The sequence below is a fragment of the Engraulis encrasicolus genome, chromosome 17, assembly GCF_034702125.1.
Source record: "Engraulis encrasicolus isolate BLACKSEA-1 chromosome 17, IST_EnEncr_1.0, whole genome shotgun sequence".
NCBI classification, from domain to species: domain Eukaryota; kingdom Metazoa; phylum Chordata; class Actinopteri; order Clupeiformes; family Engraulidae; genus Engraulis; species Engraulis encrasicolus.
This window is the reverse complement of record NC_085873.1, coordinates 46,368,373-46,430,872: the sequence shown is the minus strand read 5'-3', so window position 1 is coordinate 46,430,872 and position 62,500 is coordinate 46,368,373. Positions and strand designations below refer to the sequence as shown.

General features: G+C 42.1%; 1 protein-coding gene and 1 long non-coding RNA gene across 3 annotated transcripts; both read left to right on the top strand.

Annotated features, from left to right (window-relative positions):
- The first annotated feature begins 6,378 nt into the window (after positions 1–6,378).
- On the top strand, positions 6,379–31,841 carry LOC134467074 (solute carrier family 2, facilitated glucose transporter member 11-like). The gene is made up of 12 exons (XM_063220996.1): positions 6,379–6,402; positions 7,973–8,071; positions 10,962–11,122; positions 13,039–13,163; positions 14,669–14,798; positions 15,389–15,537; positions 16,919–17,109; positions 19,856–19,966; positions 20,505–20,606; positions 24,026–24,101; positions 25,545–25,672; positions 31,545–31,841. The coding sequence occupies exons 1-12, from the start codon at positions 6,379–6,381 to the stop codon at positions 31,839–31,841; spliced, it is 1,593 nt and encodes a 530-aa protein (XP_063077066.1).
- Positions 31,842–54,025: 22,184 nt separating this feature from the next.
- On the top strand, positions 54,026–62,209 carry LOC134467526 (uncharacterized). Of its 2 annotated transcripts, XR_010038604.1 has the most exons (4): positions 54,026–55,281; positions 55,982–56,030; positions 61,749–61,818; positions 61,999–62,209. It is a non-coding gene; the product is annotated as an uncharacterized LOC134467526 (long non-coding RNA). The 2 variants fall into 2 exon arrangements; XR_010038603.1 differs by lacking the exon at positions 55,982–56,030.
- Positions 62,210–62,500: the final 291 nt, after the last annotated feature.

Below are 62,500 nucleotides of genomic sequence, written 5' to 3'. Positions count from 1 at the left end.
TCATATGCCACTTAGTTATTTTATATCAGAAAGAAACATTTCTTTTTCCTGTTTCAAAAGGAATGAAAAGGTAATGACCAGAAGGTAATGACCAAGTCTTAATTGGTTAGCCTACTTTAAACCCGCTGCATTGTCATAGCAACATTGTTATGATGTAGCCCATCAACGGGCACATCTTTGAGAGAGAGAGAGAGTGTGTGTTTGTGACTGTGTGTGTGTGGGTCTGCACACTCGTATGTGTGTGTGTGTGTGTGTGTGTGTGTGTGTGTGTGTGAGAGAGAGAGAGAGAGAGAGAGAGAGAGAGAGAGAGAGAGAGAGAGAGAGAGAGAGAGAGAGAGAGAGAGAGAGAGAGAGAGAAAGTGGATATCACTATTGTACTTTGGACTGGAGTTCCTGAATTGGTGAGACAGACACTTCCTATTTGAATGCCTATGATTGTGTTGAATTGGGCCAAACTTGTCAGACTGACATAACACACACACACACACACACTCCCCCCCCCCCCCCCTCTCTTTTCCCCTCCCTCTCTCTCTTTCTGCTCTTTCAGAAGCTCTTGCTTCTGTGTAACTGGTCAAACTCGTGCGAACAGCTAATTTATCACCCCCCACTCACCGAGTTGATTTTGGAAAATGGGCCAAAAGACACACACACACACACACACACACACACACACACACACACACACACACACACACACACACACACACACACACACACACACACACACACACACACACACACACACACACAAACAGGTTGGCAGAACACCTAAAGGCTACTGGGTGGTACCAGTTTGATCCAGACAGTTGATACTGGTCCAGCATTCCAACTCTTTTATTACTTTACACACACATACCACACCGAACACACACACACAAAATCACATACCACACCGAACACACACACACACAAAATCACATACCACACCGAACACACACACACACAAAATCACACGCACGCACGCACGCACGCACGCACGCACGCACACACACACACACACACACACACGTGAGTTGTAATTAGAACACACACAATCACATTTTTGCGCATCCCCTCCTCCACACACGGTTTAGTACTTTTATTTGGATCGCAGCACATTAAAAGTTATACAGACCCAAATACTGATGGAAATCACAGAGTTGTATAGGGATGTGTCAGGGCTATTTGGAAAGTTATTCATGTCCACATTGATGTTTTCAGTATTAAACCAGTGGATTTGCACACACACACACACACACACACACACACACACACACACACACACACACACACACACACACACACACACACACACACACACACACACACACACACACACACACACACACACACACACACACACACACACAGTTACAATGATCTACGAGGAGGCATTTTAAGGAATCCTCCATCTCTATTTCTCAGGCCTGGACTGGTAATCTGGAATTTCCTGGTGGGACAACAGTCCTTTATTATATAATATTATTGGCTCTCTTGTACTTTCTTAGGTGCTGTTTGCACGTAGCAGGATATTTTTAAATGTGGACCATTTTTGTCCTGTTTAGGTGGAAAACTCCATTGTAACAGGTGCTGTTTAGTCCCCTGAATGGGATATTTCTATACCCGGATATTTGATATGTGGATTTTTAAAACTGTTTACACGGAGACGGAAGGCCAAAACCAATGCGTTTTCAAAAAATACCCTGCCAAGTGGAAACAGCACCTTAGAGACTGGCTAACAATTCAGAAGGAGTGTGTGAAAATGCCCAAATGCCTCCCCCCACCGGCCCTCAGTCCAGTGTTGCGGGTGAACCTGTATTAACCCTTAGGTTGGCCCTGACCTGACCTGGTCCCTCAACCACACTCGCACTCGCCCCCAATTAAACCTTATTTATTCTCCTCTGCACCAGATGGCTCATAGGTCCGACAAGCAGGCAAGCAATGGAAACAGTTCCCCAACACCAGGGGCCTTTCCTACAAAGCTGGTTCAGGAGTAAACCAGGTTAAGTTAAATCATCTAATAGAAGAACGTGGTGCTCTCATTTTCTTTTTTTGTTTTTAAAAATGAGAGTACTAGGCTCTTCTATTAGATGATTTACCTCTTAATTTAACCTGGTTTACTCCTGAACCAACTTCTTCTATTAGATGATATACCAGCTTTGTAGTATAGGCCCAAGATGGCTCATAGGCCAAACAACCAGGCAGTCAATGAAAACAGTTCTGAACTAGAAAGCAGGGGTCCGTTTCTCGATTCTTGTCGTTGCTAACCGTCTTAAGACCGTTTTACCGTTCCCTTGGATTTAGTGGTGAGCGTCACTGTCGAGAGAGAGTTGAGTCGCTCTTACGAAGGACGTTGCTACCGTCGTTAGCAAAGATCCTTTCGAGATACGGACCCCAGACCTCTGCCAAGGAAACTGTTTGATAGAACATTTGACTGTGTTACACCTTAATCCCCCCTCCCAAGTCTTTCTGTCTTGTTTTTTTTTGTGGAGTTACAAACTGGAATGTCAAAAAAATTGCCCTATCATGGTGAAGAATCTTTTCTTTATTATTATTCCTGAATCCAGACCGTGATCCGAATCACCAACGAAACTTAGTAACTTGTTCGGTAACACTTTGCATTAATAACAATTAATATGTGTCTAATGTGGCGTTAAGTAATGATTATTAACCCTTACTAAAGTATTAGGTTATAGCTACTTTGCTGTTAATTATGGCCCCTTATTTGGAAGTGTTACCACTTGTTCCTTTTGTCATATCCAACAGCCAACCAACATTCCAAGTTTCATTTAATCATTTTGAGTTGCCCTGCTGACGGACAGGCAAACAAACAGACAAACAGAGATGCACCGGATCCCGATTTTTAGGATCCTGCCGGATACCGGATCCACTGCCTAAGATCCTCTGCCGGATCCGGAACCGGATCCTACAAAAGGGTTGAAACACATAGCCTACTCGCACACGTGGGCCCTTTTTATCATGTTGGCTCAAACTATTTTGACTGAAAAGCCTCGGCTACCGGATCCTGGAACCGGATCCGGATCCTGTGAAAAACCCTATTATCCTGCCAGATCCGGAACCGGATCTTGGATCCTGTGCATCTCTAAGACAAACAGACAAGCCGACTGAAAACATAACCTCCTTTGCGGAGGTAGTAATGTCTTGCCAATATTTTATATTTTTTATATATTATATATTTATATTTATTTATATTGATATATTTATAGTTTTACCCTGTACATGCAAGTTCATGTTTATTACTGAATTTCCTTCAGGATAAAAAATAAAAATCTTAACTTTATCCCAATGTTTTTCATTCTATAGTGTTTACACTCTTATACATGTACATGTCTAAAACACATGTTTTGGTGTGTGTGTGTGTGTGTGTGTGTGTGTGTGTGTGTGTGTGTGTGTGTGTGTGTGTGTGTGTGTGTGTGTGTGTGTGTGTGTGTGTGTGTGTGTGTGTGTGTGTGTGTGTGTGTCCATTGGCTGTCTGCCTGTACTGTGGTATGTCCACATACATGTACTGTATGTTTGTGTGAGTCAAGGCAGCCTACCTGCACAAAGTATTTGAGCAAGGTTGCAAGGTAGCTTACACATTTGTGCAAGTGACTGTGGAGGTGTTTAGCACGAATGCTGGTATATGGACCGGGCTACCCAGATGGTTTCACACTTGTTGCCCTGATACCCCCAACCCCCCACCCCCCATTCCTGTGTGTGTGTGTGTGTGTGTGTGTGTGTGTGCCTGTCACTCCCTCCCACATATGCCCTCCAGATGCGGGTCAGTGGTGTTGGGGGTGAAAGGTCAGCCAGCCTGAGTTACGACTCTCCATCAAAGAATGAGTGGGTGTGCATGTTTGAGTGGTGTTTTTGAGTGGTGTGTGTGTGTGTGTGTGTGTGTGTGTGTGTGTGTGTGTGTGTGTGTGTGTGTGTGTGTATGTGTGTGTGTGTGTGTGTGCACGTGGGTGTCTGCACGCTTGTTTGGGTGGTGGGTGTGTTTGAGACCGTGTGACACTCTGTGGTATGAAATTATTACAATACACTTACGTAGATGACGCAACTAACAGTTCACTGATTCTTGAGGAAAAATAGTTCAAGTCCAAAATATAGAAATGACAACTAAAATCTCTTCAGTTAGGCATTTAGGCCTAATTTGTGTGATCATATGATGCGTGTGCCATTGTTACAATCCTAGATAGTAGGCCTAACACCTATATTGAAGTAGCTTAACAGCATAACAATGCAGCTCAATTTCATATTCCAATTTCTGCATTAGGTTTTTAAAAATAGATTCACCATCATGTACTGTAGGCCCATCTCAGCCATTCCCCACAAAGATGAAGAGCATGATATTAGGCTGTATAACATTTGAAACTAAATAAAAAACACAACATTTGTAGTTTTCAACTGAATAGATAATGAAGTGCTATTAGACTACATTTTAGGCTTATGTTTATAAGACACCTTACAATTTACCCCACCACTGTCATTAGGCCTACTTAGCTAGGCTACTTGTAGTGGCAGGGTGCTCAGAGATTAGCAATGGGCACTGCAACCATTAAGAGAGGAACTGGAGTTTTACCTACCATTAATATGACCCATACAACGTTATCAATAACTGCAAAGACAATAGACAGAAGAAGAAGTTGATGAAGAAGAAGCTTAATTTCTTAACTCAGGAATGAGTCCTTCTAGCTCTGAGAAATTGCTTTTGCAAATAACTTGGAAATGTCCACGAGAGATCATGAAATCATTTTTAGGTCACGTTAAGTGACAAGGTGTAACAAAACTTGTACCTCCCTAAATGGCGGATTTGGTGGCGTTAGCCTTCTAGGCTCCTGTGTTAGGTTACTTTCATACCTGGCTTCATACACGCGGGATTTTTTTTTTCTTCAACTCCACCGCGAACGTGCATTTGCGTTTCTATCGGCATTGTCGTCCGTAGAACTGGCGGACAGATGCGCTTTCGCTTATAAACACGGGGAGCACTGGCTTGTCCCCTACTTCTTTCGGACACACGGTGCGAAGTGGCTATTTTGATGAGAAGGGCGTGACTAATTTGCGAACGATAGAGAGAAACCTGGAGTCAAATGGAATGGAGTGACAATTACAGTGCTGATGAATTAGGTCCAACTAAATCATTTCTGAAATTCCCCCCAGACATTTTCTTAGATCTCAAAAGTAGGACATGTCCGGGAAAAAGAGGACGTCTGGTCACCCTACCTACAGTATTGTGGAGTCGGTTCCTGATGTTCACTTCAAAGAGCCGACTCTCAGATGAGATTATTCCTCACACCCTTAGGCTATTCTGCCCTACAATTTCAGAACGCAGTATAATTCAAAATGGCAAACTGAGAAAAAAGGCTTTAAAGTTTCCTTTCTGGCCACGCAACTGTGTTGGAGGTAAAGTGGTGATGACACTTCCATATAATACTTTTTTATGGTGGAAATTTATGCACACAAGAAAAAAGCAAAAAAAAAAATTTTCATTACTTTTTAGCTGAAAAATCATTATACTGCGTTCTGTTGTGGTATTACTGTCTACACCAAAACCACGGTGTCAATGGAGAAGTGCAGTATAATGCGCATTATACTGCGTTCTTGGCTAGTACGATGTAACCTCCTAAAACCAAAAAGCACAGTATAATCAGTTTTTATCGTTTTTTCCTGAAACGGGACCAAGTTGGACCAAAAAATTTTAACACAAGAAAAAGAAGGTATTTTAAAGCCAATTTCCGGTCTAAACCCATTTTCGACCATTTTCAAGATACTGCGTTCTGATATTGTAGGGCAATATTGATGCCTGATGCCTGATGTTGCGTTGCACAACAATGGCCCTGCCGCCTGGTGCTACATTACGTGACATTCAGATTCATGAAATTTGAGACAACTTGTTTGTTTGAGATGAATGAATGGGTCTTAGCTTTTAAATGCAACTTAGTACACATTTTTATGTGCTTCAGAAGCTGCGATATTTAGGTTTCTATAGGCGGAGGACAGCTTTTCTTAAAAAGGGATCAGGCATTCAGCAGCCTCTCTTGCAGTTGCCTTAGGCGTCAATGGGTTAAGCTATTCTTACACAACCTGTGGGTAAAGAGAGAAAAAAAAAGCTATGATAGGCACAAATCTCAGAAAAAGGCCACTCCTGATAGATTTGGCTTACAGGTCCAACTGGCCGCACCTGATTTAAATGAAGCAGCTACTTTTGACCTCTTGGTTAACCTATGCACAAGGGTTCTACATTTTTGTTTTTCTCCTGGCTGCGCGACACTAGCTGCGCACAACTCGACCTCTGATTGTTGGAAACGGTTAAAATTGGCAAAAAAATTATAGTGTGTGTGTGAGCGAGAGATAAAGGGATATATCCAGCTACATACACCAACCCGATTGGGATGCAGCATGGTGTCTGCCCTCGGACAACTGGTAAGTTTCCATTTGTCACCACTGGTTTGATCTTCATGGTGTATGTGAGAGAGAGAGAAACCATGTGTGGTGGTACTCAAGAGTGTGTTATACGTTTGCTGCAATACACAATTATGTGTATAGGTCTTTGTATATGTTTTGTATTTGTGTATTTATGTAAGCTGACAGACACCTTCATTTCCTTTGGGATTAATAAAACTCCTCTACTGTTCTCTATACACTTGTTTGATCTACCGTCTAGAATGCCAACTAATCCAAGGTCCATTTAAAGGGACACTGTGTGAGATTTTTAGTTGTTTATTTCAAGAATTCATGCTGCCCATTCACTAATGTCACATTTTTTATGAATACTTACCACCAGCATCAAATTCTAAGTATTCATTATGACTGGAAAAATTGCACTTTTCATACATGAAAAGGGGGATCTTCTCCATGGACCGCCATTTTGAATTTCCAAAAATAGCCATTTTTAGCTGCAAAAATGACTGTACTTGGACCATACTTGAAAATATTTGTTTATTACTTAGTAAACTTTCGTGTAAAGACCAAATTTGGCAATAGGTAGCCCAGTTTCAATGAGCAGCATAGTTGCAGTACCTTTTTTGACCATTTCCTGCACAGTGTCCCTTTAACACGTTTGGGTACAAACACACTCTTTTCTTGTCCAGTTGTCTGTAGCTTAGATTATTATTTTTAAATGTTTAACGTTTCAAATGTTGTTTATCACTTTGTTGCTTGTGACACTCAGTTACTCACTTATAAAAGCATGTCAGTCCTGTTTATGTCTTTGCATGAAATAGAGAGAAATGTGATTTCCTTGTCTAACCTGTGCATATGAAGAAACGGTAACACTTTAATTGACGCCGGCGTCCTACGTATGACATAACAGTGTCATAAGATTGTCATAATAGTGTCATGAACGAGTCATAAACATAATGCCAATGTCATAAACGTTTTATGGCCATGAAAAGTTGACATTGTTAGGCCTGTCTTTGTCATAACCGAATTTCACTTAAAGACAAAGTCATTCAATGTTTATGACATTGACATAATGTTTACGACACATTCATGACTGCATTATGACAATGTTATGACACCGTTATGTCATACTTATGACGCTGGCATCAAGTAAAGTGTTACCAAAGAAACTGACAACATAGCCAGCTTGACTTGACCTTTTAGTGTTTTTTGATATGTATCCAACTAATTCCTATTGACCCATTGATGTCTTTGGCACCTGCAAAATAGGCAGCTAAATGCCTTAGCACATTTAAAGAAAAGCCCTCAGCCTATAAAAACCTTCAGCCTCTGAAGCACATAAAAACACGCAGTAAGTTGCATTTGAACGATAAGACCCTCACCTTGCATTACAACATGTTCATTCATTCAGCTCTGACATACCAAGTTGTTTAGTAAAATTGTCTTAAATCTCATGAGCCTGAATGTTGCGTCATGCAGCTCCAGGCGCCAGGGCCAATGTTGCGCAAGGCAACATCCAGCATCAATGGGTTAAATAGGCAGTAGGTGGGTGTAAACTGTTGACAGTTGACTTTTTGTTTTGTGTTGGCAGTTTCAAAGTCCTCTACTCACTGCCGCTATTTTCATCATGGGCATCGGTGGCACTTTCCAGTTTGGATTCCAGCTTGTCGTCCATAACGCCCCATCCCCTGTAAGTAGATATACGGGATCTAGTATTACATTACATTACATTGCATTTGGCAGACGCTTTATAATCAAAGCGACTTTCAAAAGAGGACATAATCAAGCCAACATCACAAGCGGAAATATACAGAACAACAAGTGCAGTTGCAAAGAGGGGTTAGGTTTTTTTTTTTTTTTAATGAATAAGGAGAACACACACAGCACACCTACAAACACATACACACACACACACTCAAACTAAACTAAACTAGACTACACTAAACTAAACATCATGTCAAGAGTCTGCCCTGGGGCTAGGCCAGCACAAGCATTAGTTTAGTAGATCCTCTCGAAAGAGGAAGGTCTTAACTTGTGTCTTGAAGGCTTCAAGAGATGTGCTTAGCCTCTGGGAAACCGTTCCACCACTTGGGTACAAGTAGAGGTATTAGAGGTGTATAACTAACTCCCCATCCCCTGTAAGTAGGCCTACGCGATCTAGTAGAGGTCAGGGTTGCCAGATGAGGCTGATGATTTCCAGCCCAAAAAATGCTCAAAACCCGCCTAGAAGCACAAAATCCCGCCCAATTGTATTGATGTCTATGGCAAAAATTTGGCGATTTTTTTCTGATAAATGCCATTTTTACCCGCACAGGGCCCAACAGCCCAATCTGGCAACACTGGTAGAGGTGTATAACTAACTCCCCATCCCCTGTAAGTAGGCCTACGCGATCTAGTAGAGATGTATAACTACCTCCCATCCCCTGTAAGTAGGCCTATGCGATCTAGTAGAGGTGTATAACTACCTCCCATCCCCTGTAAGTAGATATCTGGGGTCTAGTCGAGGTGTATAACTACCTCCTCATCCCCTGTAAGTAGGCCTACGCGATCTAGTAGAGGTGTATAACTACCTCCCATCCCCTGTAAGTAGATATATAATATGGGATCTAGTAGAGATGTATAACTACCTCCCATCCCCTGTAAGTAGGCCTATGCGATCTAGTAGAGGTGTATAACTACCTCCCATCCCCTGTAAGTAGATATCTGGGGTCTAGTAAGAGGTGTATAACTACGGGCTTCCGCACATCGGCTCCGACAAAGTGCTGAGCACTGCTAGGCAAAAGTTCGATTTCATTGTTTTCAATAGAACAACGCACACTGGCGCTGATGTCCGCGGACATTCGCCGATGTCGGATAGCAATTAGAGACAAGTTCTATTTGGTCGGCGCCGCCCATTGACTATCAACGCTATGTTTGTGTGAAATTTGGTTTGGGGGTCCGAATTATGTCGGAAGCAAAGGGCACCGCAGTGCTGTCGGAGCCAATGTGCGGCCGGCCTACCTCCCCATTCCCTGTAAGTAGATATATGGGATCTAGTCGAGGTGTATAACTACCTCCCATCCCCTGTAAGTAGCTTGTAAACCTCCCTACCGAAGCCTCATACAGTATCAGAAGCACTGAACCAGAGATTCTTTAAGTATAGAGATATGCCAACATAATAGGTTTCTATGGGCACCTAATGTGACCAGGTTCCGGTCTGCCTAAAGGGGCGTGCCATAATGTTCCTAGCATTGAATAGAACTGTCCTTAGGTCTGCCTAGGTCTGCCTAAAGGGGGATTTCCCCCCCAATAATAGAACCAGGAAACAATGGGCCAATGGAACCTCTCTCTCTCTACTCTCTCTGACTGAACTGTCTGACTAGTCCTTTAGATCAGTGGTATTATACTGTGCCTACCATACCAGAAGTGGAGTGTCGACTAGGACAGTGGTTCTTAACCTGGGGTGCGGGCACCCTCTGGGGGTGCGCCAGAGATTTCAGGGGGTGCGCAGAATTGTATTTGTGTGCAGGTTGTGACCAAAATTCCGCTACCAAACATTATAATTAGGCCAAATCAAGACCAGATTAAAACATGCTTTGGAGCTAATGTAGTCATTTAAGTATTGATTAATGTCTAAAGCAAGAATCATTGTTAAATTATTTTTAGAGCGTATACACTTGTAGACGTTTGGGTTGGGGGTGCGCGGCTTGTCTTGGGCACAGGTTAGGGGGTGCTTCAAGAAAAAAGGTTAAGAACCACTGGACTAGGAGGTGGCGGGTTCAAGCCCTAAGCAGCGAACTGCGCAGGAACACCTCAGTTACACAGGTAAATTCGCTGTCACAGAGCTAGAACTGAGAGACTGAGAAAGAGCTTTTTTCCTCATGCCATTTGCTTACTGAATTCCTCCTAATTACTTTGATTGAACACACACACACACACGCACGCACGCACGCACGCACGCACGCACACACACACCTTTTATTTTTATTTTTATTTTATTTCTTCTTCACCCTTCTTCTGCACACTTGTTTTGCACCGGCCATGCATTTCATTACAAGTGACACGAAAGTGTCTCTATGTACATGACAAATAAATATCATTGATAAATACCTAGTAAAATAAGACTCTTGTCTAAGGAATTAAAAACACCTCAGTTACACAGGTAAATTCAATGTGTGGCTTGGAGCGTTTGTAAACCTCCCTATCGACGCCTCATACTAGTAGCAGAGATTCCTTAAGTATATAGAGATATGCCAATGCAATAGGTTGCTATGGGCACCTAACATGGCCAGGTTCCGGTCTGCCTAAAGGGTGTGTTATAATACTCCTAGCATTGAATAGAACAGTCCTTGGGTCTGCCTAAAGGGGGATCCCCCCCCTCCCCCTTGCAATAATAGAACCCGGAAACAATGGGCCAATGGAACCTCTCTCTCTACTCTCTCTGCTAGTAGCAAACTGTGCAGGAACAACTCAGTTACACAGGCAAATTCAATTACTGTATACATTTACAATAAGCACAATACATTTACAATAAGCACGGAATCATGTGTAACATTTCTCTTACAATTGTGTTTGCATCACTTCACCTGTGTTTTGCTTAGTACATTAAGGAGTTGGTGAACGTGACTTGCACCGAGAGGTACGGCCTCAACCTGCCGCCGTGGCAACTGTCAATCATCTGGTCGTTTGTGGTGTCGGCCTTCAGCATCGGCGGACTGATAGGCGCGCTCAGTGCTGGACGACTGGCGGACAAGTACGGCAGGTACAGTATTACCAGAGAATCGTATATGAGAGTGAGATAAAGCAGGCGGGCGAGTCCCCTTAGTGCTGTAGATGGCGGTAGCGCGCACGTCTTGTGCAAAAATCACGAAAAGAGAAGAAGAAGGATGGACAACGCCCCCTTAGGAGAGCAATTTTTTTTTGCTTTTGCATTGAGTGGGCGTGTTTCGATTCCTCTTATTATACAGTATATTCAACCTCTTTGGTATTACATTACATTACACTTCAGGCGTGAAGAGGCCGGCGCAGATGTATCCTGATACCGATATCTTGAACACACCCCCAAAGAAAGTGGATGTAACCAAGAAGTGTCATTTTGTTTCCTTTCCGGTATCCACTTTATGTCGGGTGAACGCCCCTTTAGGAGACCTTCGGTTAGGAGACCTTCGGAGTCCTGAGGTTGAGAATCAATGAAGTCCCCTTAGCGCTGTAGATGGCGGTAGCGCACGTCTTGGGCCAACACCTCAAAAAGAGAAGAAGAAGTAGGGGACAACGCCCCCTTAGGAGACCCAACTTGAGCACACGCTTTTGCATTGAGTGGGCGTGGTTTGCGATATCTTTGTTTGATTCAGTATTTTTGACACCCCTACTTAGCTGATGGCTTTTCATCCAAAGCGACTAACAGTTGTTAATACTTGAAGAACAGGGTATTGGTTACAGGCCCTGGAGCAGTGTGAGGTTAGATGCCTTGCCCAAGGGCACCTCAGCCATGGAGTTAGAGAGGGAGTGGAAGGGTTGGATTCGAACCTGCAACCCTCTGATCCAAAGCCCATCTCCTTAACCACTAGGCCACGGCCGCCCCGTGGACTGTACCACAGCTAAATTTGTATTTGTAATAAGGGTCCTTATCAATGTTGCAATGTCTCCAAAGTGAACTACAGAATACACTCCAAATCCAGTATGCAGCTTCTGAACTCAGATAATGTGGACTTCGAATAGAAATGTAAATAGTATGTAAATAGAGTCTATTGTGCTGTGCTGTGCTGTGCTGTGTTGCGTTGTGCTGCGTTGCGTTGTGTATTGACTTTTGCTGCCTGTGTCCTTATGGCTCCTGATCAGGAAGTAGGGATGCAAATTATCGATTAATTAATTAATCATTAGTTGATAGCCTTCTCGATAAACTTACGATTAATTGATAAGCGGCGTTTTCCCCCCAAAATCTCAATGTTTCTCGAAAAAAAAACTAGTAAGTCAACAAATGTTTTATTATGAATTGAGATAAAATACCACATTTAAATTAATTCTATTTCAACTCTTTAATCCAGATGTGATTGAAATATTCCCACTATTCACACCCCTCTTCACACACACTCTTCACATGCCCATTTCACCTGGGTCTCTTGTCTGTTGAATTGTCGATTAATTGCGATTAATGTTTTTTAATCGATTAACACATTGATCGATTAAAGTCGATTAATCGATTAATCGTTTGCATCCCTATCAGGAAGACATGCCTGCTGTGGAATAACCTGCTGGCCATAGCTGTGCTGTGCTGTGCTGTGCTGTGCTGTGCTGTGCTGGGATGTGCTGTGCTGTGCTGTGCTGTGCTGTGCTGTGCTGTGCTGTGCTCTGCTGTGCTCCGCTGGGCTGGGCTGTATTGCTCTGTGCTGTGCTGTGCTGTGCTGTGCTGCTCTGTGCTGTGCTGTGCTGTGCTGTGCTGTGCTGTGCTGTGCTGTGCTGTGCTGTGCTGTGCTGTGCTGTGCTGTGCTGTGCTGTGCTGTGCTGTGCTGTGCTGTGTTGCGTTGTGTATTGACTTTTGCTGCCTGTGTCCTTATGGCTCCTGATCAGGAAGACATGCCTGCTGTGGAATAATCTGCTACAAAATACACTCCAAATATGTAAATAGAGTCTATTGTGCTGTGCTGTGCTGTGTTGTGTGTCCTTATGGCTCGTGATCAGGAAGACATGCCTGCTGTGGAATAACCTGCTGGCCATAGCAGGGGCCGTCCTGATGGTGCTCAGCAAAACAGCCGTGTCCTTTGAGATGATAATGGCCGCCAGGTTAATCTACGGTGTTAACGCAGGTCAGTGTTCTGCACGATATTAGGAACATATGCGATACGATAACATGACTGCATACTGTGATATTAAACGCGATATTTAACATACGAAGAGTTCAGATGCAAAACCCCCTAACTCCATTTCTGAAGACCTGCACTTCTATATTTTTAGAGAACCCCGTTGTTGGTTTAGTTTACATTCATGTACTTGATAATACATATAAATAGTTACATTACATAAATAAAATTAAAAAAAATTGCAATTTTGATAGCTTTGTATTAAATAAATATTAATTAAGATTATTTTCTGAAAAGGCACTTAGGGGGTTTTACATCTGAACTCTTCAGTATAGTTTCCCCTCTCTACTTGCCATTCTACACTTCATCATGTATAAAACAACTGAGAGCAATGTTTTATTTCCAACATAATTTCTAATAGGAAACCACATGGCTAATATACAGCATCAACTTAAAATTTCAACCTTTTTAACACCTTTTTTACCTTTTCACCAAATTTGCTGTAAATAAAATTAAAAACTATGTTTTTTAGGGGCAAGCGCTATTCAGACATACCGCTATTCTGACACTAGATATACCATAGGGTCAGGGTTGGGGTTAGGGTAACTGCATGCTCTCTCCCTAAGCTGAAAAAACCTGAGCAACGTAGCACAAACCACAGAAATGGCAGATTTCATTGGGAAACTTGTCGGTATTCAGACAATAGACATCAATGTCTGAACAGTGTCATGTCTGAATAGCGCCATGTACGTTCCACGAACGTGGAAGTTAGAGAAGCCAGCAGGCACGCAAGATTTTAATTTCAAGAGATGGTTTTGTTTATGTTTTGATTCAAAAGGAATCTTTATTTCGTGACAACCTGGAAACATTACTTTTGTTTGATGGAATAAACCATCCTGATAATATTAAGAAAACCTAATAGCGTCCAAGAACTGGTTCATAAGGAGACAGTACACTGTATATCTGTGCGTATTCTATTCCAATAGGCATTGGCCTGACGGTGCACTGCAAATATATCTGCCTGAGTGTTCCCCCTCACTTCACCTCTCCTTTCTCTCCTCTCCTCACTCCACCTCTCCTCCTCACTCCACTTCTCCTCTCCTCCCTTCACCCCAGCTCTCCTCTGCTTTCCCACCTATAAGGGCCGTACACACACATCGCTGCTATTTGCTAGCTTCTCGCTTGCTCGCCTACTCACCTCTCTTTCATGGAACGTTTGCTAAAAGTTCCCGCGGCTTTAACTGCCAATGAACAGGCGACAAGTACTGAACTCTGCCTTTCAATTGGTTACTCGCTTACTCGCCTCGCTCGAAGATAAAATATTTTCAACTCGTGATCCGCCCACATCGCATCGCTTGTACAGTACTCGCCTGCTAGTCTCGCTGGAACACATTGACATTCTGTTGAGTTCATTCGCTGAGCGAGTAACTAGCAGCGACGTGTGTGTACGGCCCTTTACTCTTCTCACCTCACTTGTCCTTTGGCATCTTGTGTGTATTCTATTCCAATAGGCATTGGCCTGACGGTGCACTGCATATATCTGCCTGAGTGCTCCCCCAAGAAGCTGCAGGCCATGATGGGCTTCTTTTCGACAACCTTCATCTCCGTTGGCATTTTGATGGGCCAAATCCTGGGCCTCAGGTCTGTTTTCCGCTCCTCTCTTCTCCTCACTCCAGCTCTCCTCACTCCCTCTCTCCTCTGCTCTTCCACCTCCTCTCCTCACTCCCTCTCTCCTCTGCTCTTCCACCTCCTCTCCTCTCTCCCTCTCTCCTCTGCTCTTCCACCTCCTGGGCCTCAGGCTTGTCTTTCTCTCCTCCCCTCACTCCAACTCTCCTCTCCTCTTCTCCCCTCACTTCAGCTCTCCTCTGCTTTTCCGCCTATACTCTTCTCACCTCACTTCTCCCCTCACTCCAGCTCTCCTCTCCTCCTCACGTCACCTCTCATCTCCTCTTCTCTCCTCTGCTCTTCCACCTCCTCTCCTCACTCCATATCTCCTCCTCATGCCACCTCTCATCTCCTCCTCACTTCTCACCTCACTCCAGCTCTCCTCACCTCCTCACTCAAGTGATCCTCTCACCCCAGCTCTCCCACCTATACTCTTCTCTCCTCACATCTCCTTTGGCATTTTGATAGGCCAGATCCTAGGCCACAGGTCTGTCTTCGTCTCCTCTCCTCTCTTCACTCCATCTCTCCTCCTCTACCACCACCCCTCTTCCACCTTTACTGTATAGTGAGGTGCTGGGGACGGAGGAGCGTTGGCCGTGGCTGTTGGGGTTCAGCGGGGCGGTGGCAGTGCTGCAGATGGTGACGCTGCCCTTCCTGCCGGAGTCGCCCCGATTCCTGCTCACCAGCAAGGGGGACCCACAGGCCTGCGAACAGGGTAACTGACTAGAGCAGGGCTATTCAAATGGCGGCCCTAGGGCCAGATGTGGCCCTTGGATTGCAAGGTTCTGGCACCCCATAAGGTCAGAACAAAATTAAAAAAAAATATGTGTGTTATCTGTGGCCGTGCATAATTTGTGATCACTAACACTTCAGCTTGGGGATATCTCTACTATACATTCACATGGGAGTGAAATCTTATCTAAAACAGTGTGATGAATACACCATCCTAAGGCTACTAGGGTAGGCCTACAGAAAAGCGAATATCTGTTCTGTCTGGAAAGCTATCTGCTTGTTTCGCACCCTAACCTCATACACTGTGCTGCTTGCAGTTATACAGATCCTACGTTTGGCCCCTTCACTGGAGGGAATTTGAAAAACTGGCCCTCTGTGACTTTTAATTGAATAGCCCTGGACTAGAGCCTAGTTTATCCTATGCACCCACGGTACTAATCTGTAATTTTCAAATAAAATGGTGCTTTTGAAGTAGCTTTTTAGATGCGTCCCATACAGCTCTATAAGAGGCTTTGGTGTCCGTGGGTCTGTCCGTCCGTGACGGGTTTCTGAATTGTGATTCCCTCTTGCGTCCACAAGGTGGCAAAGTTCAGCTAAAAAGAATGAGAACCACTGGCATAGATGGGCGCATCTGTTGTCCGCCTGTCAGACTTATTAATTCATTTTTGGGTTTCATGCGCTATACGATTAATCATGATTAATCACAGAAAGTCATTGAGTTAATACGATTAATTTTTTAAATGTTTGCCCATCCCTAATTTTTACACTTTTACCAGTAACAACAAAACTACTACAGCAAATGGGGTCAAAACATGTGGGGGTCCAGGATTTGGGCCCCACATTGAGCGAGGGCCCCACCTTGTTGCTGTACACCAGGGGTAGGCATTTAGGTTTGGACGAGGGCCGATTTTTTTTCTTTTTGACAAGGGCACCGCGGGCCGGCCATCGTTCTCTACTGGTTGAAAAGTTTTTCTTTGCAATCAAAATCCTACTGCTCCAAACACGCCACAGAGAAGCACGGCCAGACAGACTACCGTAGTGGAGCCAATCCTTTGGCGGAAGTACGTAGGATGGCTCGCGAGGCTACAAAATAATACAGTATCTCCAAGAACCATGCAGATGTACTACACTATTCTGTAATTCAGATTTTTTTTTGTTTTGTCTTTTTCGACTTTTTTGATAGGCCAGTGTGAGAGGTGGACATGAAGCGAATTGGGAGAGAGACGGGGAGGGGTTGGCAAAGGACCCGGGCCCGGAATCAAACCGGGGTCAGCCGCATGGGCAGGCGAGTGCCCTACCTACCGGCTGGCCACGGCAGGGCCAATTCATTCATTTACAGTATGATTCATTGACTCTTCCCCCAGCGATGAAGCGTCTGTGGGGGCCAAAGGTGGACCACAGTGGGGACCTGGCTGACATGCGCGATGAGGCGGCTGTGATCAGTGGTGTGCAGATGAAGGGCATCTTAGACCTCTTCAGGAAGCGCTCCCTACGCTGGCAACTCACCACCATCATCTGGCTCACGATTACACTGGAATTGTGTGGCATCAATGCCGTAAGTGTGCCGTAACTCAACTCAAGTCAAGTTCACTTTATTGTCTAAAATCTATGTAAAAGGGTTAGCACAGAAGTTTGAAGTGGCGTTTGACCAGTCGTCAATGTACAGTTAAACTAACTACATATGCCCAATGAGATACAGTATAAGACCAGATGAGACATATAAAAGACCGGTGTTGCCAGATTGGGCTGCTTAGGATGGCCTTTTGTGGGTAAAAAAGGCATTTAGCAGAAAAACCTGCCTAATTTTTGCCATAGAAATCAAAATAATTTGGCAGGATTTCAGCATTTTTTGGGCTGGAAATCATCAGCCTCATCTGGCAACCCTGTATAAGACATTGACAAAAACTACCTACACACACATCCCCACAACCGACACGTTTTGAAACGATGCCTCGCATTCCAAAATCCAGCGCTAGTTAGCCGGCGCTTACAATGGGCTTTTTCTGTGCTTCACCAGGGCACCAGTAGCTGTTGCGCAGCCTGTAAGAATGGCATTGTTAACCAAATGGCATTGGTTCTCTATGCCAGTGTTTCCCAACCAGGGGTACGTGTACCACCACACTGCAGGGGGTACTTGGAAATATGTTATTATTATAACAAATGTATGGAGCAGTCACATCAGCACAGAGAAAGCGATATCTAACATGAATTAGGGGGTACTCATAGCACAACAAAGAGGTTTAGGGGGTACGCGAGACAAAAAAGGTTGGGAAACACTGCTCTATGCCTCGTTTTACATGTCAACAACCCCTCGACTCTACAGAATTAAGTTTTGGCCAACTTTAAGCGTCGTAAATCGGAGGAAAGTAGAGATTTATAACGTTGGCTACTTCATGCCCTGGTGAAGAACAGCAAAAGCCCAATGTTAGCATCGGTTAACTAACGCCTCAAAGCAAGGTACGAATGGAGTTCAGGTATGTGCCCAGACCTAGCCCTCAGTATCATGTTTTAACACCATTAAAGCCATTTTACACCGGATTTCCCCTTTAACTAACGTGCAAGTTGAGCAACTCGCATTGAATTCGACCCATGAAGCGTTTGAGTACGACAGTATTTCAAAAGGTTGTGTGATGCAACCAGAACGCCCTTGCATGTAGTTTGGCGAAATGCAGCCTCACGGCTTAAATATGTAATATATCCACAATTCTTGTTGCCCATTTACAAATGTTAACCTTTTCCACAAAGACTTACCACCACCATCAAATTCTAAGCATTCGTTATGATTTGGAAAAATGCACTTAAGTCGCTTTAGATAAAAGTGCCACGAAAGTCCAATGTAGGGTGATGCACACCTGTGTGTGTGGAGAAGGGTGCGTGTATAGGCATGAACGGCCATCCGGTTACTTGTAAATGTGCGTTACGCCCCTTTAAGGGGGAAATCAAACCAAATGTCTCATCAACTTACATGCTCCATGCTTCAGCCACGGCTGTTTGGCTATATTATTATTTGAACAGCCTGCAACACAACACGTTTTCGGCATGTTGCGTGTGAACAACGCTAGTCTACAGGTCCGTATTTTTCATTTATTAAACCCCAACATCACCAATTGACTTGCATGGGCTGTTTCTCCCTACAAATGGGCGTAATGCACACGGAAAATGTCACGCCGTTCATGAGTATATGGATCACTTCAAGTGACTAGTGTAAACAAAGCCATAGAGCAGGGGTCAGGAACTTTTTTGGTGGAGAGAACCATAAACGGCAAACTTTTAAAAAGAAAATTTCACGAGAGTCATACCATTTTAAAAACACTGAATACAATTAAAAGCATGTATTTAAATTAAGCCCAACAATGTACTGTCAAGTTATTACTTAAATTGATAACATATAAGTAGAGAGTTACTAACTGTCAACTTCATTATGGCGAGGGTCTGGGTGTCCTCCCCCCCGAAAATTTTGTATTTCTTAGATGTAATTTCCTGCATTTAAACGTCCCATGTCCCGTCCCAGGATCATTCCGTACTTCAAGGGATGGTTGGCAACCCCAGATAAGTAAGAGCCACATGTGGATCTAGAGCCATAGGTTCCTGACCCCTGCCATAGAGAAATACCCAACATTCAGTAGTATGTGGCATAATGAACTACACAACTGGGTGTAACGCACATGGAAAACGTCACGCCGTTCATGAGTATAGCCGTGTGTGTCTGTCTGAGCAGGGCCGCTGCTAAGGTTTCGGAGGCCCTAGGCATAACTGGTTAGGAGGCCCCCCTCATAATTAAATAATAACAATAATAACACATTTTTGTGGTCAATCTCAATTTAGGAGGCAAAGTGATTGAGGCCCTTAGCGCTCTGCTTATGACTAGCGGCAGCCCTGTGTACAGTATGTTTGTACCAGAGCCATCTAATAACAGAGTTACGTCACTCCCATAGACCTCTATGGACCAATCTTTCCACAGCAATGGCGGCTCTCATGGAGCCTCACGGAGCGTTAACATGGAAATCCCAATTGACTTTAGTTCTATTAGAAGTTACTTAGTTCTAGGAGGTGGTCGTAGAACACAGAAAATGTGGTAAAGGTAATGTAATTTGTACTTAATCTTTGTTTGGTATGTGATGGTTCTGTGTTAGTTTCCAACGAACAGAAGTTTACTGTTAAGAAACATTTTAATCTACGCGAATCACATCACCAACCGACTTCCTGGTCCCCGGTTTGCGCAACTCTTATTAGACGGCTCTGGTTTGTACAGTCTTGTGATTTGTTGGTGTGTGTGTGTGTGTGTGTGTGTGTGTGTCCAGGTGTTCCTCTACTTGTTTGATGTGTTAGCGAAGGCAGGTATCCCTCCACATCAGCTGAGTTACGCGGCCCTGGGGACTGGCCTTTGTGAGGTCGCCACTAGCGTCATCTCTGTGAGTTTTTGCCCTTTCACTATCACTTCCTCTTTTTGTATCCCTCTCCTTTTGTTTCCTCTCCTTCTACCCCTTTATCTTTCTCTCCTTTCACCTCCGTCCTGTGTGCGAATCTTTCTCTTTTCACCTCTTGAAAGTCATTCTCTCCACTCCTCTTCCCCTCCTCCTTTTATCGCTACCTTTCCTCCAGCTCACCACTTCATCATATGGCCTTGCTCTTACTTCAATATACAATAATATCCTTAACATGTATGTGTGCTTCTTTCGTGCGTGTGTGTGTGGGTCGAAGACGTCCAAAATGAAATCGTCCTTCAGTGTAACGGATACCTTCTGCTGACGGTAACTGTAAAGAAAACTGGATGACAGCCGAAGCTTTCATGAATTCACTGGAAAAAATAAAAAGAGTCATGTCTTTTACAGTTACAGTCAGCAGAAGGTATCCGTTATACTGAAGGACAATTTAATTCTGGACGTCTTTGACCCACGTGTGTGTGTATGTGCATTTGTGTGTGTGTGCGTGCATGGTTTGTGTGTGTAGGCAATTGTTATTGAGCGCACAGGCAAGAAGGTGCTCCTCATGGGGGGATTCTTTGGGATGGGCGCTACTCTGACACTACTCACAGTTACCCTCTACCTGCAGGTACAAACACACACACACACACCCCTGGTGCTACTCACAGAATACATTGGTTCCAGCTGTTTGTACACAGACGAATGTGTACGCAGCCAGGGATTCCAAAATGCTAGGCGGCTAGGTTTCTAACATTGGAAGTTCCATCGGAGCAGTGTAGTGTGTGGTTAGAACCTGTTTTCTCGTTGGCTGGTGGTGTTGCGGTCTCTGTGGTCTCTGCAGTGCACTGCTACCAAATCAATTCTGGGGTAACATATCTTAGGGCCAAAACATACCAAGGCGGAACGGAACGGTCCCGGGACGAACGCGGTCTTTCTGCTTAGTTTTGGCCGGCGTGTTTTTCTCTGCTTTTCTCAGCCAAAGCTAGCATGCTACTTTGCCATTCATTTGAACGAGAGATACGCTCGAGTTCTATTTTCCAAATGCGGCGCGGAGCCGGCTCCGGCGCCACTGACGCTCGACTACCGCCGGTTGGTGTGTAAGTACAGATATGTTTCAATGTATTTTCACCGACGCCGGTAAAAAACGCGGCCATTCCGCGACGCTTTACCGCCCTTGTGTAAGACCCCTTACTGTGAGTACATCAGAATCGATTCCTATGCTTTATAAAGGAAGGAAGGAAGTTTTATTGTATCACACCACTCCAGTGGCGTGTGGTGGCAGATGCCAAGGCATGCCAGGCATCCGTTATTCCCCCAACAACAGCTTTCATATTCGTTAATCATTAAAACATTCTGTCTATCGAGTCTCCTGTTATAATATTCCCTGGATCTCATTTTCTAAGTAAGTATTTTCCAAAACGGTGCCAACTCGAGTTGGCAGCCCTAAAATTCTGGAGTTTTGAAAAAAGCGAGTGGCCTGTCTAAACAGAGGCACGGCTACTGTAGCCTAGTTTTGAAAAGAATCAATGGATGGGCGATCGCAGAGGAGTTTAAAACTCTTGAGATTTGAAACTTGTTCTCGTCGAGAGCAACGCTAAAAGAATCAAGGAAGTCGACAGCATTTCCATGCGTCTGCAGCGTCTTCTTAAGTTAGGGTGACAAGATTTTTGTAGTCTAAAATCGGGACACTTCATGCGTGACTGAAGGACATTATTTGGCGGGCGGGTCTGGGGGTCCTCCCCCAGTAAAATGTGTATTTTTTAGATGCAATTTCCTGCATTCTAAGCAATTTTAGAGGTCGGAATGACAAATTGCAACTGACTCCTTCAGACTTTCTATACAAGCGCTGGCTGCCATTAATTGTGGCAGGTAAACATGTAATCTTTTCCATATATTTACCCTGATAGACATGGCGTAATGTAGTGGGTGGCCAAAACCGGGACATATTTGTGTCCCGAGAGAGTTTGCTCGGGACTCGGGACACACAGCCCCAAACCGGGACTGTCCCGGTCAAATCGGGACGTCTGGTCACCCTANCTTAAGTTCCAAAAACTCTTTTCAGGGTAATGCTTATCGAGCCTCGACACACCCGAAAAACAAAACAGCATTAGTGTTTAAATATTTGTATGTGCATGTCCTTTCTATCGTCCAGTCTGCATACCCCTGCCTAACTATTTTTCCTGGGACTTTTGCATGGCATACGAAGTGTGCTCGCACAATCTATTTAAGCCTATTCCACGCATGCCGCACGAGTCATTATCGTTCAAAACCGCTAACTTGCATAGTCTAACATCAGCAATATTTTATCTGACTCGTGGTCATCGGGAAGCCACTATCAGGGAGACTTCTTGAACTTCATGCAGACTTGGGATGTCTGGTCTTCCCGCTGCCGGCAATCTGCAGGCTTTAAGTCACGCGGTCAGGTGAAGAAGAGCATGTAGCTTCCTCCATGATCAAACCCAAAATCAAATAATATGCAGCAGCTTCTAATGCACGAGAGAGAGAGAGAGAGAAGCCTGCACCTGGAAGAGTGTGTGTGATGCTATTTAAAATTTGAAATGTTGACTAAAATGACTAAAATTTGAAATGTTGTCTAAAATGACCAAAATGACTAAAATTGATTTTCGTCATTTTGACTAAGACTAAGACTAAATTGGGAAGGCAATGACTAAATTATGACTAAGACTAAAATTGATTTTCGTCATTGTGACTAAGACTAAGACTAAATCAAAAAAAGCTGACGAAATTAACACTGTTGAGGAGTCGGGCATGCGTTGTGAAATCGAGTTTTTATCACAGAGTTGATGTGAGAACTAGTGGGTCATCTGTAACGCAGCTGCTTCCTATTTGAGAGGCCCGTGTTCGATTCCCACTGTGCGCAATGACGTTAATGCAATCTTCAAAGGAACTGTATCGGACATTGATTGTCATTTCACAGCGTAAAAATATAAATGCTTTCATCAGCTGAATTGTTTTATTTTATCTTTCAGAAGAATTTGTTTTAGGATGAAACAAAGCATAGGTAACACGTAAGGCAGAGAGCATTTTCTGAATCATTGCAATGCAAAAACCAACCGTCGGCGACTTTGAGGACTTTTTCTTAATTGCCTGTAAAGTGTAAATGTCTACATAGGCGTATTGATTGGTTGAGAATGAAGCCAGCCACTTAAAGAGATATCAAATGAGAGAATAGGCAAATGCAGCCTTTGTTTATGAAGATTTAATTTTTAGCCTATAACATGTCGCCAGATTTGAACCCGGCGCGCTTACATATAAGGCCTATGCAGCCCACCTACCCACTGTGCCATCTACACCATCTTCTCTGTGTGACAAGAATTGCTTGAACTTATCTCGTTATCAAGACAATAAACGTTTCTTAAAATGTGCTAATTATCAAAAAATCCCCCAAAATGAAAGACAATGTAATTATTGGAGTTTTTAACAGGCATTATCACCCCATGCACTGTTTTAATAGGGAGACTGGTTCGCTTTGATCTCGCAAAATACTGGTGTGAAAATGTGGAACGGTCCTGTTGTGACACAGTGTCCTGCAGGTTGAAATTCTTTGAAACACTGATTTATTTAGCCTGATGTTAAACCTGGGAGCTACCAGGTTTGACTTGGAGCATAAATTACCGTTGCAACTCAGCTGAGTTTCAGGTTAGCAAGGCTGATGGAACGGATCTCTGTCTAAAAATAGCGTAGTTTACCGACTTGAGCTCGGATTTGGGGTTACCGCCGTTGATGGAATGGTCCCCTGGTTCTACTCACGCTACACTATACCTAAACACACTATAAACTTCACACACAAACACAGACAGACGTACAGTGTCATGGAGTTTCAGCTTTGAGTGTTGATTGCAAAGTCAGACAGATGTCAAATCTGCCATATGCCGATATCTTTCAGCACACCCAAATTGACAAAATAAGGCTATTTGCCGTCTATGTCTCAAAAATGCCTTTAACTGATTTTTTTGTATTTTATTGTATAAACCGATTGATTACAGTGTGTGTGTGTCTCCCCTCTCTCTCTCTCTCTCTCTGTAGACCATCCTGTGGTGGATGTCTTACTGCAGTTTGATCCTCATCTTCATCTTCATCGTCTTCTTCAACTGTGGACCAGGTGACAAACTATACACATACACACACACACACAGACCAACGGTCAGTTTCTCAAAGGCGTCTTTTCTATCGTCGATAGCAAAGTCCTTCGTAAGCGAGACTCTCGACAGCGACGCTCACCACTAAATCCAAGGGAATGGTGTTACGTCTTAAGACGGTTAGCAATGACAAGAATCGAGAAACGGACCCCAGACCAATCCGCTATTACAAGGATGGTGCCAATGTGATTTTGGTAGTGATCAAGTTATTGCTGGTGCTAAATCATTCAGAAGGGCTTTGAGGAGCCCAGGGGCGTAGACAGAAATAATAAAACAGGTGGGCCCAGAAAAAAACGGACGGGCCCAACCCGAAAACGTGTAGGTAGATATTATAATATCGTGCTCAAAAATGATACTTTGAAATTGAAATCACAGCAATCACAGAAGATGAACCAGACTTTTGACAAAATGATTAATTATAGCTCAGTGCTATGCCATTAATAACAGTTCAATGAGGCAACAGTTGACTGTCAAGTGTGAATGGGGTGGGCTTGGATGTCAGGTGGGCAGGCCCACCCCTGGCTACGCCTTTGGAGGAGCCTAACCAGAACTAGCCTGGCAGCCGTGGCCTAGTGGTTAAGGAGATGGACTTTAGACCTTGTCATTTGGGAAACGTTATTCGTTACGCTCGAGGTCAGACCAACCTCCCTGGTGAACTGTAGTACTTTCTAAATGCATTCTCTCTCTCTCTCTCTCTCTCTCTCTCTCTCTCTCTCTCTCTCTCTCTCTCCCCCTCTGGTTTCATGTATTAAGTTTTTTTTTCAAGTTTTGTTTGTCACTACATACCACAATCCAGCGTTTGAAAGACAGACGTTTTATTTTTAAGAATTCTTGCACACCTCCTTTTGCCAGGTGCTTGTCCCCAACGTAGAGACCAAACAACTCCTCGCACACTGTTCACATTAGTTAGAGTTTTTACTTGCGATGTTTCAGTCTAATGACTTTCTTCAAACTTGAATTGCTTGAAGAAGGTCATTAGACCGAAATGTTGCAAGTAAAAACTCTGCAAATGTGAACAGTGTGCAGGAGCTTTTTCTCTCTCTAAAAAAAATGTGTTTTGAAATTAAAAATTTCGGCCCTGCCATGGCCTAACAATAGGGCACTCGTCTACCGTGCGGCTGGCCCGGATTCGTTTCACAACCCCCTCGCTTCCTGTCACCATCTTCACTTACGCGCGCGTGCGCGTGTGTGTGTGTGTGTGTGTGGGAGAGAGAGAGATTATTATCAATGTCTTATTTAAATGCTTTTAGTTAAACTGCACATTGGAGACTGGTCCAATGCAAATTCAAACTTCTGTGCTAACACTATTAGTTTTTTGACAACAAAGCACACTTTACTTGACTGTACTGTCAAAAAGACTTAAAAAAAAGAAAAGAAATTCAAAGCCTTTCTCTGTTCATCCACAGCTGGTATCACCGTCCCCCTGGCTGGCGAGCTCTTTAACCAGTCCTTCAAGGCAGCTGCATTCACCATCAACACCGCCATCAACTGGACTTTTCAGTTTCTCGTTTCCATGACCTTCCCACTCATTGTGGTCAGAATACACTTGCTCTTCACTTCCACTATGCTGCCCTAAAAAGGCATGTGTATACATGGGTTCTCAGGGCCAAAACATACCAAGGCGGAACGGAGCGGTCGCAGGACGAACGCGGTCTTTCTGCTTAGTTTCGGCCGGCGTGTTTTTCTCTGCCTTTCACACTGACAGCGTCGGCGTGCGCGGCCAGTCCTGTTCTAAACCCTCCCCACAGCTAAAGCTGGCATGCTACTCTGTCATTCATTTGAATGAGACGTCGCCGGCGTGAAAAATACGCTCGAGTTCTATTTTCCAAATGCAGCGCGGTGCGGAGCCGGCTCCCGCGCCGCTAACGCTCGACTACCGCCGGTTGGTGTGTAAGGACAGATATGTTTCAATGTATTTTCACCGACGCTGGTAAAAAACACGGCCGTTCCGCAACGTTTTACCGCCCTGGTGTGTAAGACCCCTTAGTGTTAATCAACATGATGTTATGAGGAGGGGCAAGACACTGGTAGCCAACCACGTGAGCTAATGTTTTGACCGCCAGCGGTTTCCAACTAATAGAGGACGAGTTGTGCGCAGCTAGGTTCGCGCAGTCAGGTTATAAACAAAGTTTAGAACCCGTGTGTGTGTGGGAGAGAGAAACAAAGCGGCAGAGAAAGAGCCAGTGAGCAGTAGTGATGTGCATTGCCTCCAGGATTGCCAGATGAGGCTGATGGTTTCCGGCCCAAAAAATGCTCAAAACCCGCCTAGAAGCACAAAATCCCGCCCAATTCTATTGATTTCTATGGCAAAAATTGGGCAGGTTTTTCTGCTAAATGCCATTTTTACCCGCACACGGCCATCCTAAGCAGCCCAATTGGGCGGGAAACATCCCAATCTGGCAACACTGATTACCTCTGCTCTTCCGATTCGTTTAGATTATGATTCGGGAGGTAATGACTCGATGCTATGATACAATGCAATGCATGACATTTCCACTGTGAGCAAGGCAAATGAGTCAATACAAGCAGTAAGACACTGAACATGCTATAGGCTGTTGTGTGTATCATTCCTGCAGTATTCAATGCTTTGAAGTGCTTTCATTTAATTTAAGTTAATTTGCTCCGGAAATGCAGACAGATGTCATTGAAATGTGGAAAAATATGCCACATTAGGGATGCAAATTATCGATTCATCATTAGTTGATAGCCTTATCGATCGACTTATGATTAATTGATAAGCGGCGTTTTTACCCAGAAATCTCAATGTTTCTCTAAAAAAAATACTAAATCTAAAAATGTTCATTAAAAATGGAGATACAGTATATCACGAAAGTGAATACACCCCTCACAGTTTTTCAGATTTTTGAGTATATCTTTTCATAGGAAAGCATTACAGAAATTTCACTTTGACACAATGATTAGTGACCTTTTAAGAACATATTTAACCGCTTAAATTTCTTTTTCACTCAGAATAAATTAATGTTTGAACATAAACAAATTTGCTTTAGATGGTGTCAAGCATGTGTGGTGGTAAACAAGTGAGTTTTACAAAAAAAGTGTATCCTCTCAATAGCCAAGCATGGTAGTGGGACTGACATGGTTTGGGGATGCATGAATGCTGTCAACATTGGCAATCTGAAATACACCTAAAAGAAAAATGCAGGTCAACATGCACTCTGACTACTGAAGCAGATCAAGATATTCTCCATAGGATTGCATTCAAATCTCACACCAATCTATTTAAGCCAGATGCAGACTCAAAATGTAAAAGTTCAATGCAAAGAAAGGCTGAAACGCACACTGATGACCTCCCTTTTCATCCCATTTCATTTTGTTTGATTTCGAGACGATTCGAGCCAACACAGCCCCTTCTCTACCGGATTTTAATCTGGGGTGTACTCACTTTTGTGAGTACATGTTCAAACATGAATGGCTGTATTTTGTTTTTTTCTGAGTGAAAGAGAAATTTAAGCGGTTAAATAAGTTGTTAAAAGGTCACTAATCATTGTGTCAAAGTGAAATTTCTGTAATGCTTTCCTATGAAAAGATATACTCAAAAATCTAAAAAATTGTGAGGGGTGTATTCACTTTCGTGATATACTGTAAAATACCACATTCAAATTACTTCTATTTCAATTAGTGCTGTCAAAATGATCGTGTTATTATCGCGTTAACTCAAACCCTTTTTAACGCTGATAATGTTTTTAAATCATGAGATTAACGCTAGATGTGACCCTGTGAAGTTTTTTTCATAAACCTACCTGACCACGGATTAAAGCGATAGCTTAACTACAATTCCCAGTATGCATGGGTACAGGAGATGCTAGCAGAGCCTCATGGGGCACCTAAGTCTCCACCCCTTCCCGGCGGCTCATGGGGCTGGGAACGCAAAAACTTTTGACTGGGCTGTAATGGACTTATCAAAGCTATTTTCTGATCCACCTCGCATTTTCCCGTCGATCACACATATGCTGTAGCCTGGTTCACACCAGATGTTGTGTGTGTACCTTCGGCGCCCCTGGCGGCGCAGAGCTACACACACTACCATCTGGTACACAGCCATAGAGCACGCTCCGTCTCCAACCAGAAAATAGGCTGAGAATTTATTGCTTCAAAATCAACGGTAACTCACATTGAGGAGTCACAAGACAGATTAGAGACTATATTGACTCTTTAAAGATTAACAGGAAGGTTTTTGAAGGAATTTGTTGGTGAGGAGGCCGTGCCGAAGCAATAAATTCTCAGCCTATTTTCTGGTTGGAGACGGAACGTGCTCTATGGCTGTGTACCAGACGGTAGTGTGTGTAGCTCTGCTCCGTCAGGGGGCGCCGAAGCTACACATACACCGTCTGGTGTGAACCAGGCTACATATGCTGTGCCTCAGAATTAATAACAACCAATGGTGTGCTTGTTGACTTCACTTGGCAAGCGATTTTTGAGTTGTGTGCGTGCAAAAACGTTGTAGACTACACAACAGACGTCGCATGTCCGACGTGCAGCCACCTAAGCCACGGTGCAGCGGTAGGGTTGGCTGTGCCTCGGTTCATGTCAAATATGCGAGGCGCACATGTAGTCTTTAAGACAGTTTTGCACCAAAGGTAAAAGATAGTTTCTTGCGTGTCGAAAATGAGTGGTCTTACGACTTAAATCCAAACCTTTCAAATTCACTGCCATCATATGTGAAATCCGGAGCACATGCCAAACGGGATGAGGATTTAGCTTGACTCGCTCCATTAACTCTCATTCATAATTTTGAGAGCTCCAGCCCCACGGATCGGAAGTAGAAGGGTGTGACTTAGGTGCCCCATTCCACCCTGCTCCTCCCCCTCCCCCCTCTCGGTTCGATGCATTGTTGTAAATGAGTTAGGCAACACAGACGGTATCAGCCTGTGAACAAATGATTTACAAATCTCTCTATGCCTCGTTTTTGATAGTTATGGACTAACATTTGTTGCAAATAGGGTGCTGTTTCCGAAGGACTTTGAATTGGCTGAACAATAGCTGTAGCTAGCTGCTAACACTGTTGATGGCTTTAAACTAGAGGTGCTCCGATCACCATTTTTTGGGTCCGATCACCGATACCGATCACCAAAAATCTTTATCTGCCGATTACCGATCATTGCCGATCACAAAAATGATTTCCTATTTTTTTAATAGCCTATTAATTATCCTTATTGAATACCATTTCTGCCCATAAACCAATCAATCTTAATTTGCACATGTCTATTATTAGGCTATTATTATTATTATTATTATTATGATTATTAACGGTATTATTATTATCTTTCAGACTAGTGTTGGTAATACAGTCTACAGTATTAATCAATGTATAAGTTATTGCATAGAATAACTAAACTATTTAAGATTGAATTGAAACTGAAACGTTACATCAAATAGTCTTCCACATACGAGAAAAAAACAACCTGTCGCTTTAAATGAGCAGCCTCGTGAGGAGAGCCCCTCCCCTCTCTGTCACCGTCCACAGTTGCAGTGCTCCACTACGTTCTGAATCTCTCTCTCAAGTTTTAACCACATCTGTCGCCGTATGGTGTTTCAGCGACTATCAAACTAATCGACTGACTGCCAATTACAACTTTGAAAACAATAATTGACATGTTTGTGCTGACAACGTGAAGTTGTCGCGTGCTGACCAAGGCAACTACACAGGTTATAACGTAACATGGCTCACTGGCGAGTACTCAATCGCAAATTACATTGTCAGGTAAACGCCGCATGGATCGGAAAATCAGATCATTGTTGATGCAGATATGGTTATGAATGGTGGAAATGAAGCGGGGAATGGCGAAAAGTTATAGACAAGCAAAGATGCCTTCTTTTGGTGCAGTTGCAGCTGTGCAGAGCCAGCGCCTACATGCAGCGCCTGGTGTAAAGGCAAATGGTTGCGTGAGGAATTTAATATCTCTCGATCGGTTTTTTGATCGGCATGTTTTTCCGATCACCGATCAGGCTATTTTTGGCCATTATCGGCCGGTCATGATCGGCAGCCGAGCAATCGGAGCATCTCTACTTTAAACTACTGGCATCTAACTAGTGCTATTCCTAAAACAAACTATGTTATAAACATTGCATAGGTCTACTTTTAAACATTACCCAAACAGTTCATTTTGAATCCTACATCCATTTTAAGACTACAAGCAAAGTTTTGAGCAACTTGAAGGGCTATTATTGGCTGTTGCACATGATCAACAGAGCATCATGTGCAGCTTTCTTGTTGACAAAAAGAGGTGTTGTTTCTTCTGCTACGTCCACTACACTTGTAACTTCTCATTATGAATGACAGCTGTCATAAGTACGCTAACGTTCTAGCTTTGTTTGAAAAGTCTCATCCCCAGGCTTATTGGCTTACTTTTCTCACTAAGAGTCTGTATGAATGTGGTAGCCTGCATAGCCTAGAGCAGTGTTTCCCAACCAGGGGTACCTGTACCACAAGGGGTACGCGAGCACACTGCAGGGGGTACTTGGAAAAAACATTTTTTTAAACAAATGTATGGAGCATAGTAACATTGGAAAAGAAAAGGTGATGTAAACATGAGTTAGGGGGTACTCATGGCACAACGAAAAGGGTTAGGGGGGTACACGAAACCAAAAAGTTTGGGAAACACTGGCCTACACTGCTCCCACTACAGCCCTGCTGTATGTGGCACATTTTCTCCCCTCCTGTCACTGGAAACAAAATAGTGTGTGTGTGTGTGTGTGTGTGTGTGTGTGTGTGTGTGTGTGTGTGTGTGTGTGTGTGTGTGTGTGTGTGTGTGTGTGTGTCTTTTGTGCATAGGCCTCTATATTTTTGTTATCATTTTTCTCGCCCATATTGTTTTAATAGCCCATCACATGCCATTAGGGCAGATGTCAGTGTCTAACACTCATTGTTTTCAATTAAAAAATAAAATATTTGCACAAACCTAGCCAATTTTTTTTTAGGCCTACATCGATAGAAGTATGATTTTAAATGAGACATAATTATGCAATTAAAATGTGATTAATCCTGAGTTAACTATGGCATTTATGCGATTAATCGTGATTAAATATTTAAATCGATTGACAGCACTAATTTCAATTCTTTAATCCAAAGGTGCTTTAAATATTCCCACTATTCACCCCTCTTCACACACACTCTTCACATGCCCATTTCACCTGGGTCTCTTGAAGGTTCAATTGTCGATTAATTGCAATTAATGTTTTTTAATCGATTAACGCATTGATCGATTAAAGCCATCGATTGCATCCCTACGATTAAGGCATTTGCCATCTATTGTTGAATGAATTGTCCTGCCCCGCATTATGCATTGCCAAATTGCTTATTGTAAACCCCCCCCCCAAATTTGGATGGTGCTGAAATAAATGTCTATCTGCCAGTCCAAACAATTAAGTGCAATATGTCTTCACAGGAACACCTCGACTACCTGTGTTTCATCATCTTCTTGACGTGCTGTTTCTCCACGGGCCTCTTTGTGCGCTTCAACGTTCCGGAGACACGGAACCTCACCGTTTTGGAAATCGCCGCCGAGTACGACCGGCTGCACAACAGACGCGGACGAGGGCCTGCAGCCTCAGAGAACGAGAAGCACACTCCCCCGTCACCTGCACCCTCAGAGAACGAGAAGCACACTCCCCCGTCACCTGCACCAGTGTTCAACCACATGCACTCATCAGTGGACCATCTTGTTCAAATAACATGGCTCTGATAGCACAACAGACGGACAACGGACGAGGGCCAGTAGCCTCAGAGGCAGAGGCGTAGGGTGCCCATATGTCGGGACCTCGTCTAGACAACCCAATCCAGGGTTGCCAGATGAGGCTGATGATTTCCAGCCCAAAAAATGTTCAAAACCCGCCTAGAAGCACAAAATCCCGCCCAATTCTATTGATTTCTATGGCAAAAAGTGGGCGGGTTTTTTTGATAAATGCCATTTTTACCCGCACACGGCCATCCTATGCAGCCCAATCTGGCAAAACTGACCCCATCCCTTCGCTATCCAACCTCCTGTCCTCGGGCCATGTCTGTAGCCTTTTGCCTTGCCAGTGTTGCCAGATGGAAAATACTGACTTACCGTACCAAAACCTCAAAATTATCGTTTTTGGGTAGCCTGATAAACCAGCCTAAATGTGAGACCGGAGTTATTTAGTCTGTCCCCGATGAACGATACCTCCTAAGATTGTTGATGAGAAAAACCTGTTGTTTTTTCAAACCGTGCTGGCACTCTGACCAATCGGTGATCTTTGCCGTTGATGTGCTTTCCCGACGGTGGTGCGAGGTTCGTCGTCACTCCCTCAAAACCCCGCCCGCTTTGATTCAAAACAAATCGCTGCGTTGTGATTGGTTTTGGGAGTTATTTAGTCTGGCCCCGATGAACGATATCTCCGAAGATTGTTGATGAGAACAACCTGTTGTTTTTTCAAACCATGCCGGCATCGCTGCGTTGTGATTGGTTTTGTTTGACTCAGGGCACAGCGTTCAAAATGTTCTCTGATTCGAGGCCAGACCCACTCGCTAGCTGAAAAACTTAGGCGTCCAGCGGGTGGCGCTGGTTTACCAGGCTAGTTTTTGGGGAGGAAATTATCGTACAAGACCCAAATTTTTGTTTCAACGTATCAACATGAACTGAATGACAACTCTGAAATTATCGTACATCACGTTTTTTTTTATTGTACGGAGGACAAAAGGATGGTACAAATACGATAATTATCGTACATCTGGCAACACTGTGTCTTGCTGACGTCACTCCTCTGTGGAGAAAACTATGTTTCTTTAACAGACCTCTAAACTAGACTGGCAGTCAGTCACGGTGCTCCCCCAGAGTTCGCACATCAGACTGTAGGCTATTGCTGTAGCCTATAACAGTGTTTCCCAAACTTTTTGGATTCGTGTACCCCCTAACCCTTTTCGTTGTGCCATGAGTACCCCCTAACTCATGTTTACATCACCTTTTCTATTCCAATGTTACTATGCTCCATATATTTGTTAATCCCCCCCCCCCATGCATTTTACCAGATAAATATACTCACATCCCTGTATCTATATTCATATCCACATAGAGTTCATACAATGCATATCACTCCTCAGATGCAGGGATGTCAGTATATTTATCTGGTAAAATGCATGAGAATTGTATAGTAATTTAAATTGTAGGATGTGATAATATACATACCTAAACCAGGATTGGGTGTTGTATAGCACTTAAATGGGTAGAGTGGTTGAATGTGGGTGAGGTCATGTGACCAGGTAATCACCCTTATCACCTTTGGGTGACATGCGTAATGTCAGAGTGAACCTGATGAAGCAATAGCGAAACGCGTTGTTCACCAAATAAACTACCAGCAAAGATACCAGTGTGCGGTGATTCATCCTTCATTTACTTGGATTACTCTTACTGCACATCACCAGCACCTGGACAGTGGTTGTGCACAGGAACGTTACTTTGAGTCCAACATTGGCTATGTTTACACGAGACATTTAATTCGGAATAAACTCCATTTAAATCTGAATAAAGCTTAATTCCGCTTTGAAAACGTCATGTAAACACCTTAATTCGGAATTAAAAGAAAGATCAAAGTAAACTTGATGGAAGTATTTAATTCTAAATTATTAATTTGGAATTAAAAACATCATGGAAACATAGTGATTGTCCCGTATAGGCCAGTAAATCTAGCGTTTGACCCGGAAAAAAATGCAATAGTAATCATTCCAAGTTTTTTGTAATCCCTCGGTATGTCTAAATAACGTATTACAAATCTACAGCTTTATATTTAGTGGAACATGCTTTTCTTCAAGGTCAAAAATGGAGATTTCCCATTCATTTTCCCATTGGGAGACAATATGAGATACTTGGGGAATAGGCTAAAAATTGAGAAAACAATGAGAAATCAATTTGAAACTTTCACAGTAATTTACTCAAGCAAAGACGAATATTTTTTGTATTGCAAGTTGTCTGAAATATGATGATTAAATATGCAGGCTAAACAAAAACAAATTGCAAAAGTATTGATTCACACTTTTTATCGATACTTAATCCACCCAACATCACATATGAAAAATCTACCTTCGTCACTTTAGTGGAACATACTTTTTTGAAGGTCTGAAGTAGCACATTTCCAATTCATTTTGCCATTCAGTGGGTAAAATCGGATACTTTTGACTTTAGGAAAGGTATGTTCCACTGAATTGATGAAAGTAGATGCAGAGGGGTTGAATGATCAATATATTGTATGAACCATTACTATTGCAATTTGTTTTATGCTTGGTCTGTTGCCACAGATTCATCACATATTTCAGTAGATATGACCTCATTTGCATATTTCATCATCATATTTTAGAAAACTTGCAATACAAAAAACAAAAATTGTTTTGTCTGAATGTGAGTTACAAACTGTGAAAGTTTCAAATGAATATGTCATAGTAGGAATGTGGGAACATGGATCAGCAGGAATATGCTGTGGGACCAATGGGCCTAAAAAATAATGTTAAAAATGTTTGTGATGTGGGACCAATGGGCTGTGGGACCAACGGACCTAAAAAATAAATTAAAAAATCTTAGTGATGTGGGACCAATGGGCCGTGGGAACATAGAGCTGACCCCCTTTGGCAAATGCATCCCCCCCCCCCCGAGAGATTGTTCTTCTGTTGAGTTTCTTTGATCAAAACTGTTTGAAATCCTGGTTGTCCCTCGCACAGTTAAAGCAGTGCTACGACCCGATTGGACACTACATGTGCACAAATTGACAGGACATTGTGATTCGCTCTTGAGTGCCTCCTCATCTCCGCATATCCCCTCCTCATTTCAATCATCTGCAGTCCTGGGAAACAAGCATGTCGTGTCATGTCGCACATTGAGAGCATTGCTTGCATCCGACTGTCCGCTCGTATAGTGTGAGGACCTTAGTCATTAGATGTGAACTTTTAAACCGTGCGATTCCCTCATGCAGTGTGAGCAGAAGCTTAATACCCACGATTGATTATATCGCATAGTGTAATGAATGAATGAATTAATGTTTTTATTTGACATCTTCAGTTCATATAAATAAAATAAATACATGATTGAGTTTCATATAAACCGCACCACATACTTAAATAAAACAAAAAACCAGAGAGTCAGGATAGCACAATAAAGCTCGAAAGCTTATTTCCATTGTGGTCCTTGGTGTTAAGTGGTAAGCCCGCCGTTTGTGAGGTTGAATCCTGCCTCATCCACAAATTACCTCATGGCCCATTGCATCTGCTTGTAGCACCATTACTCTCTGAAAAAGAAAAACAAACAAAAAATTGACTACACTTCAGTATGTAAAAGGACCATGCATGCGCTTCTGAATTCAACACCAATACGGTTGCTTACCTGCACATACTCACAGCGCAGTTGCTGTATTCGTTCTGAATTCCTTTCAAAGGGCACTCTATACAGTAGATCTGATTCATGTGAATTTTGTTTCTGGCAAGTAAGCGTGATATTGCCGAGTTGCTCACAGTATTTCAGCCAGAAAGACTTAAGAGAGAGAAATTAGTTTTAAACGATTTAATGTTAACATAGTTGACAATAGAAATGGGCAGAAGGTAGACAGTCTTTGGCGTAGGTCCAATCATCTGCCCGGGTCTTGCATCAGCGGATCCGTAGCCGGGCAGCAGGAACTGGACCTTTAACCCCCGGACAGGTAGACTGGACCAACCTGGTGGTGGTGGGGATGGAGGGGGAGATTTTGAACCAGCCGCACCTAGGCCAGCAAGAGAGGGGAGTTAGACCAGTGGTGTAGTCTACGTAGAATTCAGGTACACAGAGTATACCCACTTCTAAATTTTAGGGGCTTCAGTATACCCACTTAAAATTGATTGATCCATTGTTAAGAATAGGTTAAATATATACAGTATACCCACTTCAAAAAAGTAGACTACACCACTGAGTTAGACACGTCAATATAAAGGACATGGCGACTGCTGATAGGCTCCGCAAAATACGCACATGACTTGAGTCTTCCTGGCAGAACTACCGCAAGCTCCATTTACATTGGCAAAGGTTGTGTCATCTTCAATTACACACTGCTGAATTTCGCGCAGCCTGATGGTGTTTGCCGCCATCACCATGTTCACAATGTGGGTCTCCTGCCAGTGTTGCCAGATGTGTCTGATCAAATCCTGCCCAAAAGGTTCTCAAAAACCGCCAAAATGTGCTAAATTCCGCCCAAATTCAACAAATTACATTGACTTCTATGGGCCAAAAACGGCTAAAAAAAACCGCCAAATGGCAAATTTTTCCCGTTTTTGCCCGCCGACCCTCATCCGAAGTAGCCCAATTGGGCGGGCACCCGCCCAATCTGGCAACAGTCAATCTCTGCCCCCAGCTCTTGGAATTCTAGCAGTTCTGTTAAGTAGCAATGCCATCATTTGTACATTGCTGTATTTTGACATATTGCAAAACTGTATTGTATGTACAGATTGCAAGTACGTAGGCCTATATTGCAATGTTGAAATGAAGTATAAAATGTATATAGAGTATGAAATGACCCTACATACCGGTTCTTGGTGTGAGATGTTCTGATTATGCTTTCTACAGTGTAGCGACTCAGATTGGGTTGAACCCTTCCTTCAGCTTCCCTGTAGCTCATCCCATGGTTGATGACATGGTCAAGTCAACCAATATGGCCCTTAATTAATTATGGGTCATAATTAATGTGTAATTATGTATTTTTCTCCTTCCTCCCCTTCTTCGTCCTCTTGCTCCTTGGACCCCTCGTCCTCTTCCTAAGACCGGTGGTGTAGTCTACGTAGAACGCGGGTATACAGAGTATACCCACTTCTAAATTTCAGGGACTTCAGTATACCCACTTAAAATTGATTGATCCATTATTTTGAATGGCACAAATATATACAGTATACCCAATATAAATGCTCCAATATACAGTATACCCACCATAAAAAAGTAGACTACACCACTGCTTAAGACATCAAATTCTTGCCTCGGTCCATGTTGTCCTTTCCTTATTCCTTCACGTCTTCTGCCTCATCCACCTTACAAGTGTGTCTCCTTTCATTGTTCTCCACACAGAAAGCTTACCTGTGACTTATTTATAGGCTGGTTGCAAGGTGAAGTGATTATCTAAAATTGTGTCCACCTGTTAAATATTGTCTAATAGTTAGTAGTATAGAGTACAAAATAGGCATGAATGTGTTTTTTTTTTCCCCTGGGAGTGTGTTCATCATTTGGAAAGTGTGTGGTGTGTGTAAAACAGTGTGTTGTGTTTACAGTTATGTAAAAAGAGTTGTGCAATTAATTTCTTTGGTACTTTTTGTAAAATGGCTTAATAATTTAAAAGCAGTGTTTGTGATTATGGTTTTGCTACATTGATGAAATGTGTGTTTGAAGAGTTAAGGAAAAACAGCCAAAGTTACAAAAAAATGTGTAGGAAAACAAAACTGTAACTGTGTATATGAAAGTTAAATAAAGTAACATTATATATTTTCTGGCTGTCGCCTTTGTCTCCTTTTGAAGAAAAAATGTATTAGGCCTACATTTGGTTTTGGTGTTCAAAGTTTGAAGTCAACATATTTAGGCCTAGCCAACATTAACTTGGAACACTTATCCAAAAATGAAAAATTATGGGTCATAATTATAAGCCTAAATGAACAGGCTTTAGCCAACATTTTTGGTACATGTTGATGGTCTGAAAAAAACATCTTTGCCATGCCATTATATAGGTTACTGTAGGCTAGGCCAATTTAATCAAAGCATGAAAAAGTAAAAAAAAAAAAAAAAAAAACACGAGCAATTGAAAAATTAGTCAAGAAACATGTAGGCCTCTGCCTATTGTCTAGGGATGTCCGATATTGCATTTTTGTTTCCGATATCAGCTGATGTTGATATCGATATGTGGGTCATTTTCCCTCAAAACTAATTTTAGGTAACATCACATGTGAAGTTAACACAACATGATTGATGTTATTGTGATGCAGCACTGGATGCATTATTGAATGCAACAAGGCTCTCCAAATGTTAACAGTGTCTGTGCAAAATAGGAAAACAAATACTTCAACTTATTTTAGGGGAAAAGTTTTGTTTTATTGAATGGTCTCAAACAACATTTTGGACTACACTCTCCCTGAGATAATATTGGCAATGCCCTCAACAAATAGGGCAAATTTGACTTCTTCACAAATTACAACTCCAGGCCACTTTATTAGAATAGCATGAAAACGTTAGCTGATGGGAGGGGGGGGACTGTGGATTCTACAAGTGCTCGTGGTCATCTGGATGTACGTATGTTTGTTCCACTTTTTTTTCATTTCCTTGAATTCACGAGGCAGGCTGTGAACTTTGAAGAAAGTTTCCCAGGACGATTACAAGTTCAAAACAGCAAATTTTATCCTTCGATACGCTGGCTTCTCATTCACTGCCATTCATTTTGAGGCTGCCTGTGGCCCTCCGAGTGCTCCGCCTCCCTAACTTGGTCCAGAAAGACAGATGCTGAGGCACTCAAGGTTGCAATTTTTTTTACTTTTTTTTTGGCTACAATTTTGCATAGGAGCCGACTGCCTCAATAGTCAGATACATACAGTTAGGAGAATAAGTATTTGATCCCTTGCTGATTTTGTTGGTTTGTCCACTAATAAAGACATGATCATTCTATAATATTAATGATAAAATGTATTCTAATACAGAGAGACAGAAAATGAAAATCCAGAAAATGACTTTGAAGAATATATTCTAATTGATTTGTATTCCATTGAGGAAAATAAGTATTTGACCCCTCTAGTCAAAGAAGACAAAATTACTTGGTGGCAAAGCCCTTGTTTTCTCATACAGAGGTCAGATGTTTCTTTCAGTTAATGACAATGTTTGTGGATATATTAGAAAGGATTATTGTCCGCTTTTCTTTGCAGATCATCTCTAAATCACTTAAGTTGTATGAATGTAGCTTGCCAAATGGGAGCTTCTGTTCCCTTCACAGGATTTTTTACCAAGCCAACTCAGACACACAGGAGGAGGTCCTCAAGATCAGGCAGTTGTTCATGCAAAAAATGTTGAGACCTGATGAAATCGTTCAGCTGGAGGACAACATGGAGCTCCCGCCTCAGGAGGAGGGTCACGTTGAAGCGGCCGAGGAGCGGGAGGAGGAAGAAGAAAAAGACCAGGATGAGGACGAAGGCGATTCGGAGTGGGACATAGACGAGGAGCCAGAGGAGCCGCCCCGAAAGGCTGTAAAGAAAGCCAGGAAAAGGGCAGCCCATTGTGTCATCGAATCCTCGGACGAGGACGAAGAAGGGCACAACTCTGGGATGTCCTCCCCTGAGGAGCAACAGGAGGCGCCAGGGCCGGAGGCGACTCCAAAAGTCAAAAGAGCGAAGAGGTCCCTCTCTTTCGCAGTAAGTGTGACTTCCTATTTCATATTTATAAGAAATGTCGTACTCTCAGGTGTGATTCTTGTATTTCGTTCCCCATTAATGAACATCACTTGTCTCTCTGTCTTCTTCCATCAGTCACCAGCCAGAATGTAAATATTATTTCCTACACATATATACAGAGACAGACAGACACACAAGGAAATACTGACTTCTAATTTAAACCTAATTTTTTTTATTTCCAAATGAAGGAGTGTATAGAGAAATATGGTCTGCAACCAAAAATCGTGATTAAAAAACTCACGCCATCACGCCTCCGTGGTTCTGTTGGTAAGTAACTGTGCCTAATCTTACCTTTTATGTGGACTCTACACTTAAAATTAAGAAGTGAACTAATAGTTGGTGTGCTCGCAAACTAATACTTTTCCTGCCTGTAGGCACACCGAAGAGGCGAAGAGGGATCTCCACTGACGCTGCTCAAGCCCCCTGCAATGCCGTCGCTCAAGCCCCCTGCACTGACGCCGCTCAAGTCCCCTGCACTGACGCCGCTCAAGTCCCCTGCACTGACGCCGCTCAAGCCCCCTGCACCGACGCCGCTCAAGCCCCCTGCACCGACGCCGCTCAAGCCCCCTGCAGTGACGCCGCTCCAGCCCCTTGCACTGAGGCCGCTCCTGCCCCCTGCAATGATGTCGCTCCTGCAACCTCCCCTGAGGATTCTACAACCCCGTCCCTGACTGTACACTCCACTCCCTCCCCATCCTCCCCTGACGTTGTACAGCCCCCTCCTTCCCCTGATAGTAGGGGCTCTAAGCCGAGAAATCGTTACGCGCTGGATAGAAGCATATAATTCGGTACACGTGTTCCTTGACTGATTTGAAGGCATCCTAGAAGGGGTGCCCCTTGAAAAAAAATGTCTACCATGTCATATACAATATGTCATGTTGGTAACGCATTACATTGTTATTACATGACAATGTTAATATAGTCCTCAGAGGAGATGAAGCAAGGGTAGCCTGCTAGACCAGATTGATAAAACTACAAAATGTACATAGTGTGAAAGTATGGGTGAGTCTGTGCTTACGTGCTTGACAGCATGTAACATTGTGAACGATTTGAGAAGATTCTTGGTCTGAATTAAAATGAGCATTGCCAACACTAAAACTATGGTGAGAATAGACTGCTGCTAATGCTCGATTTGAATGGGATAGTGTCAGTGCAAGATGCCCTAGGTAGCAGGTTCTCCATCCTCTAATTTCCATAACAGATATACGTATTTTATTTGTATGAGAGAAGGTAAAGGACAGGACCTTTCCATATGAATGAAGAACCCCATAAGATCACCTAATTCTGTATTTACAAGTGCATATTGTAAGAGCATTTCAGTCATCTTTAGAATGGAATTACAGATTACTCAATATAGGCCTACATGTAGGCCACAGTATGGCTTCAGTTCAAATTAAATGGGAATGATTTCTTAGTGTATGTTGAGTAAGAAGACAGAGATAAAAAAAATGTTTATTTGCAGACAAGTCCTCACCTAGTACTTGTGTCAAAAGTTGTATTAGTTAGCTCAGTAATCATTGAGTACTTAAACTGCTATCAAAACTGGCAGCTGATGGACAAAATGTACTGTAGGTCTTTTGCCACCCTTACCCATAGGAGAAATATCTATATAGAACAACACTTCTCATATGGTATATACTATGAAAGTAAATCATTACCTGGACTCATTTTCTTGATATGCAAGGCACATAAATAGTCTGGGCGGAAGAATAGTCGATCATACCCCGCCCCCCCAAACAAAATGCCACAAGACTTTTTTTAACCTTCAAGATTTTGAGTGGTAACAGTAACATAACTCATTCCCACTACACCTTTTTGCATAATATTGTACATGTCCTCAGAATGCTCTACATCAGTGGTTCTCAAACCTTTTGTGTGAAGTACCCCCTGAGAAAATATTGAGCTCTCCGAGTAGCCTACCACCTTGACAACCAACATTAGAATATCGCAGTAAAGGCAGTACAGGAGAGGTTCATAATGGCATTCCAAGTACCACCAGAGATGTCTCAAGTACCACCAGTGGTACGCGTACCACAGTTTGAGCACCACCGCTCTACATGTTTCAGTTCTATAGTTGTACTGTACAGTACAGTGCAGTGCAGTGGAGTGCAGTACAGTACAGTAGCATACAGAATGGTGCAGTATAATAAAGTACAGTAGAGTATAGTACAGTACAGTACAGTAGCATACAGTACGGTGCAGTACAGTACAGTACAGTAGCATACAGTACGGTGCAGTATAGTACAGTACAGTACAGTAGCATACAGTACGGTGCAGTACAGTACAGTAGCATACAGTACGGTGCAGTACAGTAAAGTAAAGTACAGTACAGTACAGTAGCATAAAGTACGGAGGAGTCTAGTTAAGTACAGTACAGTAGCATACAGTACGGTGCAGTCTAGTACAGTACAGTACAGTACAGTACAGTACAGTAGCATACTGCACGGTGCAAGTACAGTACGGTATATCACATTACAGTACAGTACAGTATAGTAGAGTACAGTACAGTGCAATACAGTAGAGTACAGTATAGTCTTATAGACGTTAGCCCTCCAAAGCCAATAGGATTTCCACATGCTGTTGTTGTAAGTTTTTGAAAGACTATTTTAGTAGCCTATGTGAGAGAGGGAAGGCAGGCAGACATGTTTTAAACAAAGGACCACACCCACAAATAAAAAATAACGAGCAAACAATAAATTAAGTGGTTAGGTAGCCAACATGTCATCTAGATTAAAGCCAAAAGTAGATGGAAAAACAGACATGTTAACATTTTGCTCTTTTAAAACAAAGTATCTGTCAATATACTGTATGTATGGTGTATTGCATATTGATTATTCATAATTTCCTAAGCATAAATGCCCTTATCACTCCATTGTACACTTATAGTGGGGTCGTAGGCATGTGCAATTTTTCACAGTCATTTCAAATTGGTGTTAAAGTTTGGTTTTCACTTCCAAGTTGAAGTTTAGGGTCCATAGAACAATTTGGGTTCGAGTGTCAAACACACAGATAACAAAATGGCCTGCGGGGGGCGCTCTAAAATATATAAACTGCTATAACTTTTTATTAGTGCAACCAAATTTAACATATGAGGTATGCATGGATTCAGCATTAAGAGGAGGAGCTGGTGAGCTAAGTATTTGGTCACCGGATTAAACACACACTATGTCATGAACACACTTTTAGCTCATAGACAGCAAAATTCAGGGTTTTTTAAGATAAAGGGTGGAAATGCCCTCCAAGTTGCAATGAAACATCATTTATTGTTACAAGTTATTGTAAATAAAGCCTGGGATATATCATTCAACTTGATTTGTTCAGAATATACCTGAAGCACAAAGATACCTAGGATACCTACACCCAAATATGGTTGCATGAAGCCTATGTGATATTTAGGACCCAACTTGCAACTTTGAGTTTATGAATTTAGGATCATGAGTATCAACTTTTTTCAATCAAGCCATATTCTATTCACACATAAAATCACAAAAAAACGTTATCTCCGGAAGAAAATAAATCAATAATAATAATAATAATAATTATAATAATAATAATAAATAATACTAAATAATAATAATAATACATAATAATAATAATAATAAGACTGCATTTCCGGAGAGACAATGCTATTAGTATGCTTGCGGCTTATGCACACACATACACAGAGCTGTTGTATACACACACAGAAACACGAGGGAAAGAGATAGAGGTCTGAGTGTGTGTGTGTGTGTGTGTGTGTGTGTGTGTGTGTGTGTGTGTGTGTGTGTGTGTGTGTGTGTGTGTGTGTGTGTGTGTGTGTGTGTGTGTGTGTGTGTGTGTCTGTAGGCCACGGTGGCCCAGGTGACAGCAGCGGTCTAAAGTCCTACAAGGCTGCAGTTTGGCAGTCAATAGCTGAGTAATATGTGCAGCCTTATTTTTACGCTGTCATATCTCCAAAAGTTTTCAAGTTGTCAGATGATATTGGCACACAAATGGCACAACCCTGCTCTTCATGTCAAAGCTGATATCACTTTTCTAGGCCAAATGGTTCAGTCAAAAAATTGACATATTCAGGCCTATGCGCTGAGCTGTTCATACATTTTTTTTGTAAGTGAATGGGGTCACATCATAGGGATTTTAAAACTGCTCTCTCTGTAACATTTTTAAGAGTTGGCTTATGATCTTCACACAGTTTGTATTCAGAGCCAATACCTCTCTGACAATGCCTTTACCTAGTTGATACCTAGTTAAAAACCCCAGGACAGGTCACCTCTCACTCTAACTGCCACAGTTTGTGACATCATCATCTTGACCATTCTACCATTCATTTCAATGAGGGGGAAAACTGAGAGAAAACTGAGGAAAAACAAGTCTGGTGAACAAATGAAAGGGGGTATAGTAGGCCAGCGAAAAATACACCACACTGAGCCCTTTTCGAGCCGTTCGTTTTGGCACTCGAACTGTGTCTCTATCTCGAAGGCTGCAACGATTCAAAGCCGCCGTACTAATGAATGGCGATTTCCATAGGCTGAGGTGAATGGAAAAATGTAGAATAATAATAAACTGTTGATGAACAATTAGTATGCTTTCCCGCAAGCATACTAAATAAACTGTAGGAGAACAATGAGTATGCTTGCTGGGGGCAAGCAGAGGCCTTTGGCAAGCATACTAAATATTACTATAGGATTATTTCATACATGATAGACACAATCATCTGCAGTTATGAGGACATCTCTGTGATCTAGGAACTGTCCATTTGTTACCAGTGTAGTCGACAGGAATGAAAACCGTTCTTATTATCTGCATTTGCCAGAAATGCCTGCCAATCTGGTAACAAATGAACAGTTCCCAGATTTGGACTACACTAAAGATGCAGTTGCCAAAGATGTATTCCAACTAGAGGTGAAGTGCAACTGTACTAGTACTTGTACAAATAGACCTGCCAGATCTCGGTGCAAATGCATGAAGGCAGAGTTAAAGTGCACACGTCTGTGCAAGTGCACATGCAATTTCTAAGACTGACCACTGACTGTTTTTGCATCTGTTCTCTGTCATAGTTATTATAGAGTGGAGTATTGGAATAAATGTTAGCCCTGGTCTTCTGTTTGCTTTTTGAATGCAGGAAAAAATGATGTTCCCCATAGTATTTATCGTCATCATCATCATTATTATTATTATTATTATTATTATTATTATTGATTTACTTTCTTCCAGATATAAAGTTTTTAAGTTGTGAATAAAATAATGGCTTAATTGAAAAAAAGCTGGTACTCATGATCCTAAATTCATAAACTCAAAGTTGCAAGATGGGTGCTAAATATCACATAGGCTTTATGCAGCCATATTCATGTATAGGTATTCTAAGTATATGTGTGCTTCAGGGATATTCTGAACAAATCATGTTAAGTGATAACCAAGGCTTTATGTACAATAACAACAATAAATGATGTTTCATTGCAACTTTTCCACCCTCCACATTTCCACCCTTTATCTTAAAAAAGCCCGGATTTGGCTGTCCATTGGCTAAAAGTGTGTTTATTACATAGTGTGTCTTTAATCTGGTAACCAAATACTTACCTCGCCGGTTTCTCCTCTTCATGCTGAATCCATGCATACCTCATATGTTAAATTTGGTTTAACTAATCAAAAGTTATAGCAGTTTATATATTTTAGAGTGCCCCCCGCAGGCCATTTTGTTATCTGTGTGTTTGACACTCGAACTCAAATTGTTTTATAGACCCTAAACTTCAACTTGGAAGTGAAAACCAAACTTTAACACCAATTTGAAATGACTGAGCCTAATACGACCCCACTATTAGGACTGCGATATACATATCTGAACATTAATCAGCATACATTTGTCATTTGACAGCTGTCACTTACACTTGATATGTACATGTATTATTGACTTGATTGATATGAATATATTTCAGTTGGACTCCTAGGGTTAAATCATTGAGGGGGTCCTAAGGAAGTAGTAGTAGTTTGTGTGTGTGCGCGCATGTGTAAGTGGGATTAAAATTATCTTTATCTGAAGAGCAGACTGAGTGTCTGAACCTGCTAATGCTAGCATGCTAACATTGGGACAGTTATGTGTGGCCCAGTTCAAGGGTTTATCTCTTCTCCCCTACATTTTCTAACCACAATTTTCTTTTTGGATGTTATAGATATGACCCACTGCAAATTTTTAAAACTCTTAATGAATGTTGGATCAATAGCTAAATGCCCAGAAATGAGCTCTCAATTGTAGAGTGATCTCATTCTGACCATGGTTTTTATGATTTTCCTGTTTTGAATCTAAATAAGTACATATATAACATTGTTTTTATGGTAAGTTTTGCACATATTTTCAAAGTTCAGTTTGTATACATCACACACAAATAGGTGGATTGGCCCATAACACCATTATGTCCAGGCAGTACAGCATTTTACTACTATTGGCTGGTTTTGGGCAGCCATCTTGCATTTACCCCATAAAAATTACCTTAATGACATTGAAATTTGGGGCACCCCTTCTGAAATGATGGAGAACACCCTAAGGAAGGTCTACACCGATTTTGGTGCTTCTATCCAGCGCGTAACGATTAGGCCCTTTTTGGACGCTAAGAAACCCAGCTATGACAGTTCTTCTCCATCCTCCTCTGACGGTGCTCCAACCCCGTCCATGACAGTACATCCCCCTCCCTCCCCATCCTCCCCTGACGGATCGACAGCACCCACCCCTGACAAGTCCCTTCACCTTCCCCCGTCCCAGACCTTTTAAAAGTTTTTATGTGTGTGTGCCTGTGTGTATTTAAAAGTTCTTAAAAATAGTTATTAACACTTTATTGCATTACCAAAAAAAAAAAAGTTCTTAAACATTTTAGATTTTAATAATTGTTCAGTCTGTTTGTGTGTGTGTGTCTGTGTGTGTGTGAGTGAGTGTGTGTGTGTCTGTGTTTAAAAGTTTTTAAAAATAGTTATTAACACTTTATTGCATTACCAAAAAGATGTTTTTTTTTTTTACATTTTAATAATTCAGAGTTTTAATAGTTCAGAGCATTACAAAAAAAAAAAAAAAACCCAACTTGAACTCTACCTTGACGTGGTGTTGGGGCTTACGAGCTGAGGCTCAAACTAAAAGAGTTCGAAGATTGAAGAGGATCCAGTATTTTTTTGTAATACAGGTCCAAATTCCAATTAATAAATAAAAAAACTAAAAGTAAACTTCATGTCAAACTCTAGAAAAAATCAGCATCATCTTTAAATTAATTTCAGATTGTTGGTGCTGTTTCAAAAACAACTCTTGTGGTGTAACAGTAACAGCCACCCTATGGGTGGAAATTCCAGGTGCAACTCCTGGCGAGGGTCATAATACGATTCAGCACCAATAAATCTACCTAACAAGTCTATATCCAGTCCAATATAAGATCTTCTCACTCCTACTCCTCCTCCTCTTCCTCCTCGTCGTCCGCGAGATATCCGTCGTCGTCCGCCTCTACTGGGGATCCCTGAGGTAGAGCAGGTTGGGGAGCCATGAGGGTTGCCGGGGCCTCCTCCCCCTCCGAATCCTCTTCTCCGAGGGAGAAGAAGTCTTCCTCCTTAATGAACGAAACTGTAATTATTTTCCCCCTTATATATAAATACATTGAGGCTCATAAAATAACATGTAGCAATAGAGTGTAACTTACACTCCGGGACAGAAGTTCAGTGGGGTCCTTAAAGAAAAGAGTGAAAATAAAATACTTAACACAATGTGAGTACAAATTTTAATTGAAATAGTTCACCTCAGACACGCCGCCTGAGGAGTAATCGCTGCACCTTGGTCTGAAATAAGCCATCTGCACACACACAGATAGAGGAGAGGAGAGGAGAGGAATGGAGAGGACAGAGGCACACATGAAACCACACGTGAAAGCAGTAAAAACAATTAAAAAAAAAAAAAAAAACAGCAAAACTTACGTTCTTGGTTTGGAACCAGCTGAAACTTAATCCAGTAGCCTCGAAAGATTGAAGAATGAGTCGGTCTCTGCTGCTGCTATGAGCTATGTCATGCTATGTCATGGTTAATGTTTCACTGATTCTTGAAGGTTTGGCAAAAGCATGTCCCTGCGGTAAAATATTAATTCTGTTGAAAATCAACTACATTTTCACAAACAAAATGAACCCAGGTAATGGCCAAGGGGTCTGTCACACAAATACACAGTTGTTTGAAATATTTAAGTGTAATTTTATTACTTTTCATGACTATAAACCTGTCCACACCCTGTAAAAACGCCTGTCCCAAGGACTGGCATCATCATTTCAATTGACTTAAAATACAAAAATCACTAACAGAATTGAACAATATCACCATGATGTGGAAGACCATATTAAAGTGGTTCTACAGATGTGCACATAGTGGATGTAAAACAATATTTACTATTATTTACTGATTGCTCAAAATGTGTCCAGCATATTGGTCACCACCGTCAGATTTTTTCTAAAAGACAATAAAATCAGGTATGCACAAGGTAATTTTCATTACTGAGGACCCCTTTTCAAACCTTTAGCTCTACTGCCTACTTCACCATCACTGAAGCTCCTGTAAGTTTATTATTTTGTCCTCAATTTGTTAATTTGTTCGGACACTGGTACTGTCCCAACCATAAACTGTCAACACCGTCGGGGGGTTTAATAGTATTGTATTACATTAATGTTAATCAATATAATTTTTTTCAGAAAAGGTATGAAGCACCCAAGAAACAGAGCGAAAATGAAATGGCTAATGTGAACAAACAATGCATAATATTTAAAAGAGTGTTTTTTTGTCTCACACCGTCAGATGTCACCACCGTCAGATTTTGTTCTGCTCATCATGTTGTTCCATATTTTACTAAATTGTGTTGGTTAATGAAACATTACTAGGCATGTTAGTAATAATTGTGATCCAAAATGATACTCTAGCCACCACTGAGGTGCATTTGGAGGTTTTTTTGTCAGAAAACCTGACGGTGGTGACATCTGATGGAGTTCACCAAAAAACACATGTTTTACGTGTTTATTACATGTTTTAAGAATATGCATACAATAAGTATCTACAGTTATGTTGAATTGTTAAAGTAATTCACTTTATACAGTAAACATGTGTTTTTACTTCTAATTCTGTCTGCCGCTGTTGACAAAACAAGAAAGAGCCCATTTTATGAAAAATGTTAAACATGGGGAGCTTGGCCAATGCATTCACTGCACAGCCAAGACCTACATCTATGATAATACACCTCTATATTTTGGATTTGAACAACTTAAAAGCTGTTTTTACCACATTTTCAACAACCAGCGGCTTACTTCCTAGATAATCTAACTAATGAAGTAAAAACACATGCTCATACTGTGCACACACAAAAATAAAGTGTTTATGCAAGATGCCATTGACTTGAGAGGGCTATTTATTTTGCTAAATGCAGGTACTAATTAGGCCACTTTCACCACTCTCAGATTACTGTCACCACTGTCAGTTCTTAAGTCACCACCGTAAGAAGGAGTTTTGGACATTTTAAAGGAATGTGCTTACAACATTTTCCTCAGGAGTTGTTGAAATATCAAAGTAATACCCAATTTAAGCCTACACGAATATTTGTGAAATTACAAAAAAATGTTTGTTGTATTTAGGCGTTAAGTAAGCATCGTATGACGGTACATATTTTAAAATTAGAACACATGAAACAGTATTAAAATAGAACAAAAGTGAATTTTCAACATTGAAAGGCATATATGTGAACCAAAAAATACACATAATCACTTAAAAACTCCAGATACATATGCAACCAAATCAATACAATTTTAATAACTTTTAATTGTGTCTGACGGTGTTGACAAAAAACAAGGTATGATCGGAGAAAAGCCTGATTTCTGAAAAAAATACATAATGGGGAGATTGGCCTTGTGCATTTCTGAAAAGCCAAGACCTTAGTCTACGAGGATATACCATATAATTTTGTAATTCACTTTGTTTTTTTCTGTCAACATTACAACCTGTTTTAGCCACTTTCTCAAGAATCAGTGGTTTGAAAACTGTCTAGGCCACTTCATGACCTTAATATGCTTCTGCTTGAGCTACTCCTTCGTTGCTTGGGCTGTATGTTATGGATTATTATCATATTGGGAGGCCAATCCATGACCCACCTTCAGTCTGGTGGTGGTGGGAAAGAGGTTGGCATGCAGCATTGTACGTTTACATGTCTCCTTCCATCCATTTCTTGACGATGTGAAGTTGTCCTGTGTCTTGGCCAGACAAACAACCTCAAAACATAATGTTACCACTTTCATTTATGATGTTGGAGAAGGTGTTGTTCTTGGCATCATAGGCAGCATTTCTCTTCCTCCAAACACATCGAGTTGTGTTAATGCCAAACAGTTTGATTTTGGTGTCATCTGATTCCAGCACCTCTCAATCATATCCTAATCCAGTTTGATGTTCATTGGCAAACCTCAGGTGAGCCTGAACAAGTTCCTTCTGAAGCCGGGGTACCATACATGCACTGCAAGATTTTAATCCGCTGTGGTATCAAGTGTTTCCAATAGTTTTCTTAGTGATTGAGGTCCCAGCTGCCTTGAGATCATTTCCTAGCTCCTCCCATACAGTATTAAGGTGCTTTATCTCTTTTTTTCTGGTTATTAAATTCCCACAAGGTCAAATCTTGTATGGAACCAGAGACAGGCCTAAGATTGATGATCATTTTGTATGTCCTAAAATTGGGAAGAAATGCACCAGCAGTTTGCTCTTTAATATCCAGGAGCCCATTTCAACCTTGTTGAGTTCTAAAATCTTGTCCCTGACATCCTTTGACAGCTTTTTGGTCTGTCCCATGTTGGCGAGTTTAGTTTGATTGATTGACTGATTCTATGGACTGATTCTGCAGATTCAATGTGTCTTTTGTGCAGGTTACTATTAACAGGCGTGTTCAATTCAGATAACAAGTTGATTGGAAGTGCCATTTGATCTGCGGGATCAGAACTCTTAATGGTTGGCAGGGGATCAAATACTTATTTCCCTCAATGAAATATAAATCAATTATTATATATTCTTTAGAGTTAATTTCTGGATTTTCTTTTTGATATTCTGTCTCTCCATATTAGAATACATATTATCATTAACAGAAAGACTGATCATGTCTATTAGTGGGCAAACAAACAAAATCAGCAAGGGATCAAATACTCCTCCTGTATAACGACAGACCAGACTGATAGAACCAGACAGAGAGAGAGAGACAGCGAGCAAGACCGGCAGACAGGGAGGGACAGAGAGAGAGAGAGAGAGGCAGAGAGAGCGCACAAAATAAGAGTCAAGAGCTCAAAAGAAGCATGCCAGGGGGCGAGCTCATGACATTACTATTGCAATAGAATTGGATGGGATTTTGTGCTTCTAAGCAGGTTTTCAGCATATTTTGGGCTATAAATCATCAGCCTCATCTGGCAACCCTGCCCGTGGAGAGCCCTTGCACATGTGCATGTGAGTTGACCAGCGGAGGCACATTAGACTAGATGCATTAAATATAATACAAAAGACTATGCAGAAATCTCATGGTCAGGGTTGCCAGATGAGGCTGATGATTTACCGCCCAAACAATTCTCAAAACCCGCCTGGAAGCACTAAATCCTGCCCAATTCTATTGATTTCTATGGGCAAAAATTGGGCGGGTTTTTCTCCAAAATCCATTTTTTCCCGCACACGGCCATCCTAAGCAGCCCGATGTGGCAACACTGGTCAAGGTAACTTGATAAGCATTGCCTACTCACAAAGCTGGAAATCATTAGTCTCATCTGGCAACCCTGACCATGAGATTTCTGCATAGTTGCCATGAAATGGGGACACCTTTTTTTTTTTTTTAGATAGAGTAAACATGAATAAGTTGCTTGGCCGACATACATGTTTATGGCATGTTTATAGGATCACTGCAGGTTATGTTAGGTTTGGTTTTGGTATAGGCACACAGTTCGACATTACAAACATGGCTGTAGTACATGCTGAAATGTGTAACAGGTCACTGTGAATTTTTGGACAGGTGTCATTAATTAATCCCTTGTGATTAATGCTGACCGACAGCTGTAATTAATTTGTCCAGAAATTCAACCGGTAGGGCCTAAGTGATTTTTTTTTTTTTTTTTTTAAATAAATAAAGTTGTAGGTGTCTTTGAGGTAGCTAGGGTGTCTGTCAGAGGTTGGGTTGAGAAAGTAATCTATGCATTTGGCTATTTAGTAACTCTCGCTGATGCGGTCTGAGACAAATGGTATGTTCGATGTTGTCCATCAGTGTTGCCAGATGTGTCTGATCAAATCCCGCCCAAAATGCACTAAATTCCGCCCAAATTCAACAAATTACATTGCCTTCTATGGGCCCAAAACGGTAGAAAAAAAAGCCAAATGGCCCATTTTTCCCGTTTTTACCCGCAGACGCTCATCCCAAGTAGCCCAATCTGGCAACACTGTCGTCTATTCGGATTTATCTTTGTTAATTTTGGTTAAGAGGTAGAAGGTTCTATTTTTGGGGTTAAGGTCTCCTTAGGTTGGAGGTGATATTCTGTGTTGACGAGTAGGCATAGTATTTCTATATATTTAGCGGTTGCATCTTGGGAAATGAGTTTGTTTAGTCTGAGGTAAAAGTTTGGGTCGTCTAGTTGTCTCATAGCCTCATTCATATATTGTGCTAATTTGAGGCAATGGTGGTATTTCGAGAGTTCTGTCATTGTTTCTTTACTAGCCCACCCCTTGATTTCATGTGAGGGATTAAAGGATAGTCCTTTTTCTTATAGGAAAACCTCTCCCGGCATGAGGGTGGTGGACTCTTCTAAGTTGACCACCGTCTTAGTCCCTATTTCCTTGCTGGGGTCTTTTAGTTTAAAGCGTGGAGTCAGTGGAGGACCATCTCTTCTCCTGTTCCCCTGGCCCAATGGATGCGGTCCGCGTCCGTGTCGCACTTAGAAAAACACACTTTATGACACACCTTTCCCAAACACAGGTAGTTCTACCTGTTACATTATTCCCCCGCGTTTTGAATCGTCGCCCAAATGATGGGCTGCCTTATCTAGGTGGCACTGGTTCCAGTGCACGCACAGGTCCGCAAAACACACAGGCAGGTAGGAACACTCACACATAGTTGTGCGCAGGTGTGCGCACACTGGCAGGAGACACACTCTGATGCAGTGCCACGTCCACCGCTGTTTTGCCCTTAATTTTCAACTAGACCTATGCCTTTAAAAAAAAAAAAAAAAAAACCCAATACGATTGTGCGTAGGTAACAAACCGGCAGATACAACACATCAATGAAACGAAATGCTCCTCACAAGTAGCAGCGAAACAGAGCTCATGGGCACGTCGTAATGGAATTACGAACAGGCTACACTTAAGTAGCAGCAGGTGTTCAATTAAGAGAGACGGGCATAGGCGTGCAAACAGGACCACATAAAAAAACAGACAGACTTCCCAAAAAGCGCAAGAGTCACTTCAAAAAGCGGGAGTGAAACCAAGCAGATTGGCACACTGCGTAGGGGGTGAAGAGGTGAGCGTAAACTCGGGCAGGAGATATTCCTACTCTGCTTAAGCTGAAAACAGGAAACCAAAGGCCTAACTGTCTTCTATTCTTCAGTGACTTACCCAGCTCAAGGCTACAGGGAGCCCCCTCCTGGGTTATCCACTAAAACGAGCTAAGGAATAAGCAAAACACACAAAAAAAACCCTGCACATTTTCTGTAAATCAGTGTGCCGTGCGTGACGCTGTGACGTCATACAGCGACTTCTCAGCAAGCCAATAGCAACTTTGGCTGATTTTCTTTTGGCAACACTGGTTGGCTAATATTCTGCCCAATAGTCCTCCAATTCAGACTTCTCTACTAAAGCCATACTCAAATGGAGTGAAATGAAAGCCTTCATTTCAGTGATGCTGACGTCACTTGGAATTGGGGAGTGAGGCTTGAGTTGGTGGGAGGTAAGAAACTGAACTAATTCCAAAAATCATCATCCTTGAATAGAGAGAAAAAAAAATCTAGGGCCAAATCTGTTATCTTGGAGGTAAAATGTGCACGGCCTGACTCAGAGAACGGTTGAAAGTACAGGGGGAAGGTAAAACTCAAACATTTCACTCAAGGGGATGTGTAAAGTAAGCACATTTCCAACAATGGTAGTGTAAAATAAGCACATTTCTAAAAACGGTACTGTATCACTTTAACACATATTTGTTGTCGGTACAGCATTACAGCACACATGAACATAATGAACAACATTATTATTACCTGGTCTCATGGTGGTCCTATGTTGCCAAATTGAAGTGGAGGCAACCATGGTCTCAAGATCACAGGATTGCAGTTTCAGTCCCTTCCTCTCTCCATGGCTTCCTTTGAGCAAGGAACCTACAGTATATCCACACTGATCCAGGGACTGTAACCAATACCCTTCTTCTATTTCATCAACAGTGCACCAGGGTGTTAATGTAGGTGTCCTTTTGTCTGTATATTAAAATGCAAAGCAGATACACTGCATGAAAAGAGGAATTTGTGGATGAGTTTTGCACCTTAAATTGCCTCATACCTCAAGCCATAGCATTTGCGGCTCCCCCATGCCCCCTCCCATCCCCTTCTTAGAAGAGCCTTTAATATGTAAATGCCAGTGATCAGGTCGGGAGCTGCCCCAGTCAATTTCAAGTGGGGTGGGGTGGGGTGAGGTCAGGTGGGTGGGAGGGAGTGGGGGGTCGGCAGGCCTGTTTCTAGGATTTTGGGGTCCCTAGGCAACGGGATTGTTGGGGGCCCTAGGGCATTTTTTGGCCTTTTACTAAAATGTGTGTGTGTCTGTGTGTGTGTATGTTTTTTCACGCTGCCCAGTGGTGTTTTTCAGAATCACTAACCATTAAACCAGGGGTAGGGAACCTATGTCTCGAGGGCCCTTGAGGCCGTTTTATCCGGCCCCTGATATCATTATAATGTTTTGCAACTTCACATGAAATAGGCCTATGACATATTTTGCAGGCCTAAAGGAATCTTAGAAATTACATTTCCAATGCAATTAAGTTATATTCAGGGGACCTAGAAAAGGTGGGGACTGTTTTAAAGGTGTCTACCTTTAAAGATGTCTATATGTCTATATAGGCCTAAAGGTGTCTATATAGGCCTAAATTTTATGGGGAAATCCTGATTTGTGTTCATAGTACGGCCCCCGGAGGATTTTATGACCATGGTAGGAATTTGAAGTGGCCCCTCGAATGAAAAAGGTTCCCCACCCCTGCATTAAACCTTTCTACTAGCCACAGCTTTGCTGTCAGTACATTTTATTATGATACTATAAGCTCAGAAATTAAGTTGATCAAACAATTCGATCTGTGCTATAAACATTTAAATGAACCTACAGAATAGGCTATCAAAATAGAATCATCTGAATGATCTTTCTTGGACATATATTTTGAAGTGACCCTTCGAATTAAAAAGGTTCCTCAGCTGCTTTTGAGGAAAAACATCAATGTGCTTGGCCACTCTGGTTTTTAAATGGTATTCTGAACTAAAGCAAGGATTGTTCAAGTTAGTTGAAAATAGACCGTCTCTGGTTAAATTAGTTCTACACCAAGCCTTTAGGTGGCAGTAAAACTAATTGGCACAATGCGAATTCCACACACAAGCCACAAAGAAGCCATCAGCCGCGGTCAACATCACCTTCCTGATTGAACAGAACCACGCGCTGTCTGTGTGGTTTACAAGTTTCTTGGCGATATGGGGGAAAAGTTCCTCACATACCAACGGAAAATGGGCGTCATATACATGTAAGTACATTTTACTCAACTGTGGTTTAAAGTTTCAGTACTCAAGAGCGATTGAATAGCTCCTCTGAACACAGATCCGCCATTGCTAAGTTATGGCACAGCCGTTTTACATAGCTGGTAGCTCAAGTCCCCTCAATGTGACTACTCTAGTTGCTGCTGTACGCTACTAAATTCTGATGACTTGCGAGCATCGTAATGACAAAATGCTGTGGTGAAACAGTGAATATGTTAAGTATACTTGTTGATGGTAAATTGTTTGACATTGCTCGTTCTCAGTTGCTTTTCCCCTGCCTAAAGATAGACAAAGGCTACCGTTAGCATGCTATTGCGTTAGCTCATCAACTAGATGCTGGGCACTGCTCATTTTTCACGTCTGCCCGGTATTTCGCTGATGAACTAACGCTTAGACGCCTTGCCAATGTATTTTACAGCGGCAAAAAATGCATCTAGGCGACGTTGGAAAGACTGGTGTGCCGTCTGGGTATGTTGGTTTTCAGTGCTGGGCAGTAGCGAAGCGACTAGTTTAATTACATTCTCTAGTAGCTTGGTCGTAGCGTCACTACTATGTATCGAGTAGCTAACATCCCTGTAGTAATGCTATTTTTCCTCAAGTAGCGACGTTGTCTACAAAAGCTACAATTTGTCCCCCATCGATTTTACTCAATGATTTTTGTTTTACTTTCTCTATCCTGAAACCTAGGCAGTCACACAGGGGTTCCAAGACCCACCGGCGTAAAATCAAGTCAAAGGTGGGATATAATTTAGTTCCATGCTACTTTGAAACGGTGGTAGATGGACACTCCCAACTGAGATCGCTCCCGGACGTGCAGTCCCAGGTGTTTCTATCACTCCCGGACGTGTAGTCCCACCCGATTATATTTCACGTATTATCATACACTGCCACATACAAGCAATTTAGGGTTAGGGTTAGGTTTAGGGTCAAGGTTAGGGTTAGGGTTAGAAACAAAAAACTAACATCAAAAAGATAACTAGCTCCGTTATATGGCGGTGGGACCGATAGTCTGGCTAGTGGGAGCGAGCCGACAGGGGAGCGTCCTGCGTTGGGAGCGTCAATCAGGGAATCGTTCTCAGTAACGCGAGCCCAATGTATCAGCGCGAGCTCAATGTCGACCAGAGTGGTCAAGTTGAGCACGCCACCCTGAAATCAATGTGAAATACCCTGCCATTTGCAACAGTAGGCAACCTGTCCTTAAAAAGTATGGGTCCTCAAAACAGCACTTGTTGCACAAATAATAGCTGGGTTTCTTAGCGTCCCAAAAGGGCCTAATCGTTACGCGCTGGATAGAAGCACCAAAATCGGTGTAGACCTTCCTTAGGGTGTTCTCCATCATTTCAGAAGGGGTGCCCCAAATTTCAATGTCATTAAGGTCATTTTTATGGGGTAAATCCAAGATGGCTGCCCAAAACCAGCCAATAGTAGTAAAATGCTGTACTGCCTGGACATAATGGTGTTATGGGCCAATCCACCTATTTGTGTGTGATGTATACAAACTGAACTTTGAAAATATGTGCAAAACTTACCATAAAAACAATGTTATATATGTCTTATTTAGATTCAAAAACAGAAAAATCATAAAAACTATTATCAGAATGAGATCACTCTACAATTGAGAGCTCATTTCTGGGCATTTAGCTTTTGAACCAACATTCATTAAGAGTTTTAAAAATTTGCAGTGGGTCATATCTATAACATCCAAAAAGAAAATTGTGGTTAGAAAATTTAGGGGAGAAGAGATAAACCCTTGAACTGGGCCACACATAACTGTCCCAATGTTAGCATGCTAGCATTAGCAGGTTCAGACACTCAGTCTGCTCTTCAGATAAAGATGGCAAACAATAATTTTAATCCCACTTACACATGCGCGCACGCACACAAACTACTACTACTTCCTTAGGACCCCCTCAATGATTTAACCCTAGGAGTCCAACTGAAATATATTCATATCAATCAAGTCAATAATACATGTACATATCAAGTGTCAGTGACAGCTGCCAAATGACAAATGTATGCTGATTAATGTTCAGATATGTATATCGCAGTCCTAAGTGTACAATGGAGTGATAAGGGCATTTATGCTTAGGAAATTATGAATAATCAATATGCAATACACCATACATACAGTATATTGACAGATACTTTGTTTTAAAAGAGCAAAATGGTAACATGTCTGTTTTTCCATCTACTTTTGGCTTTAATCTAGATGACATGTTGGCTACCTAACCACTTAATTTATTGTTTGCTCGTTATTTTTTATTTGTGGGTGTGGTCCTTTGTTTAAAACATGTCTGCCTGCCTTCCCTCTCTCACATAGGCTACTAAAATAGTCTTTCAAAAACTTAAAACAACAGCATGTGGAAATCCTATTGGCTTTGGAGGGCTAACGTCTATAAGACTATACTGTACTCTACTGTATTGCACTGTACTGTACTCTACTGTACTGTACTGTACTGTAATGTGATATACCGTACTGTACTCTACTGCACCGTGCAGTATGCTCCTGTACTGTACTGTACTGTACTGTACTGTACTGTACTAGACTGCACCGTACTGTATGCTACTGTACTGTACTTAACTAGACTCCACTGTACTTTATGCTACTGTACTGTACTGTACTTTACTTTACTGTACTGCACCGTACTGTATGCTATTGTACTGTACTGCACCGTACTGTATGCTACTGTACTGTACTGTACTATACTCTACTGTACTTTATTATACTGCACCATTCTGTATGCTACTGTACTGTACTGCACTCCACTGCACTGCACTGTACTGTACAGTACAACTATATAACTGAAACATTTAGAGCGGTGGTGCTCAAACTGTGGTACGCGTACCACTGGTGGTACTTGAGACATCTCTGGTGGTACTTGGAATACCATTATGAACCTCTCCTGTACTGACTGGCAAAAGTGAATATGGAAGGCCTTTACTGCGATATTCTAATGTTGGTTGTCAAGGTGGTACTCGGAGAGCTCAATATTTTCTCAGGGGGTACTTCACACAAAAGGTTTGAGAACCACTGATGTAGAGCATTCTGAGGACATGTACAATATTATGCAAAACGTGTAGTGGGAATGAGTTATGTTACTGTTACCACTCAAAATCTTGAAGGTTAAAAAAAGTCGTGTGGCATTTTGTTTGGGGGGGCGGGGTATGATCGACTATTCTTCCGCCCAGACTATTTATGTGCCTTGCATATCAAGAAAATGAGTCCAGGTAATGATTTACTTTCATAGTATATACCATATGAGAAGTGTTGTTCTATATAGACATTTCTCCTATGGGTAAGGGTGGCAAAAGACCTACAGTAGCCTACATGTTGTCCATCAGCTGTCAGTTTTGATAGCAGTTTAAGTACTCAATGATTACTGAGCTAACTAATACAACTTTTGACACAAGTACTAGGTGAGGACTTGTCTGCAAATGAACATTTTTTTTATCTCTGTCTTCTTACTCAACATACACTAAGAAATCATTCCCATTTAATTTGAACTGAAGCCATACTGTGGCCTACATGTAGGCCTATATTGAGTAATCTGTAATGCCATTCTAAAGATGACTGAAATGCTCTCACAATATGCACTTGTAAAAATATAGAATTAGGTGATCTTATGGGGTTCTTCATACATATGGAAAGCAGTGCTTAATTTGAGCCGGATCATGCCGGAACAGGATCCCCCACCTCGTAATTTTGACCCCCCTGTGTTCCGGGACTTATTATGGCTGATCCGGAACCTCTCGTGAATGAATAAAAAAAATATATAGAGGCTACTATATTGTAACGGACTATCTCTGCCTCCTCAGGAGTGAGAGCGCAGCATTACCCCATGTTCGCTACATTTCCCATCTCACCGAGCAGCCTATAGGCCTAAATTGGGGTTGAGACTGTCAGGATCGCAACAACCACAAGCCGAGTGAGCAAGCGAGAAGGAACCATGAAGTGTGCGCGCAGAGAAGACCATCATTTCTGAATGCTAAAGCCAGACACTGATGTGCGCTGTTCCAAATTGAGACCGAGCGCGCAAGTCTGCAAACAAGGGTTTGCAAAAGTGCACTAGCCTACTTAAAAAATGAGAAAAGATGTTCGTTGTGTTGATCTAAGTTATTTCTTATGTGTTGGTCAGTGTTTTTTTATTCATATTTGGAAAGGTAACAAGGCTAAACCAAAGGCAGTCGTATTGCTGCCTGACGCCCAACTCATAACCTTTAAAACTTAAAAATAGCCTACAGTCGGCTGCACCGTTACAATATGGTAGAGCTGAAGGCAACGCGCACCAACTGAAAAAAAACTATCGACATATTTTATCGTCGCGACGCACGGGCATGTAAGTTAATTATTCGACATATTGGATTTCCAATGGAAAACAAAGCCATCTCACAAAACTAGTGTAAGAGAGTGTGTTTGTTTGAGTGAAAGGTAGAGGATTCTGAAGTGCTTTTGGGGACGTTTGGGGTCTGCAAGCATTTAGCAACATTCAAGACGAAAGTCGCGACCTCCCCACTTTTATTGCAGTAGGAGAAGTCCAGCGTTTGCGTGGCTATTTTGGTGGGGGAAGCGCAATTGGTAGCCTACTGCTTGTCCCATACATTAAGAATCATAACTATAGATCTACTAGGCTACATTTCCATCCCTACTATACTCCCTACTGACTAAATGTAGGCTACGTGAAGTTGCCCCTCTCTCGTTGTTTGTTCATATGCGCGGATGAGATGGAAAGCCTGGCTGTGCCACATTGTTTAAAAGTTTTCATCAAATTTTGGTCGGCACACAAGGTTTTGGACATACTAATTTCTAGTGGCACCTGGGCTGCGTTTGGTGCATTGATCAGTCATGTAGCCTAGCGAAAAAGACAGCCTGGGTGACAGGATGAGATCTTCCTCGGCTGGCGAGCGCTCAGCATGTGTGCGCGCGTTTCCTTCTCTCCCAAGACCAGACAGTTGCTTACAAGTCAAGTTGAGCACGAAAACAGCAAAGACAAGGTGATAGGCCTATTTCATTCAAATAGGGCCTACACGCTCCAAATAAAACATTGGTCGGAGGGATTTTCAACCGGACCGTAGCGCGAGCAGAGAGTCAGTGTGAAAAGCCATGTCTACCGGGAAAATCGCCGCTCGCTTACCATCAGTGCGCGAGCCCTGAAAATCGCAGCTCGCTTACCATCAGTGCGCGAGCCGTTGAAACAGTGAAGTGGCATATCGCAACAGCACATGCGGATTAGCCAAATTATATGCAACAAAGTCGCCAACAAAGCGTGGATTTAACGTTTAATAGGCCTATGCCAACGTTGTGTGAATACGGGAAAGGATATGAATTGGACAGCCATGCACTGTCCTTTCAATAGGTAGACTAGTAGAAGACCGCTTCGGTTTCTTTTCACCTCATGGGGAAAGCATAATTTCCATGCACTGCACGAAACTACTAAGCGTGAAGTTAGCGATCAAACAAAAAATATTTGTTGTTGTCATTACAGCATTTAATAGGCTATGGCTGTTGTTTAAAATAGCCATTGGATCGCCAACCGTCCCTTGTATTAAGAAACAAAAGTATGGATATGAGCTGACATGGGACTCAATGTCGTTAAAATGCAGGGAATTGCATCTAATTTTTTCCCGTTTTTATTCGTTTGCGTAATAATAGTTTTTCTGTGCGTTCCGGGACCTCTGTCCAACTCATCGTCGCTGTGATGTCATATGTGTTTTGCGTTCCGGTACCTTGTGATTTACAAATTAAGCACTGATGGAAAGGTCCTGTCCTTTACCCTCTCTCATACAAATAAAATACGTATATCTGTTATGGAAATTAGAGGATGGGGAACCTGCTACCTAGGGCATCTTGCACTGACACTATCCCATTCAAATCGAGCATTAGCAGCAGTCTATTCTCACCATAGTTTTAGTGTTGGCAATGCTCATTTTAATTCAGACCAAGAATCTTCTCAAATCGTTCACAATGTTACATGCTGTCAAGCACGTAAGCACAGACTCACCCATACTTTCACACTATGCACATTTTGTAGTTTTATCAATCTGGTCTAGCAGGCTACCCTTGCTTCATCTCTTCTGAGGACTATAATAACATTGTCAGCTAAGTATAATGTCATGTAATAACAATGTAATGCGTTACCAACATGACATATTGTATATGACATGGTAGACATTTTTTTTCAAGGGGCACCCCTTCTAGGATGTCTTCAAATCAGTCAAGGAACACGTGTACCGAATTATATGCTTCTATCCAGCGCGTAACGATTTCTCGGCTTACAGCCCCTACTATAAGTGAAGATGGCCTCTTCAAGAAATTGAAATTATGTATGGTCACTTTTTCTTATTGTTTCACGTGGAGGTCTACTGACCTTGTCTAAATAATGTAGGCTAGTTTATGTCCATGTATTATATTAGGACCCAAGGTTAATGGGTTATTCTATTTACCATGTTTTCACAGGCTGCTGTCTCATAATATGGCGAAGACGAGTCACCTGAAGGCCTAACTCGCCATAGAAGACTGAAAGAATGTAAGATTAACTTCTTTGTGACCAATATGACTTGCTCATTGATACATTTGCTATGTCAATATGAGGTGCATGGCAAAGTATTTAATTTATTTGTCTCGCTTCTAGGAGCTGTAGAAACAACAGGGTATTCTTTTTTATAGATCTGGACAGGTCATTTATTCGTTACCCTTGTTTTTGAAGTGTCCTGCAGGATGCTGTGTCCTGCAATCCTGTGTGCTGTGCTACAGACGCGTGTGGAGGTCAACCCAAAATGGGCACAGTCTCACCGCAGAAGAGTGAAAGAGGGTAAGCTTAACCTATAGCCTACGTCAGGGTCGGGGAACGTTTCTCATTCGAAGGGCCGCTTCAAATTCATCCGAGGGGCCGTAAAAGTCCTCCAAGGGCCGTACTATGAACACAAACCAGGATTTTCCCGTTCACTTTAGGCCTATATTGAAGGCAGCCACATTTAAACAAACACCACCTTCTTCAGGTTCCCTGAATATAACTTAACCTCTTACCGCAGAGCCCATTATGTCCTATTTTGGAGAGGTTTTTGAGACCATGACTTTAGGATGCTACAGCTTTTGAATAACATTACCCACATTGAACTTTGAGGGTTTATTTTGAAGCAGATACTTGGGAGAAGACATCCAGCCAACTCCAGCTTTTTATGAACATCACTAAATCTACATTTTTAAAA

What these genes read in the sequence shown, in the direction of transcription:
- LOC134467074 (XM_063220996.1), top strand. Translation starts at nt 6,379, where the DNA reads ATGGTGTCTGCCCTCGGACAACTG. An exon ending in GGCCAAATCCTGGGCCTCAG is followed by an intron (nt 14,799 to 15,388) that starts GTCTGTTTTCCG and finishes TTTACTGTATAG; the next exon opens with TGAGGTGCTGGGGACGGAGG. An exon ending in CAGTTACCCTCTACCTGCAG is followed by an intron (nt 20,607 to 24,025) that starts GTACAAACACAC and finishes CTCTCTCTGTAG; the next exon opens with ACCATCCTGTGGTGGATGTC.